A 71,149-nucleotide genomic window follows, 5' to 3' on the forward strand; every position below is an offset into this window, starting at 1 on the left:
CAGTCCTCTGGGATGTTTGAAGGTTAACCTACACATTCCTGACATACATCTGTTTTACATCTGCAGCCCTGAGGATCAGTGACGCCGGACTCTACCTGCTCTGATCACGAGTTAAAGGTGGAAACTCAAACAGGGAGAGGAGTCAGAACTGATGTGGACTCATCTACCAGTCAGGGTCTGGGAGGCAGACACCCTCTCTACTTTTAAGAGTAGGCTTCAAACTTTCCTTTTTGATGAAGCTTATAGTTAGAGCTGGATCAGGCTTGGACCAGGTCTTAGTTATGCTGCTATAGGCTTAGACTGACACACTGGGATCCTGTCTTTCCCTCTCCTCTCCTCTCTCTGCCTGTCTCTCACTTTAACTCTTCCTGTCCCGTTAAAGTTACTAACCATAGACCTTTCTGGAGTCCCTGAGCTCCCTTGTCTCGTAGGTTCCTCTGGATCTCTGCTGTAGATTCCTTTTTTGGGGTCTGTTATTCATCCTTTCTTTGATTCCTTCTTTCATCCATCCCTTCCTTCTTTCATCATCCCTTCTCTCTTTCTTTCTTTCTTTCTTTGATTCCTTCCTTCTTTCATTCCTAACTTCTTTCTTTCTTTCATCCCTTCTTTCTTTTATTCATTTTCCTTTCATTCCCTTCTGCTTTCTTTCATCTTCCCTTTCTTTCTTTCTTTCTTTCTTTCCTAACTTATTTATTTCATCCATCCCTTCCTTCATTCCTTCTTTCATTACTAACTTCCTTCTTTCATCCATCCCTTCCTTCTTTCCTTCCTAACTTCCTTCTTTCATCCATCCCTTCCTTCTTTCATTCCCAACTTCCTTCTTTCATCCATCCCTTCCTTCTTTCATTCCCAACTTCCTTCTTTCATCCATCCCTTCCTTCTTTCATTCCCAACTTCCTTCTTTCATCCATCCCTTCCTTCTTTCATTCCCAACTTCCTTCTTTCATCCATCCCTTCCTTCTTTCATCCCTTTTTTCCTTATTGTATCCCTTCTTTCTTTCATTCCTTCCTTCTTTCTTTTATTCATTTTCCTTTCTGCTCTCTTTCATCTTCCCTTTCTTTCTTCCTTTCCTCTTTGTTTTATTAATTCCTTCCTTCTTCATTCCTTCCTTCTTTCTTTAATCCATCCCTTCTTTCTTTCATTCCTTCTTTCTTTCATTCATTTTCCTTTCTGCTTTCTTTCATCTTCCCTTTCTTTCTTTCTTTCTTTCTGACTTCTGTCTTTCTCTTTGTTCCTTCATCCTTTCCCCATCCCATCCTTTCCTTCCCCATTTCTTCTCCTCTTTTTCTTTCTTCTGGTCTCCCTCTCTTCTCTCTTTTTCTTAGACCTTTCTGGAGTCCCTGAGCTCCCTTGTCTCGTAGGTTCCTCTGGATCTCTGCTGCTGTGGACGTGCCAGACTCCAGCTGCTACAACTACTACTATCCGTCTCCCCACTATCATCTCTCTCTCTCTTCATCTCCCTCTATCCCTCTCTCCAACACGGTCTCAGCAGATGTGTGTCTAACATGAGTCTGGTCCTGCTGGAGGTTTCTGCCTGTTAAAGGAAGTTTGTCCTTGCCACTGTAACTTGCTAAATGCTGCAAAGTGCTCTGCTCATGGTGGATTAAGATGAGATCAGACTGAGTCCTGTCTGGAAGATAGGACTGGATCTGATCCTGGTCTTGATGTTGGGTCTTTGGTCTAGACCTGCTCTGTTTGGAAAGAGTCTTCTACATATGACTATTCTTCTAAATAATAATCTGTCTCTGATCACACCAAACAAACAAACAAACAAACAAACAAACAAACACACCAACGTCTCTGAAAGGACTTCTTTGTTGTTTTTGTGTTTTTATTATTTTGTTTCAAATCCAGGTCAACAGCATACAACTCCCAGGCTCCTCAGTAAGCTCAGAGGAAAGTGAGGACCTGCTGTCTCTCCAAGAGCATGCTTGCTCAGCAAACGGCCCCCGGATCAATAGAAAAGGAAAAGGTCACTGCCGTCTGTTAGCATGACATCAGATAAATCGCTCTGGAAAAATTCACACGGGGGAAGGGGAGAGGGGGGGCGAGAGTGATATCAACCGGCGAAAAAACAAACAAACAAGAGAAATCTTTTTTTTTCAAGCATTTTCAAACTAAAACTAGAAATCTGCTTTCACTTCATCAGTGGAATTACTGTCTAGCTCTTACGTAGTCTCATAAATAGTAAATCTGCAGCTGAAGGCTCGCCCTCTGAACCGAAGACCCCCCTGTCGTCAGTGCTCCTGAAGTTTGATCCCAGCCCGTGAAACCTCTTCATGTCATAGTGCATCAAGAAAAACTAAAGGAAGGGACGAGCGGACGTGAAGGGGAGGGAGATGTGAATGAGATGTGGAGAAGAAATGTCTTTGCTGTAGTCAATCAAACATTTCCTCTCTTCATATTTGAGACGTTGTTCATTCTTTATTTCCATCTGGTCTGCAGGTGATGGGAGAAAAACACCCCTCGACTCTGGCACCACACGAGCTCGGCCGCCTTTAATGTGTTTGTATTTCTCAGAATGAGTTCCCAAAATAACAAAATAACGAGCGCCTCAAAGTTAGACGTTAAAATGCCGATGATGTGAATCTACAGCTGAACTTTTATGACTTTGATGATCTGAAGTTTTGGTCCCGGTTTGAGTCTAATGAACGAATATCTGAACGTGATGCTGGATGAAGATGTTTGGAGTCAAATCAATGAAATGTTTCTCCTTTTCGGCCTCTGAACACTGAGATCCAACATGCTGGAACCAGTCTAAGCTCACTCTTTGAGTTCTGTAAGGATAGACTGAAGACAAGAAGCAGACGCAGCCATCGTGATATCCCCCGACCTCTATTTTTTGAAGCCTCCAGTTTAGAATTTTCTTGCGTTTTGATGCCAGAATTGAACGCACCTAGGGGGCGCTGGTGGCCAAATGGTCTAAGCGCCCCACATACAGAGGCTAACGTCCTTGTCGCAGAGGTTGCCGGTTCGATTCCCCGGCTGTCACCATTTCCTCCATGTCTCCCCCTACTCTCTACTCCCCACATTTCCTGTCTCTCTACAGCTGTCCTATCAATAAAGGCAAAAACGCCCAAAAATATAACTTAAAAAAAAAGAATTAAGAATTTTCTGTATATTTGATGTTTAACCGGACAATAACTTTCAAGATGCACGTTCTGCTGCATTGAATGAGAGATTTAGAGCATTCAATCTGCAGGAAAATGTTACAGAGGGAATAAAAAAATCGAGGCTAATTTCATCGTAGACTTTTCCTGTCGCCCCCTGGTGGCCTCCAGAAAGAATGCAGGTTGAGGAGCATTTATTAATCGCTCCACTGAGGCTACATCACCGACTCAAGGCTGATTTATACTTCTACGCAGCAGCAATACTACGCCGAAACACTAGAGGGCAGTGTGGTCTCTCTGATAGCCGGTCGCCTTCTTCCGGCCCCGCTACAGTCTCTGCTTCCTTTCCCACAGAGATTCAGAGCGTGTTGTGTTAATCTACAGCAGAAACTTTCACGACTTTGATAAAGATCTGAAGTTTTGGTCCAAGTTTGAGTCTAATGAACGAATATCTGAACGTGATGCTGGATGAAGATGTTTGGAGTCAAATCAATGAAATGTTTCTCCTTTTCAGCCTCTGAACACTGAGATCCAACATGCTGGAACCAGTCTAAGCTCACTCTTTGAGTTCTGTAAGGATAGACTGAAGACAAGAAGCAGACACAACCATCGTGATGTCACCAGACCTCTATTCTTTGAAGCCTCCAGTTCAGAATTTTCTTGTGTTTTGATGCCAGAATTGAACGCACCTAGGGGGCGCTGGTGGCTTAACGGTCTAAGCGCCCCACATACAGAGGCTAACGTCCTCGTCGCAGAGGTTGCCGGTTCGATTCCCCGGCTGTCACCATTTCCTGCATGTCTTCCCCTACTCTCTACTCCCCACATTTCCTGTCTCTCTACAGCTGTCCTATCAATAAAGGCAAAAACGCCCAAAAATATATCTTTAAAAAAAATAATTAAGAATTTTCTGTATATTTGATGTTTAACGGGACAATAACTTCCAAAATGCACATTCTGCTGCATTGAACGAGACATTTAGAGCATTCAATCTGCAGGAAAATGTTACTGAGGGAAAAAAAATCGAGGCTAATTTCATCGTAGACTTTTCCTGTCGCCCCCTGGTGGCCTCCAGAAAGAATGCAGGTTGAGGAGCATTTATTAATCGCTCCACTGAGGCTACATCACCGACTTAAGGCTGATTTATACTTCTACGCAGCAGCAATACTACGCCGAAACACTAGAGGGCAGTGTGGTCTCTCTGATAGCCGGTCGCCTGCTTCCGGCCCCGCTACGGTCTCTGTTTCCTTTTCCACAGAGATTCAGGGCGTGTTGTGTTAATCTACAGCTGAAACATGTTGCTGTTTATCGTACAGATTACATGAGGAATAGAGAGGAGGAGATGAAATACACCGCAGATGACAGGGAGCGGGGATGCGTAGGTACGGGAGCTACGTGGACCTCCAGCGTGGATTTGACGCTGAAGTATAAATCAGGCTCTAGATAAAGTCTACATTTCTGCGCCTGTTCAGCGCCGTCGAGGGGTTTGAAGTGCTTCTTAGAGAAGGAAATATCACGCAAAATCTCCTTAGAGGAAGGATGAACTCTGATCCTCATGCAGCCTGCAGACCAAGAGAGCAAAGATCGGATGTGATGGATGCAAAGTGAGGGATTGTTGTTGGAGCGTCAGTGATGGTTCGACTGCTTTGCAGCAAACCAAAGAAGAAGAGGGGAGTGACAAGCACCAGTAGTTTCTGGGAGCACCTCGTGGTGGAATCGGAGCTTATAGCTGATGAAATGAGCTACATGTTACGCCTGCTCGAGTTCAGAACAGCAAATCTTAAAGCTACACATTTTCCTCAAACCAGGGGAACCACAAGTCCTGCACTTCTGTGACTTCTGCATCTCTGGAGGTCGTGTTGTTACCTTTTCCAAACAGGGGACTTTGTTTTTAAAAGTTAACACTGAAAGGATAAAGTCAAGTGGAGTCACTCTGGAGCTCTTGAGAGTTTCAGGTCCGAGCTTTGACCCGATGATTGTACTTTAAGGGGGCGTGTCAAAGAGACCTAGAAACACCTGACAGAGTGGGATCCACCGTGGAGGTTCAGACTTTAAGGTATCGCTACAGTCAGAAAAAGAGAAGCTGAATTAAATATCAAATGTTTCTATACACACGAGTTTCCAGAAGACGGAGTGAGAGAGAGAGAGAGCGAGAGAGCGAGGGGCACTGATGTGAGAGAACATCCAAACACTGGAGTCTGTGGCTGTCGTCCTGAGTCACAGCAAGATTTATTCAAGGAGGGGTGATTATTCAGGAGGGGGAGGAGCCTCAGCCGAAAGTGCTTAACCTTAACAAACCCCGCCCCTTTTTGAAAGCCACTGTGAGGAAGGGTGCAAGAAGAAAGAAACAGTCTGGTTTTATCTGATTTACTCATTGAATTCGATGTAAACGAGTGCATCCCTTTCACGTGTCACAGCCGCCCGTGAGATGGAGGGGCGAAGAAAACAAAAACAAGAAGAAGAGGGTCCACGTCTCGCGGCTGGTCCTGGTGCGGTGATGTCATCGGCGAGGTGAGAGGAGGGCTTGGTGGGATTAGAACAGGGCGGAGACCGATGGGGGGAGGGGAAGGGTGGGGGTTTAACTTCGGGGCAGGCTGCACATCTCACAGTGCTCTGTGCCAGGCTGGTTCATGAAGGTGCAGTGGAGGCAGGACCACATGGCCGAGGAGGAGGCGGGGGCCGACGGACCGCCCATGGCCCCGTAACCCAGAGAGCTGGAGGGCTGCCCGCCCACGGTACCTGGAGGGACAGGAGGGAGGTTACAGGACGGGCATAAGTAATCACTTGTGTGCAGACTGAAGCCGCATCAGGCTGATGGACTGTGGCGAGGGGCGGAGACTTACTGCAGAGCTGCTCGATGGTCGCCCACTGCTCCGACTTCTTCCAGGTCTGAGCCAGGTCCTCGTTAGAAGTTCTCACTGCGTCTAAAAGCAACCCGATGCTGTCCTGCAGAATCAAACAGAAACCTCCATGATGCATTCAGGGACACCAAGCAGCTAGCTTTCTGTTTTTAAAGGAAGTCTGATCCTGATGTGATCCAGCAGCTCTTCATCATCCCGACACAGAAAAGCATTTGTATTCCATGAGACAGACTTTGATCGGGATGATGCAGTAACCACCTCCAGACCTGAACCACGTGTGTTCACAGTCTGACCTATATTCTGTAACATGAATCAAAGCCTTATGGAAACTGACACATGAAGCTGTGACTCACTCTTAGAGGCATGACTTCGTTGGTGACGAGGAAGAGGAGCAGGTGGAAGTCTGACACGATGTCCAGGAATGCCGTGGAGGTGCACTGGGACAGGTACGTGGATAAACTGTGGAAATCCTGCAGACACACAAAGAACGGAGACAGGATCAACTTCACCTGACCTCTGGAGGAGGAACTGGAGCCAACAGGAGACAGAGGAAGAGACGAAGTAGAAGTAGAGGGGAGGAAATCTGACAGATGGTTAGAGGTCATAAATCGGCTCCTTTCTTTCTCTGGGTTTGTGCCTTTTATTGCAGCAGACATCAATAATCACATGTTTACTTACACAGGCTTAAATCGACTTAAAAATATGTGGACTGCAAAGTAAAGAACACGCCTGCCTCTGCTCTTCAGACTTCAGACATATATGAACTCAAATAAGAAGAAAAAGAAGGTTTAAGACAAGCTTTCCTAACTTTGTGGTCACTTGGAGTTACTGGGGATTGATCAATAATTTAAAATAAAGTCTGATCATAATAATTCAAACAACACAAGCAATGTTTCCTCAAAGTAATCTTCTGTTATAATATAACTCAGGATGGTATCTTGATCAAAGCGTCAAACACTGCCTGACGAAGCGTAAATTTCCCACGGTCCCTAAATGCGACACGTGATACATCCATCCATTCTCTTGACCGCTTATCCCGTTAGGGGTCACGGGGGGCTGGAGCCTATCCCAGCTGGCTTCGGGTGGAAGGCAGGGTACACCCTGGACAGGTCGCCAACCTATCACAGGGCTAACACAGAGAGACAGACAACCACCTACAGGCAATTTAGAGTGATCAATCAACCTGAGCATGTTTTTGGATTGTGGGAGGAAGCAGGAGTACCCGGAGAGAACCCACGCACAGGGAGAACATGCAAACTCCACACAGTAAGGCACCCGCCCGGCCGGGGATTCGAACCAGGAACCTTCTAGCTGTGAGGCAACAGCGCTACCCACTGCACAACCGTGCAGCACGTGATACCTCTTCAAATATAAAGAAAGTTCACACAGCGTGCTTTAAAAGGGTCTGTTTCTGAGGAAGAAGCGTTTCAAAATGCTGTTTGAGACTGGATCTTACGTCAGACACTCGACGTCTTCAGCAAGGTGTTCAAGCTCAGCCGTCCAATCAAATATGGTGAGTTAAGAGAGATCATAATAATTCATAAGAGACGTGACAAACTCTGGAAGTTGGCTCTTTCTTATTAAGATTAAGTTTCGGATTTATTCAAGTTGTGTTTGACAGCATGAATTTTCAGCCGTGTAAATCTAAGCTCACCTGGCTGCAGATATCCCTCCAACAGACTTTAAAGTTGATATCCATTCCCTCAATTACAGAATTTAAAGGTGACATATCATGGAAAATTGACTTTTTAATGGTTCTCTACCTGAAATATGTGTCCCTGTCTACAAACCCCCCGAGAATGAAAAGAATCCATTCTGCCCCTGTTCTGATTTCTCCACCTTTCTGTAAATGTGTGCTGAAACCAGCCGTTTCAGACTTCAGTGTTTTTGTTACGTAACAACAATATCCGGTCTGTAACAGGAAGTCAGAGCTCGGAGCTTGTTCAGCCCATAGACTGTATAAAATACAACTCAACCCCTCCTCCGTTTTTCATTCCCTGCACACATGTGTGCTAACAAGGAGCTTAGGAGGGAGGCATGCTAGTTGTAGGCTGTCTTAATAAACACAAAGGTCGCTTTGACTCCCCACGTCTGCAGATTTGAAGATCTAGTGGATGATTTTTATTTATCATGGATAAGTGCTAGCGCTAGTTAGCATAGCCACATAGCTACATGTTCGTAGCTGTGTACCAAGACACACGTCGACATACTGATAAATAAAACAACAAGAAACACTAAATCTGTGACCAATGGTTCAGAAAGGTCCTGCTGCAGGCGCCTCTCCGTCAGGATCAGATTCTGGATCAGATTCAGAGGGTTGAAGTAACGCGATCTCTGAGCAGCCGTGTATATTCAGCCAACATGTAAACATTAGATCAACGTGCTGGACAGCCGAGGCACATCCACTTCCTGAGGGGGCGTGGTCAGAGAGAAAACAGAGTGTTCTGATGAGGAATGAAGAAGAGGGTTTTTCAGGCAGACCAAAATCTGATTTCAAAGTGTTTTTTTGAGCATAAACTTTAAAGACATGTTTTGGGGACCTCTTAGACCAATATATGTTGATGAAAAAAGCGTGATATGTCACCTTTAAGACTTTGATCTCCGACCACTGTGTCTCCAACTGTATCTGTTTTAATGAATCTATTGTTTTGTGAATGATTGTGTTTGTTCGTTGTTTCAAAATGTACCTGTGATCTCGAAATGAGGGGAACCTCAATGTCTTTTGGAGAATAAATAAAGGTATTGAATTGAATTGAATTGAATTGAATATCCTGCACATAAACAGCCTGAATGTGGTCTCAGATGAATGATTACTCAATTATTATGTGACTGAAAATAAAATATTGCAAGAAGTTGTTCTCAACGTCTGGGGTCGCCTGAGTTTTGTGACATCAGATTGAGTTCAGGAGCCGAATAAAGGCTGGGAAGCACCGGTTTGAAAAGGTTTACTTTAAAGGGGACATATCACGCTTTTTTCATCAACATATATTGGTCTAAGAGGTCCCCAAAACATGTCTTTAAAGTTTATGCTCAAAAAAACACTTTGAAATCAGATTTTGGTCTGCCTGAAAAGTCATCTTCTTCATTCCTCCTCAGAACAGTCTGTTTTCTCTCTGACCACGCCCCCTCAGGAAGTGGATGTGCCTCGGCTCTCCAGCACGTTGATCTAATGTTTACATGTTGGCTGAATATACACGGCTGCTCAGAGATCGCGTTACTTCAACCCTCTGAATCTGATCCAGAATCTGATCCTGACGGAGAGGCGCCTGCAGCAGGACCTTTCTGAACGATTGGTCACAGATTTAGTGTTTCTTGTTGTTTTATTTGTCAGTATGTCGACGTGTGTCTTGGTACACAGCTACAGCTACGAACATGTAGCTATGTGGCTATGCTAACTAGCGCTAGCACTTATCCATGATAAATAAAAATCATCCACTAGATCTTCAAATCTGCAGACGTGGGGAGTCAAACCGACCTCTGCCAGAAAGGCAGCAGGACCTTTTATGAAGGATTGGTCACAGATTTAGTGTTTCTTGTTGTTTTATTTGTCAGTATGTCGACGTGTGTCATGGTACACAGCTACAGCTACAGCTATGAACATGTAGCTATGTGGCTATGCCAATTAGCGCTAGCACTTATCCATGATAAATAAAAATCATCCACTAGATCTTCAAATCTGCAGACGTGGGGAGTCAAAGCGACCTTTGTGTTTATTAAGACAGCCTACAACTAGCATGCCTCCCTCCTAAGCTCCTTGTTAGCACACATGTGTGCAGGTAATGAAAAACGGAGGAGGGGTTGAGTTGTATTTTATACAGTCTATGGGCTGAACAAGCTCCGAGCTCTGACTTCCTGTTACAGACCGGATATTGTTGTTACGTAACAAAAACACTGAAGTCTGAAACGGCTGGTTTCAGCACACATTTACAGAAAGGTGGAGAAATCAGAACAGGGGCAGAATGGATTCTTTTCATTCTCGGGGGGTTTGTAGACAGGGACACAGATTTCAGGTAGAGAACCATTAAAAAGTCAATTTTGCATGATATGTCACCTTTAAAACGAGATGACATCTTTCTTCCATATTTCTTTTAGTTTTTAGTCTCTAAATTTATACATTAATGTTGCTGGACACTAATATCTGTCTCTTTTTCTTCCCTTCACTAAGACAGCTTGAATCAAAAGGTGAGAAGGTTTAAAAAAACAAAAAAACAGAAGTGAATCCATAAACTTCTTACTTGTGTCTCTCCAAAGATATCCCGGTTCTCGATGGGGAAGCGCTGCGTGGAGCAGAAGGTGTACTGTGGGTCTTTTGGGAAAGTGGTGGTTATCTATAGAAAGAAAAAAGAGAAGTTATACAGACGGATAAAAGCAGAAAATGTCTTGAAAATTAAAGATGAAAATAAAGGTCTCACTCACGTCTATAATAAGGTACTCCACGGGGAGAGGCCGAGATAAAAACGTGACGTCATTTCCAAATTTATCTTTGTCCTTTAGGATGAAAGGAGGGACAAATAAATACCTGAACACCTGGATCCTTAAAATACAGAACATGAAAGACTGAAGACATCTTACATTAGTCACGGTTTGAAACCTTACCTTGTAGAAGACGTCGGGTACGTACTGCTCAGGGCTGGACTCTTTAGCGTAGCCCAGCTCAGGCGCGTCTTTGCAGGGCAGTAAGCACTCGTCTCTCACCAGAGCCATGCACTGATTGGACACCTGGTATCCCTCAAAGTGTACCTGGTTATCTGGACCTCCTGCACACAGAGAACAGGGACACACAGAGGCATTGAGTCTGTATCTACTTCTCAAAGCAGCTGTGGAGAAGGACAAGGTCAGACCTATCTCCCTGTAGCACTTTAGGGGGCGGGGCCTGCGATGCTGAACGTTTCTGATTGGTAGAGCACCCGCAGTGTTTTTTATTTCACCCTACTGTTTAATAACTCCTGAACATCGGTCTTCTCTGAGCCTGATAGTGAGAACGCGTCTGTCAGCTCCCGGTGTTACAGTCTGAAGAGTGACCCTGTAATCTGGAGACCTTCAGCTGAACGTGTTCTCTTTGTACGTCCTCAAACGTCTTTAGACCATCATTAAATATCTGATGAGGATATTTTGAAATCTTAATAAAAACTAAACTAGTTTGCATTCCCAGGAACTCCCTCTGTGTTTCAACAGCTGTGTAAACTCCACAAACACTGACACATTCAGCTGAAGGTCTCCAGATTACAGGGTCACTCTTCAGACTGTAACACCGGGAGCAACTCAACCCCTCCTCTGTTTTTCATTCCCTGCACACATGTGTGCTAACAAGGAGCTTAGGAGGGAGGCATGCTAGTGGCCCGTTGTTGTTTGAGTTTTCAGGCCAGTGACGTATGAGGCGTTTTGTGACCGTAGGAACTTTACCCCTGAAATTTGTGCGTTTTGACCGGCGGACCCAGGGTCTAAATTTGGTTCAGGGGTCGATAATCTCCCCCCTAAGAAGCCCCTGCAAGGAGGGTGGTACTTTTCAAAGGTCCGGGACTTTCGGGGGCGGGGCCTGCAATGCTGAACGTGTCTGATTGGTAGATTAACCTCAGTGTTTTGATTTCTCTTTGTATGTCCTCAAACATCTTTGGATTATCATTAAATATCTGATGAGGATATTTTGAAATCTTAATAAAAACTGAACTAGTTTGTATTCCCAGGAACTCCCTCTGTGTTTCAACAGCTGTGTAAACTCCACAAACACTGACACGTTCAGCTGAAGGTCTCTAGATTACAGGGTCACTCTTCAGACTGTAACACCGGGAGCAACTCAACCCCTCCTCTGTTTTTCATTCGCTGCACGTCACTGGCCTGAGGACGTACAAAGAGAAATCAAAACACTGCGGTTAATCTACCAATCAGACACGTTCAGCATTGCAGGCCCCGCCCCCCAGAAAGTCCCGGGACCTTTGAAAAGTACCACCCTCCTTGCAGGGGCTTCTTAGGGGGGAGATTATCGACCCCTGAACCAAATTTAGACCCTGGGTCCACCGGTCAAAACGTCACAAAACACCTCATACGTCACTGGCCTGAAAACTCAGACAACAACGGGCCACAGGAACCATTTAAGCTCCTTGAAGAGAAGTTCCTGGAGCTAAAAGTTCCTGGTGCCAGATGTACAAAGAAACAGTCCAACAATAAATACCCAGAGAGAAGTTGAGCACATAACTACAGGCTTGTTAAGTAATCATTATGTCAGCGTGCGGCTTCACACGTGGTCCTCGTTTGTAAACCAACGCTCCGTCTTTACACGAGGGAGAGTGAGACAGACGGACTCTGGACTGTTGGCTTTACATGTGTTGCGGTGACATCACCCTTGGCCATCGCTGCCTCATTAATGCAAATGACAGAGATGAGGTCACGGCAACATTTGGTGGTCTGACATGGGAGTAAGAGGGGAGGGTGAACGTTTGGCCTTTGTCCAGCAGACTGTGTTTTTATTTAGTGTAACACAAGACAGACTGGAGGATACATCACCTTCTTAATGACTGTACAGAGTTCTTTTTAAGTCACACCATGCACAACATTATTCATATCAAGGCTTACATAACAAGCGCCTCATCTGTGAGACAGAAAGGAGTCGGATTATTTTCTCTGATGTTCTCTTAGGTCTTATAATTAACACATTTCCTCCTGGCTGAGGATGATGTGCATGTGGTTTGGACTCTCAGATGTACTTTCTCAAACCAGATTCTGGAGAATAATGAGGAGAGGCTCGATCCTTTCCTGTCTAACGTCTCCCGTGTTCGACCCTGACAGCTTCAGTTTCTGTTTAGGAATCGTTTGGATGAAGCTTTCTGTTTTTGTAGCGTTCTTTTATTTTGTTCAGGTTGTGTTCCTATCGTTTCTGTGAGGGGTAGTTTAATGTAAGTTTAGGTTAGAGGGCAGCTACAGGATCTAATTAAAGAAGCAAGCGGCGATGAACGGGCCCTCGCACACCCGCAGCCGCCTCCTACGCGAGCCGCCGCCACATGTAAACCCCCGCCTGATATTTGCCACCACATGATGCAAAAGCAAAATCTGAGAATATATACTGGCTTAGGTGGTGCAAATGTTTTAAGTTTTTGGCAGATTGCTAAGAAAACCTCCGAACTTGACAGTGTGCCACGCCCACAATTTTAATCTGAACAGAATTCATTTAACAATAATTTAATCCTCAATATGTCTGCTATAGAATGTGCCTTGTTTGGACTGAATTGGAGAAAAACTCTAGAAGGAGCTCTCAAAAGTATACACCCTTATTTGGGCGTCATTCTTCACATTCAAAGCTGTATGTGCGTTTGATGCCCCGCCTCAACGCCTGCCACGCCCACAATTTTTGTCTGAACGGAATTCTTCGAACAGTTTTTAATCGTCAATATGTCTACTATAGGTTACCGTTGGTTTGGACTGAATTGGAGAAGTGGCTTCGGAGAAGATAACGAAAGTATGCACCCTTATTTGGATGCCATTTTCATGTTCAAAGCTAGGTGGCGCTCTTCCTGTTGAGTTTGGGATATGGGTGCGAGAGACTTTTTGTGCGTCCTGATGCCATGAATATGCGTAACATTTTTAAGCATGTAGCTCAAAATAACCCCATATAAAGAGGGGTTTTTGAAAACTGTAGGGGGCGCTAGTGAGCACATTTTTTCAACTTTTTTTGCGAAACCCATAAAATGTTGCAATTTTCCCCAGGACTGATGAGTGTGTTGGATGAGGTGAAATTACGTGCATTTAAAGTCACAAAAATCCATTTTCCAACGTTTTTTTTTTTATGCCCCGCCCCAAAGTCTGACACGCCTACAATTTTCGTCTGAACGGAATTTGTTCTGATAATTTTTTCTCGTCAAGGTGTCTACTTTAGGTTGACCTTGGTTTGGACTGAATCAGAGAAAAGCTCTAGAAGTTAATAGCAAAAGTATGCACCCTTATTTGGACGTTTTTGGAGCCATTTTTGATTTTCAAAGCTAGGTGGCGCTCTTCCTGTTGAGTTTCGGATATGGGTGTGAGAGGCTTTTTTGTGCGTCCTGATGCCATGAATATGCTTAAAATTTTCCAAGCATGTAGCTAAAAATAACCACAATACGGAGGGGTTTTTGAAAATTTTAGGGGGCGCTAGTGAGCACTTTTGGGGATTTTTTTTGGCGAGACCCATAAATTAGTAAATTTTTCACCGGGCCTGATGAGCGTGCAAAAATATCCGCGCTTTCATGCACGTTCAGGGGTCCAAAAAATGTGTTTGAAGTCGCGCGACAAAGAATAAAAATCGATCCTTAGAAAAACAACAGGGCCTTCGCCACCAGCGGTGCTCGGGCCCTAATGACCCATTAACACAACAAACCGTCATGATGAGCGGTAAATGTTCAGTAAATGTTGACTTATTTCAAGAAGCATCTTTTATAAGGAGAATGAAGACTAACATAAAAGACAATCATACCTGTCGCCACCACCGTCACAAACTTGGAGCCGAAGGAGCCGTCTCGAGAGAGTCTGCAGGGGTTAGAGTGATGGTTCTGGAAGTATCCTGCCGTGATGCACTCCTCTGCGCTCAGATAGTGAGAGTCCTGAAGGAAGAGAAGAAGTTTATAAAACATTCAAAGCAGCAAAATGTTGTGCTTTAAAGAAGAAGAAGAAGAAGAAGGCATCCTCACGTGGTTTCTTACGAAGCGGACAGTTCCTATCCGTGTGTCCTCAGAGAGAAGGTCGGTGAAGATCCAGCCCACCTGAAGGACAGAGCAGAGAGAGAGAGATGGTGAAGAGAGGAGATAAAACCTTCAACAGGTCAGGATGAAGGGAGTAAATAAGAAGCTCAAAATGTTGCTGTTCTTGTGCTGCTCAAATGTAAACATCTGCTGTCATCCTCAGATGCTATGAGAGTAAACTGAAGGTCTTTGAACTTTAGATGATTAATCGACAGCCAAAAATCTCATCTTGGTTTTTTGCACATTTTGTACACATTTCACTTCTTTTTGATACTTTAAAGGTGACATATCACGCTCTTTTCATCAACATATATTGGTCTAAGAGGTCCCCAAAACATGTCTTTAAAGTTTATGCTCATAAAAACACTTTGAAATCAGATTTTGGTCTGCCTGAAAATCCCTCTTCTTCAGTCCTCCTCAGAACAGTCTGTTTTCTCTCTGACCACGCCCCCTCAGAAAGTGGATGTGCCTCGGCTGTCCAGCACGTTGATCTAATGTTTACATGTTGGCTGAATATACACGGCTGCTCACAGACCCGCGTTACTTCAACCCTCTGAATCTGATCCAGAATCTGATCCTGACGGAGAGGCGCCTGCAGCAGGACCTTTCTGAACCATTGGTCACAGATTTAGTATTTCTTGTTGTTTTATTTGTCAGCATGTCGACGTGTGTCTTGGTACACAGCTACTAACATGTAGCTATGTGGCTATGCTAACTAGCGCTAGCACTTTTCCATGAAAACTAAAAATCATCCACTAGATCTTCAAATCTGCAGACGTGTGGAGTCAAAGCGACCTTTGTGTTTATTAAGACAGCCTACAACTAGCATGCCTCCCTCCTAAGCGCCTTGTTAGCACACGTGTGCAGGGAATGAAAAACGGAGGAGGGGTTGAGTTGTATTTTATACAGGCTATGGGCTGAACAAGCTCCGACCTCTGACTTCCTGTTACAGACCGGATGGCGTTGTGACGTATGAAAGAAAGATGGAGAAATCAGAACAGGGGCAGAATGGATTCTTTTCATTTTCAGGGGGTTTGTAGACAGGGACACATATTTTAGGGAGAGAACCATTAAAAAGTCCATTTTGCATGATATGTCACCTTTAAGACAAAAAAAGTCACAATAATTGGAAGATTCATCAAGTAAAAACCAGGCCCAATCCAGCCGAGGTGAACCTGTCAGAGGAAACTGGAAGGCCTGATGTCAAAATAAGGAAGTGACAAAAGACTGCTGACCTTGCGCAACCCCAGTTTGGCAGCAATTTCGTCCACAGCTGCAGCTTTAGGATCCTCCACCAGTTCCAGGCTGTTCTGAGTGGCGTTCTGAAACGCAGCAGGGAACAGGTGACAGGTTTAATCAGGACTTCATGTAACCGGAGAAGAGAGAACTGAGAGTGGGGGTGAAAGCGTCCGCCTCACCTGTGGAGGCTCGTAGATGGCAGCCACCTCCGCTCTGATGCCCAGAGGGATGTCTTTGTGCTCAGTGTACCGGCCGTACAAGTACCCCATCCTCTGACTGCCCGTCTTCCTCCAGAAGTCCAGGAAGCGGTCGGCGATGGTGTGGTTCTCAAACATGATGTTGTCCACATGTCTGTATTTCTGGAGGGACAGAGACAGAGACAGCTATGAGTAAGTTTCTGCAGATATGACGAGGCAACGGCTCAGATACATTTTCTAGAGAGGAAGAGGAGACATTTAAATATCTTTACACACACGCAAGGAACCTTCTGCTTTGTTGATGCAACATCTATCACACTCAGAGTCTTCCTGTGCTTTGTCATGTGCATTAACTGTCATATTAAAGTAAAGAAACACACACTTAGGGAATGCTTCTTAGAGAACTATTTCTGCAAACCGAAAATTCTTTGGAGATCTTTTGTTTCAGTCGTATTAACTTCACATATTTATATCCTATGTGCAAAGTTGTCACACCTCCCCAATCTTTCTATTTACCTCCAGACGTGTATCATCTGAGCCGTGGGTTTCAGAGTAGTGTAAAGAAAAAGTAAAACTGAAATCTGATGTAAAATGTTGCTGAACATGAGGACGACGAGTTCCCCCAACAGTACTGACATTCTGGTTCACACCCATGTCCCCTCCCGCCTAGATTACTGCAACTCCCCTCTTTTTGGTGTACCAGACAAATCCATCCATAAACTTCAACTGGTTCAGAACTCTGCTGCCCGCATCCTCACCAGAACCCCCCTCCAGCAGCCACATCACACCTGTCCTGCAGCAGCTCCACTGGCTTCCCATCAAACACTGCATCATCTTTAAGATTCTGTTTCTCACCTTCAAGGCCATCAACAACCGAGCTCTTCAGGACCTCATTGAGCTCCTCCATACAAAAATACCCACCCTACCCTAGTCTCAGGTCCTACTCTTCCACCCAACTCATCCTCCCATCTGCTCGCTTGACCACCATGGGGTCGAGAGCCTTCAGCCGCTTGGCCCCCCCGCCTCTGGAACTCTCTCCCCCAGGACTCATAAAAGTCCACCTCTCCCACCACCTTCAAATCCGGCCTCAAAACTCACCTTTTCCACCAATCCTACTCTCTTTAATCTGTCTCTATGGGACTGGAATGACTTCACTTTGTTGTTCTGTTGTATTTATGTGTTTTTTACTGTTGGTATGTTGTAAGGTGACCTTGAGTGTCCAGAAAGGCGCCCATAAATAAAATGTATCATCACTATTATCATCCCTCTTGTTGCCTACCTGTCTGTTCAGTGTGATGGCACTGGGCTGGCATTTGGTGCAGATCCCCTCCGGCCAGGGAGGGTGGCCCTCGCAGCCCGACTTGATTTTACAGCTGATGTTCTCCAGAGCTGCAAACTTCCCTCTGCAGGAGATCAAAGCGGTGTTACACTTTCACAGAAACACAACCTGCAGCTTGTATTTCAACGTAAGGAATTAAAAGCCTCTCACTTATCGGCTCCACCGGTCAGCTTGCGAAGGTACGCGTGGAATGACATGTGCTTGACTGGCGGGTCGAGGTGATTCAGGTAGTCTTCGTCAAAAGGCTGAAATATTAAGAGTTTGAATGAGTGAAATCAGAACACACGTGTGTGAGGAGCCAGAATCAAGACTGGTTCTCTTACCTCTAATGGTACACAGTGCACACATTTTCCAAGGGCACCATGGCGACATCTGCAACAAGAAAAGAGTCATCATCAGCTGTCTGACATCTGTGTTTGTGTTTTCATGCCAGCAGTGGATCATCCTCTTACAGTTGAGGATCTTTGTTCCTGTAGATCTTGCCGTCTTGCTTGGTAAGATACTGGTCGATCTCGTCCTCCTGGACCTGGGGCGACGAGAAGGACCGGGGCATCACGTGGGACGATGAGGAGGACGAGGACGACGAGATGGATGATAGTGATGAAGATGAGTGTGGGGTTGCCGTGTCCATCACCTCCCCTGAGGAGGAAGAGGAGGCTCCTGAGGGGAACAAGTAAAGCATGTCGCCGTGCCTGCGGAGGAGAAGAGACAAAAGAACACAGAGAAAGGTAAGTCTAGGGAACTTTAAGACATTATGTTGATTTAAAAACACGCTGAGTCAAAGATTTTGCAACATTTTTCACCAGAAATTAGAAAAATGGACTCTAAATATTTAATGCATTTAAAGAAACTACTCAAGGCTGATGAGTGTTTGTATGTTTTTTAGGAAAAGCTACAACACATATCTAAATCTGAGGCTGGAAAAAAAAAGTATGACAGGTGTTTTTATTCCTAAAAGCAGAACCAAACTTGAATGAGGGACGAGTTGCAGGATTTTGAGGCTGCTGGTTTTACTCACTTGATCTTAAGCAGGCTCATAGTTTTGTTCTGGGAGAGGATCTCTCCGGTCTTGTTGCGGTTCAGGTAAATAGAAAACCCATTGGTGTTGAACCCGAACTCTTTGCCCACCTGAGAGAGAAACAGAGTGATGACACAGGATGAAAATGTAGCCGATCCATCCATCTATTTTCTTCTGCTTATCATGGAGGTAGCAGTCCAAGCAAATTGACCCAGACATCCCTCTCCCCAGCAACACTCTCCAGCTCCTCTTGGGGAATCCCGAGGCGATCCCAGACCAGGCGGGAGATATAATCCCTCCACCAAGTTCTGGGTCTTCCCCGGGGCCGGGACGTGCCTGGAACACCTCTAAAGGGAGGCGTCCTGGAGGCATCCTTATCAGATGCCAGAACCACCTCAGCTGACTCCTTTCAACACAGAGGAGCAGCGGCTCTACTCTGAGCTCCCTCTGGATGTCTGAGCTCCTGACCCTCTCTCTAAGGCGGAGCTCAGACACCCTTCAGAGGAAACTCATTTCAGCCGCTTGTATCTGAGATCTTATTCTTTCGGTCATGACCCACAGCTCATGACAACAGGTGAGGGTAGAAACGAAGACCGGCTGGTAAATTGAATGCTTTGCCTTCCAGCTCAGCTCCCTCTTCGCCATGACGGTCTGGTACATGCTGCACCAATCCGCCTGTCGATCCCAAGCTCCATTTCCCCCCCACTCACGAACAAGACCCCGAGATACTTAAACTCCCTCACTTGGGGCGAAGTCTCTCTCCCCACCGAGAGAGAGCAATCCACCGCTTTCCGGCAGAGAACCATGGCCTCCAACTTGGAGGTACTGACTCTCATCCTGGCTGCTTCGCACTCAGCTGCAAACCGCCCCAAGTCCTGCTGGAGGTCCCAGCTCGAAGAAGCCAACAGAACCACATCGTCTGCAAAAAGCAGAGAGGAATATCTGAGCCCCCAGAACTAGAGACCCTCCTTCCCCCTGCTGCGCTTTGAGATCCTGTCCATAAAGATTACAAACAGGATCGGTGACAAGGGGAAACCCTGGAGGAGGCCAACACGCACTGGGAACGTGACCGACTTTGTGCCAAGTATGCGGACACACCTCTCACTTCGGTCGTACAGGGATCGGATAGCTCACAGTACCCCACACAAGAGCCCCCGTGGAACACGATTGTAGGCCTTCTCTAAGTCCACAAAACACATGTAGACTGGATGGACAAACTCTGATGCCCCCTCCAAGAGTCCTGCCAGGGTAAAGAGCCGGTCCACTGTCCCACGGTAAGGACCAAAACCACATTGTTCCTCCTGTATCCGAGCCTCCTTCCCAGTACCCTGGAGTAGACTTTTCCTGGAAGGCTGAGAAGTGTGATACCCCGATGATTGGAGCACACTCTCCGGTCCCCCTTTTTGATTTAAAATGCAGCCCCAAACGGTCTAATATCCAAAACAGCTGCTGTGCTTTGAAGTTAAAGGCATCATATGCAATGTCACATAAGATGTTCTTTCCTTTGGGCTTCAGAAACAGTCAGATCAATAAGCACCAGAGAAAAAGGTTCACGTGTAAAAGTGTCAACTGCCCAATCAATGCCGATCAACCAAAAAGCAGATTAGCACAGATCCTCTTGGCACGGGAGGGGAAACTCAGCGTGTAGGAACTCCTCTTAAGGTCATCAGAGCGAGCCAAACTTAGCTTTTAAGAGCGCAGCGAGCCGGCAGAGCACACCACGGCACTTCAGTCTCCACCGAGCAGGCAGACAATCAGCCGGATGACTCGCTGCTGTCTGTGTTTCATCACTTAAGGTCTGCTTCACTCAATGACTGTTTTGTGCTGTAAACATCAAAACAACCCTGTGCAGGATTGATCCCATTACGGCCCAGCACTGTGAGACATCAGCACCGGATGTTTTCAGATCAGTGTGGGTGAATCTAAAAAGAGGAGCGCTGATGTTCTTGGAGTATAAATAATATAAGGAAGTGTGAGATGAAACTGTCGCAGAAACTCTCTCTGAGCTCCTTTTCTTCCGTCTCTGCAGCAGAGATCAAACCTGCAGGGCTCAGACGGTCCCTGCCCTGTCTGCTGCAACACACACCCAAGGTTTTCCATTCCAGCCATGGCTGACTGCATGTCGGCAGACACTGAAGACTGCTCCTCTCATTGATCTGCAGGCTCCACCACCCTGCCTCGACACGGATACATACATTTTTAATGAGGAGCTGCTGCAATGCTCTGCTCTGATCAGTCACGCTTCTATTTTAGGTTTTTCAAATGGAAGGAAGACCAGAAGGAGAGCTCACATTACGCCTGTTTTAAAATCTTTACATTGCCTGTGTCTTTTCGTATTGAGACTACATGTCAGAGATGCTTTTAGTGTATAAACCAGGAAGGCCTCTCAGATCCTCTCTTTAATCTGTTCCTCAGAGGAGAACAAAAACATTCAGTGACGCTGCTTTCAGCCATGACGCTCCTAAACTATGGGACAGCCTGCCGGAGGATCTGAGGGGAGCTGATGGAGATAATGAGACTTTTAAACATAAACTAAAAATGTCTTTATTCAGTCTGGCTTTTTATATAGGGTTTTACAATTTTATTACTTACTTTTTATTATTATATTGGTTTAAATGCTGCTTTATTATTTTATTAATGTTTAATGTTTATTTTATTATTTATTTATTTTAATGTATCTAATCAGCTTATTGACATTTTTAGCTTTCATTTTATTTTAGACACCCTCTCTACTTTTAATAGTAGGCTTCAAACTTTCCTTTTTGATAAAGCTTATAGTTAGAGCTGGATCAGGCTTGGACAAGCTTTTGTCATGCTGCTATAGGCTTAGACTCCCAGAGAAACTGGCGCACTGACACACTGGGATCCTAGCTCACCCCCTTCCCCCCCAACCCCCTCCTCACTTACTTTAACTCTTCCTGTCCCATTAAAGTTACTAACCATAGACCTTTCTGGAGTCCCTGAGCTCCATTGTCTTGTATGTTCCTCCTGCTGCGGACGTTCTGGACTCCAGCGGCAACAGCTCCTACTACTCGTCTCATCACTATCACCTCTCTCTCTCTTGTTCTCCTCTATCCCTCTTTCCAGACCCAACACGGTCTCAGCAGATGTGTGTCTAACATGAGTCTGGTCCTGCTGGAGGTTTCTGCCTGTTAAAGGAAGTTTGTCCTCTCCACTGTAACTAGCTAAATACTGCGAGGTGCAATGCTCATGATGGATTAAGGTGGGGTCAGACTGAGTCTGATCCTGTCTTGGTGTTGGGTCTCTGTTCATAGTTTGACATAGAGTGGTCTAGACCTGCTCTGTTTGTAAAAGAGTCTTGAGATAACGTTTGTTGTGATTTGGCGCTATACTAATAAAGATTGATTGATAGATTTTCAGCTCTTATCCTGACCCTTTTTTAACATATTTATTTTATTATTTATATTCTTAATATTAATTTGACTCTTTAACTTATTTTAATTACACATATGTTATTGTTGTCGGTGTGCATTAGTCTCTATTTTAAAATCCATTTTTGTTTTCTTAATGTCTTTATGCCATTATTTTATTTCTTCTTCTTTCTTGTTTTCAGTCACTGTAAAACTCTTTGAATTTCATTTGATTTGTATGAAAGGTGCTGTATAAATAAAGCTTGATTGATTGATTGATTGGTTGATTGGTTGATTGATGATGATTCAAAGGATTATTTCAACATCAGGTCAGCTGGAACCAACCTGGAATCAAGACTAAATATACATCTGTTCATCTCATACTTATTCCCCCACCCTTGTTGGCTGCTGTGCCCGGGTTTTAAACCAGTACAGGTGTGATGAGGCATAGATGCAACAATCCTTTATCTTCCATTAAGTGAAACCTTTCACCTGTATCATCATTTTTAAGACTGAAAATTAAACGGCAATTCCCCAAGCAGATGCTTCAAAGAGACTCAAAGAGGCCACAAAGAATACGTCTTGTCTTTTAAATGTTTGGAAATTATATTTAAGGCATCACTTTCTTGCTTTTAAACAAACTGAATGATAATCAGAGCATGAAACTTCTTATTTTAATCATAAGGCGTGATGAAAAGCTGACAAAGCAAAGCCTCCACTTCATTCCTTCCACACACACCCTGACAGCAGAGCAGGACTGAAGCACTCTGGTGCTTTCCTCGCCGCTTTTGAATAAATGAACAATGAGCGGGCGCAGGCAGCGAAACACAAGAGAGCCCTGTGACAACAATGCTGTTGAGTGGAGCGTCTGTGTGAATGTAAAAAAAAAAAATGAATGTGAGGTGGTCTTGTGTGTTCTGCAGAAATAAACCTAAAGACTCGCTTTTTAACGTCTGAATTATGTGTGACGATCTGATTCTATCAATAGCGTAAAACATGCACAAAGTAAGAGAGTGTTAGGCCTGCATGATTTAAAGGAGAATATGTGATGAGGAGGAAAATTGTGCATTATTGTGACAACTATATGAAGTGTGTGTGAGTTCTTTGATTCACACAGTTCCTCTCTTTGCAGCACATCCCCCCTGAATCCAAAAAAGCTGCATGTTGTAAAAGCATGGCCGTTAAACTCAGGCCGCCATTAAACAAGCCAAACGTGCACATGCAGAGTGAGAGCGCGTTGCATGTTTACATAACATACTGCTCTTTGTTTATTGTGATGAATTCACACTTCTGTGATGTGTTAGTTAAACCATGAAGCTGTGATTAATGCACAGACCCACGATGGTTTGAAAGCTGTTACACAACGTACCTTCTTCAGAAACGCAGACGCCGTCTCCCTCTTGGTGGAAGCAACTTTCCTCATCCCATCGGGGGATTGTACCCTGACGATCTAAAGGAGAGACAGACACTGCAGTCAGTACATTGTGATACTTTAACATACATATGAAACAATCAGCCATGACATCATGTAGTCCTGAAGTTGATGTGTTGAAGCAGGAAAAATAAGCCAGTGTGAGGATGTGATGACGGGGCCAGAGCGTCTTCTAAACTGCAGCTCTTGTGGGGTGTTCCCAGTCTGCAGGGGGTCTGTTAAACCAAAAGAGGTCCAAGAAAGAAGAATGGAGGAAGAGGCGTGAATGTGTGATCTAACAGAAGAGCTACTGGAGCATAGGGCTGTGTAGCTGCAGACCAGGGAAGTCAGAGCGTCCACCTTCAAAAGCTCCTACATTGGACACATGAGGATCAGAACTGGACCACGGAGTGAGGGAAGAATGTGGCTTACACAGGACTTCCACCAGATCCGTGTCTGGTCTGTCTCTGATCCGCTGCGGTCCAGAGCAGGACTGGCGGACAGCTGGAGTCATGTGACCGAGGTTTCCCCACAGTAATCCCTGAATCAAGGATTCTCCTCCTCCTCCTCCTCTCCTCATCCATGTTGTCTTTCTGGTCCTCTGAAAACCTCTGACCTGTTGACTCCAGGCCTGGCTCCGCTCATCATGAGCTACCAGCAGCTCCACTGTCTGCTTAGCTTTAAATCCACCCAGGATGCATGCTAATGCTGCATACAGAGTGCTAGCTAAGTTTGTTGGTAATGTGAGGCTTGTTGGAGAAGAATGAAGAAGATGCTGAAATGCTCTTTAAACTTGGAAGAAAGACGGTCAGTGAATCTGACATTTAGGAGGAAGGAGCAGAAAGTAAAGGCTATCTCAAGCTTCTTACAGCCGATCAGGGTTGATATGCTTCTTGCACAAAACTGTAGTCCATAATAACACAGGACTTTCACCAGATCCGTATCTGGTTTGTCCAATCAGCTGTCCGGTCCGGCTCTGTGCTCTCTCGTCTACAACACCCACAGGTTGCGTTTTCAGAACGCAGCGCAGAGCTGGACCGCTGGACAGCTGGAGTCATGTCAATCAAGGATTCTCCTCCTCCTCCTCCTCTCCTCATCCATGTTGTCTTTCTGGTCCTCTGAAAACCTCTGACCTGTTGACTCCAGGCCTGGCTCCGCTCATCATGACTTTGGTTTGTTGTTGTTGTAGTTAAGTGAAATACGATCTGGTGATAACACAGAGTGTTTTATTCTGAAAATTAACCGGATGTTTTCATTTTGTTTTGGTGAAACCTGACTTCCTGTCCCGCTCCATCTGCTCTGTTGAGATTGATGCGTCGTGCTCCGGCATCCGGACAAAAATAAGTCTTGTGTATCTGATCCGGAGGACTCCGACCTGCCGGATCAGAGACGCAGCCGGAACGCAACGGAGTGGATCCAGTGGAAGTTAACACACTGACTAGAATAGAAACCTATCAGATCCGGTGCTGTGAGGGATCGGAGATGGATCTGGTGGAATTTGGCCGTTAGAGGAACATGACTGTCTGTGGGATGATCTTGAAAACCAAGTCTGATCTATGGAGGCTTGGATCAGCCAGATAAGCAACTTAGTGCATTCTCCCACCAGTGAGGAACATAATGTATAACCATCTCAGAAGGAGATGAGGGACAGAGGGGGTCAAGGGCTGAAAAGTTTGGGACAACAAATGGGTGATTGACGTCTACCAGGATGTCTCTCTCCATCTTGGTTCTCAAGCGGTCTCTCACTTTGAGTGTGACCTTCTTGAGCACCTTCATGGCGTAGAGCTGGTTGACATCAGGTTCAGACTTTAAGGATCCGCTGCCAACATGTTGGTTTCTTTGGGGGGCGCAAAACACTGAGAGGGGAGTCTTGAAATGCCTTCCAAAATCAAAAACTGCATAAAATAGCATTTTTTTTCCATTATTAAACAACTATAAATGAAAGTAACGGTACAACTTTAAATAAAACCATGCAAATAAAATCTAATTTCGACTTTTTTTCATTGCCACATGACCTCTGAGGTGACTGAGCCTGATGAACAACCTGCCCGTGAGTGTATTCTCACAGTAGTGAGGAACATTTCACCATCTCAAAGGACAGAGGGGGTCCAGGGCTGAAGAGTTTAGGAACCCCTGGTCCAGTCTGGTGCCCCAGACTGGAGACCCCCCTGTTGTCCTGAGGTGGTTAAATGTTGCTCACAGCTGCATGAAAGACAAAAACACCTGCATATTTCTTTGTATTCTCAAAAACCCAGAAGCAGAATAACTTCCTCAGAGGTCACGTGGCAACAAAGTAAAGAAGGAAATTGATTGTTTTTTTATTTGCAGAAGTTCTGATCTGAAGTTTAGCTGCTATTTATGTAATATGTTTACAACAATGGATAAAATATGCAATTTTTAATCATTCTTAATTTATTTTTCTTCTTTAGGAAGTCATCTCGCGACCTCCACTTTGGGAACAACTGGTTTAGAGAAGTCAACATCTCATCAGGGTGATAGATCAGCTGATTGGGGCTCAGTTGTCTCTCAGGGGAGTCTTGAAATGAGGGTTCGATTCCACGTTAAGCGGTCGGTGTCCTTGGGCATGAACCTTGAACTGTCCCTGGTGCTGTGCCATCGGTGTGTGAATGGGATTAGTCAACATAGCAGCCTCTGTAATCAGTGTATGGATGAGGTGTGACAGTGACATGTCATGTATGTAAACACAGTCTATATACAGTTTCATAATGTGATGGCTGATTGGTGTGAGTGAAAAAGTGAAGGTCTTGTACAAATCCATGCATCTAATAAATGTGCCACACCTGCAGGTATTCAACAAACCTACTGAAACCTTTAACTTTCAACATCTAACATTTTAGTTTTCCTACATTTCTGAGTGTTTCATGAACCTCACATAGGAACTTAGAGAGCTCACAGTTAAACTTCTACCCTGCACAGTAACCTGATAATGATTCCCTGAGACTTCCCCACACCTGTCAGTCACAATGAGGACTCTCTCCCCTCTCTCCCCTCTGTACAGTCAGTGTCAGGGTATCATGACAGCGATGACAGTGCAGAAAAGTCATGTTGACGTTAGCTTTCCATCATAATGTGTATAAACTGTGAGGCTAACATGCTGCTGAATATAACCCACACCACAGTGACTTAATCCTTCACAGCGTGGGGGCTTAACGAGACATCAAAACACACTTTTAATGATCCAACAACAAACAGCTTCCTTTAGATTCATCGAGAACATCTCAGCTGCTGTCAAGCTAACGAGTTAAGGGAGCTCCACCACCCTTAAAGGGTGATCTCCTGCCCGGGTATAAAGCCTCTCTGTTACCCAGAGATGACTCTTTATATTCGGATGTTGTCAGCTTGTCAAAGAGCTAAGATTAGCCGGTTAGCTTCACAGGCCTCAGTCTCTCTCTAATGATAGCGAGCTAACGTTAGCCGTGAAGCTAATTCTGCTGCCTCATCACTCCAGGCTAACAGGCTAACAGGCTAGCTGCTGTTAGCTGAGTCGACCCCTCGGTGCAGAGGGGAGCAGAAGGCGGTAAACTCACGATGGTTTCCTCCATGCTGCTCGGTTCAGAGCTCCGGTGGATTCCTCCGCGCTGGTAGAAAGACACGATGAGTAGAAAAGTCACAGAGCGATAGAAGAAGTCTGTCAACGAAACTCCATCCCACAACTCAAACACCGGGTGTAGCAGACATTAGTGACCGACCGTTACCAGCGGTCCGACACGGAATCCAACACGGCGGAAACAAGGACACACAAACTCAACGTTCCGCTCTGAGGTCGAGAATTAGTATTTTAATTTAATTATTTTGTAAACACCCTGTGACATCCTTGACGTATGGAAGACCGTTTCCGCCAATTGAAAATTAAAAAAAAAAATTTTTAAGGAAAAGTAGAAGAAAAATATATTTTTTTTTTAGGAAAAGTAAAAAGAAAAAAAAAATTTGGGGGGGGAAGAGTAAAGGAAAAAAAAAATTTTTTTTTTGGAAAAGTAAAAAAAAAAAATAAATAAAAAAAAAAAATATATATATATATACTTTAATATATATATTTTTTTAGAAAAGTAAAAAAAAAATAAAAAAATTTGGTCTTAGAGGTACGGAGCATGACATGCTACTTTTTTTTCTAGGCTGCATAAACATTACACAGAAGTGACAGCGTGGACAAAGGAGACACCAGACAGAGTGATGAAGCAGCAGAGGAACTTATAGCGAGTTGAAAACATGTGAATATGTTGGAACCATTTCCCTGTAATACATGCAATGAAAGTATCTAAACCTGTTACCTGTTTACTGAGTTACCCTGACAGAAAGAAGAGTATATGAAAGATATGATTACTGTGGATCTGTGGGAGGAGGTTACACTACCGTAATCTAAAACAGCAGCTAATCACACTAACGCTGAAAGAAACATTTTTTTTTTTTTGGAAAAGTAAAAGAAAAAAAATTTTTTTTTAGGAAAAGTAAAAAAAATTTTTTTTTTTTTTTAGGAAAAGTAAAAAAAAAAAAAAAAAAATTTAAGGAAAAGTTAAAAAAAAAGATATATATATATTTTTTTGGGAAAAGTAAAATAAATTTTTTTTTTTAAGTTTTTTGCTTGTATGCTTCTAGCCGTATCATTTTTCTTGAGAAAACATCAACGCAACCACTGATGCATATTCCATAAGGCCATCATAGCCATCTATATGCCATACCTAGTTTGGCCCACGACTGATACACACTCTGTCTCAAACTGTTGAGCACACACAGTTCTATCCCCGCTCCCATTCATCAGTCGCATCAATTGACGCACAGTATTCTGTCTGTATTATTCTGGCCATCCAACATATCTCATAATAATGACTTGGTATCTCATAATTATGACATAGTATCTCATTATTATGACCTAATTTATTATTTTGTTTTATTATTTTTTTTAAACTGGCAGAAACGGGCTTCCATATTGTCGTTAGTCTAAAATTAAAATTATATTTAATTTAATTCAATTCAAATTCTTCTTTTTCCTGTTTTAATTTATTCTATCATTTTGTTATCTGAAACTAAAATTAAAAATGGTATTAAAAAAAAAAATGCATCCCAAACATACAATACAAAATTACTAAATTGCACTACGGAAGCCCTAAAGGGACCTAAATACTTTTGTTTTCTTTGTTTTCTCAGAATAAGTTATTTTTGTTGTTATCTGGAGAATACTTTAGGATAAGAGATAAGATAAGAGAGTCCTTTACTCGTCCCACAACAGGGAAATTCAAGTGTCACAGTAACAAAGTAGGCAGTGCAAAAAATAAAAAGCAAACAAGAGCCTATGAATATCAATTATTAAAAAGTTATTAGCAATTAAAATTAAAATTAAGATTAAAGAGGTAAAAAATAACATATCTTACAACATATATATATAAATTATTGGTTATAGAGTCTGACCACTGCAGAAGAAAAGACCTGCGGTATCTCTCCATGAGACACGGCGGGTGAAGAAGCTTCTTAGTGTTGTTCTGGTCTCCTGGAGGGGGTGTGACGTGTTGACCATCAGAGAAGAAAGCTTTGCTATCATCCTCCTGTCAGCCACCACCTCCACAGGGTCCAGCAGGCAGCCCAGGACAGAGCTGGCCTTCTTCACCAGTCTGTTCAGCTTCTTCCTGTCAGCAGCAGAGATGCTGCTTCCCCAGCAGACCACTCCAAAGAAGACGGCTGATTCCATCATTCAGATAATAGGGAATGCCTGTTATTAGTTTTTTTATTTTCTTTATTTTTTTTCACATTTTTTATTTTTTATCTAACCATCCTGTGAAATCCTTGATGTTAGTCTAGACTTAAAATTATGTTTTAAAATATAGTACTTCTGCTTGATCCTTTTAAATGTATTTGTCTTTTTGTTATCTGAAACTACAATACAAAAATCAACAAAAAGTATGGAAGCCCTAAAAGGACATGATTAAATACATTTTATTAAGAACTTGGGATTCATACTCTGTAATGTAGTTTTGATGAAAGTTGTGCTCAAGGTTTGGTTCTTATTACTCAAGGCGAACACCTTTAACCTAAGCTCTGTTTCCTCGAGGTAATGAGAATAATAAGTCAGGGTACGATATCTGATTTATTGAATGAATGATTTATTATATCTGAACAATGATTTAGAGACTCATTATCATACAGAATCAAGGATGCAGGTTGAACAGTTTTTTAAACCAGACAGAAAAACTAGATGAATAGAAGATTTATTCAAAAAAGAAACACTTCAATGTCTAAATATGAACAGAATGAAAAACAACTGATGATGATGATGATGATGATGATGATGATGATGATGATGAAGACAATGCAGATGAGAGGATGATGAAGTCACAAACAAAAACAATATCTGACTGATGAATGAAGGATGAAAGAGGAAGGAGGATGGGATGAAATATTAATGACAACACAAGCGAGCTGAAGTATTTAGCTTTGACAAACAACAAACAAACAAACAAACAGGTGAGTGAAAATATGAAAACAGAACATGCAAACAAGAGAGAAGTGAAAATAAGAAGGTATGATGAGTTTCTGCCTCTTCAGCTGACACAAGTTTTCACTACGGGCAAATGGTTGATGATATTCTGTGCTGCAGAGTGAGATACTGGTATGTTTCAAAAAGGACGTCTCTGTTGAGTCTCTCTGATTCATGCTTTTCATGCAAATATCTCCCCATAAAAACAGAGTTATACGTATTATAAATGTTACATTTTAAAGGAAGAATACGTGATAAATTGACAATGCATGTATCTTTAGTTAAAACAGATAAAATAGAGATGTCTGACAGTGTTTTTTGGATGTTTTCTCACTCAAATGTTGCACTCAGTAACAGCAGGCTGTCGTCCTCTCTCTACAGAATGCAGGTTTTATATTTTGCATGATCAGCTTTGATGAAAAAGCCTCTGCATGGGATTGTAACTTGAACTTAGTGTGAAGTAAGGTGCCTTGCTTGTTTCAGAATAAAAAAGAAGAAATGTTTAAAAAGGAAGAAAGAAAAGAAAAGAAGAGGAGAATTGTCTGAGAGAATGAAATCAGTGCATCGTGAGTATGAGCAGAAGTTTTGCATGAAAAGTAGAATTGTAGAAGTGTTTTTTTTTCATGTTTTGTGTTGATTCCAGTTCATTATGTTGTTTTATTTAAAGTGTGTTCATTTAAAGCGTTGACATGGAGCCTGAGGCAGATGACGTGACGTGTCGGGATGTGGTCTGTAATCCTCAGAGGACTGCAGGGTGGAGCAGGGCGGCTCAGATGATACCATACTGAGCCAGCTCATGCAGCTCCAGGTGATTGAAGGCCTCCCAGGGACAGATGACCGTGATGTCTGCAGAAAGAAAAACACTTCCATATGAGCATGTCAGGAGGACCCTGCAGATCTTAAAACCTCACCTTATACATTTAAATCTGAGCTCACCTGTGCCTAAGCCCTCCATCCCGGGGATATCATCACCAAACCCCTGGATTCCCTTCTTCGGGGGTTTGCTCTTGAACTGGCGGGTCTGCCTCTGCTTGAACTTGGGCGGGCCTTTGCGTGGGGTGGCGGGGCCGCCGGTGACCCGAGTGGCCGACTTGATCTCAATTTTGTGCGGCTCCAGATTCATCCTGAGCTGTTACGATAGCTGTTGGTGGAGACACCTCTCTGTTGTAGTCCTCCCAATGATGTCTTTTGTGATGCTCGTCAAAGCCAAGACGAATAACTGGATAGATGTGACAATAAATTGCATTTCTGGTCACTTGAGAATGTCATAATTATTGTCATGTTAAAAGAATGCATAAGACTGATACAAAATAAGAACTTTATAGATAAAAACATCAAAACTAAAGTCGCAGCAGAGAATCTAAGAGGCTCTGTTCAAACAAAGGTTTCATGCAGCAGCCTCTGTCACCTCTGACTGACTTTACAGACCTTAATCCTCTTACTGCTCCGAACAACACCCTGCTGGATTTACACTCATATTCCCCTCTGATGGACTACCTGGCAGCCTGCTCAGCAAGGACGACCCAATTTACCCATAATCCCCGGCTCGAGTTAATAAGTTCTCTCCCCTCTCTTATTTAAGCCAACTGTCCACGTGTAATCTCATTAGAGCAAGGACAACACGGCAGATCTGCTGAGCAGGCACAGAGGGTCTGAGCGATCAATCCGATCAGTGACAAAGAGAAGTACAGACTCGGATCCTGGAGGTTTGAGCATCACTTGATTCAGACAAAAACCTGGTTCATGAAAAGATACGAGAGAGTAATCTACTCAGTCTACATGTAGCCTCATTTAGAAGGTTTATTCTCACTCCTGCAGGATATCTGGTGTTTTCATGTCCGTTAAGTGACCGATGGATCTGCTCCAAATATCATAAACTCTAGAAGTTGCATTTAGTTTCTCAAAAACATGATTTAATCCTCTTTTTAACGGCACCAAAAACAAAAGTTTGCAGGCCAAAGCGAGCCATTTTTAAGCTCAAAGACCAAGAGATATGTTATTCACAGCTGATCAAAATGATCTGTCTTTGTATTTCTGAAGATAAATTATTTTTTGGAGTCACTGAATCTGGAAGAAATGTGTTTTCTCAGTTCTTCACCAAAAGTTAGATTTGTGCATCCTGATTTATACACATTAAAATAAACTTCCCAGAGCTGACTGTCATTTACCACCATTGCATTTCCTCCATCTGACTCCGTGCATGGATGTAAGTTCAGGTAAGATTGCTTCAGTCAGAAAACATAATGAAGTAGGATCCACAACATCCCCTGGCATCCATGCATCTCCGGAATGGCAGCATCAATCATCCCCTCTTTCAAATTGTTGCCCTCCACTGTAATACATCCAGAGTGTCACAGCTCTCTCTCTCTCTGTGTGTAGAGGTGTAGGTGATGTAGTGGAGCTTCTACTCACCTGCTGCAGGGTGAAGGACAGCCAGACGTCTGGATGAGTGAGTGAGGGCCCCTCTTATATTCTGAGCTCCTGCAGAAGATTACAAACGCAGCGCCCGCCTGCTCTGATGTCAACAGTTTACATGCAGAGGGTCAGAGAGGTGAGGGTGTACAGGAGAGGGACAGAACTCGCTTCCTTTCTTTGATTATATTTCTAGTTAGCTCTCACTGCTACAGTGTTTAACCAGCCGGAGCACTCAGGATCAACCTGGCTGGAGTAACAATACCTGATCTTAATTGAAGAGATATAGAAGCTCCTTATTTTCGGAGAGACCCTGGAGAGGACTGTGGCTGCCTCTGCAGCTTTATCCAGCGGCAAACACTTTATGTTGTTGTTTGAGAAAGAAGCCAAAATGTGTCATCATCCAGAGAACAAAACTTTATGAAGATGTCAAATGTGTTTGATCCTCAGTTTGAGTTTTCATCAGAAGAGGATGAAAAACTCTCCTAACTGGAGTCGTCTGGTCCTGGATGATCAAAACAGCTTTTCTTTTTCAAAGAATTACTGTGTCTGACATTGCACTCCGCCTCTGGGACTTTCTTCATCCTCCTCATAATCTTCCCTGCTGTGACTGCTCAATGACCACCTCAATGAGTTCTACCTCCTCCATGTCATCAGTGATCATCACATCGTCCCTGGGAGGGAGCAGTCTTTCCAGCTGGAACATGAGATGTTTCTCTGTTCAGATCATCCAAACCCAGAAACAAAGTTGTAACTCATGCATTTTAAGTCACAAGTCTTAAATTTATTTTCCGTGCATATTCCTGCCAATAGGGTGCTCATAGGAAGGAGATCTGGTCAGAATCTGAAATGATTCTCAGGTATTTCTCAAGTGTTGTGACTCCTTTTGAGCTCAGGTGGAGAAATCAGGGAGCTCTCTCAATTGTCTCAATCTAACCTCATCCATTTGTTTTTGTCAGACTCAGTTTTTGTGTCTCAAGTTGAGCTCAGATGGAGCAAACAAAGAGCCTGAGCTCATCTTTTCATCAACATTTATAGTGCCCTGCAAAATTAAGATTTCAATGTAATTGTCCACAAACTTACAATCCTCATTAAAACATTTGAACCACTTCAAGATCAGCTATTTAGATGTGGAATGATCTCTTCTTTGACTTCACACTATGGTCCTTCCTTTACAAGTCTGTTTGGAACAAAACAACTTCACAAAGATTTAGTGGATTTGAGAGAAACTGCAAAAGATAGAGATTTCATCTCTGGTATGACCGACCATTTATTTAGAATATGGGCCGCAAAAAGGGCTGACCAGATTTAGCCAGATTATTACAATTAAAGGGGTTGATTGGCAGAAGCGCTGGTCGCTAATAAGACTCATGTCAAGGTCTCAACTATTTCTCCTAGTGAATTTTAGGAGAAACTAATGAGAAACAAATGAGAACTATTTGAAACTTGAATGAGGCTGAAGTGAGAATCTCAATTTTGTCTCCAGAGGCTTAGAAGAGAAAGCCTTAGGCAGTAAAATTTTCCTCTGGGTGATCTTATGCAGCGATAAATGTCCTCAACACTCTGGTTCCACTCTTCTTCAGTTTGTTTTGGTCTGCTTTGTTTGAGAGAGAGCAGCCTGTAAGCTTTCAGAAGACACAAGAGTGATGCTGCAGACAAAAGGATACCTGATACAGTAGGGAGTCTGCTGATGCACCAACAGGAAGTGTCCTGAAAGGCTCGCTCGCTCCGTTATGTAACCGTCTCTGCACCTGCTTCACTTCATGCACGTTTCTGAGTAATCATCTGCAGAGAGAACGGCCTGCATCAATCCAACACCCAGAATCAACCGGCTAATCTTCTGAGCTTTTTTTTTTACCTTGAAGAGATACTTGTAGGATTAAGTTTTACAAATCTATAAAGTCTCAAAGATTCAGATAAGAGTGATCAGAATCAGATATCCTGATTTAAGCTCTCTCAGGAGGTGATGCAAACGTTAACCCTGAGTCTCAGTTTGACCTCTGAGCTCAGTTAAAGCTCAACATCCAGGAGTATGATGCCTCACAGAGTGACGCCATGTCATCAGTTTCTCCATCATGTCAGATCTTCTGTTCCTGATCAGTGAAACGTCTCACTCCTAATCCTCTACATGACCAGGATCAGAGAATAACTGCAGGCTGGAGCTGTTCACTGACACGGTGTTATCAGTACGTCACCGTTACAGGACCGCCGGGAGATCAGATCAGGGTCACTGTCTCAGAAACTGGTCCTGTGAGACGGAGAGGCTGACAGGCAGCTGGATGAGCTCACCTCAGATGACTGGAGGACGTCACTCTGATCCATCAGACCATTACTTCTTCTAAATAATAAAGACAGTGACATTAAAATTATATTATTGTAGATTTAAAAGATTTGTAGATTTAGATTCTTATCTTTCAATCAGAGATTATTCTTTTTTCTGTAGCACAGCATCTGCATTCAAGGAAGACCATGTTCTGTTGTTGTGGTTACAGTTGTTGGTTATAAATGCATTGTTTATTTATTCATTTTATGTATTTATTTTTATCATAATTTTTTTTTTACCTTTCTGTTTTTATTTATTTATTTATTTAATATAAAATTATGTATTTTAATTTTAATTATCATTTTTACCTTTCTTATTTATTAATTTCTTCTTTTGTAATATCAATTTATTTATTTTATTCCATTATTCTTTTTATTTGCTTATTTTCTATTTTAAATTATTACATTTTTTATAATTTATTTTCTTTAATCAATTGATTTATTCACTTATATTCTTATTTATCTTTACTTTCAATTAATTTGCCATATATGTCTGGGAATTGCATGCCTTTTAAAATATACATATTTTTAATTTTGTAATAAAAAATATACATGTATAATGTGTTTACGCATTTGCACTATTTCATGGACAATGTTAAGTGCCTTAATCTAAATTTTATCTTCTATTATTTTTTTGTACTCCCTGATGTATTGATTTTATTTTATTTTTTTATTTTTCCTTAAAAAAATATATAATTGCATGAATTGTGTAAGTTGATATTTTGTATATGATGTGTAAAAATTCAAATAAACAGACATTTTTTAACATAAATATAAATAAATAAATATATAAATATATATATAAAGAAAGAAAGAAAGAAAGAAAGAAAGAAAGAAAGAAAGAAAGAAAGAAAGAAAGAAAGAAAGAGTTCAACTTTTTGAACACGGTGAAATATTAAGTCTTATTTCAGTCATCTGTATGAAAACTGTTTCTTTCTTATAATATCAAAATAAAAACATTCTGATCCCTTAAACCTCCTGTTATGTTGCAGGTCAAATTGACCCATTTTAAAGTTCAAAAATCTAAAAAGAAATGAATAAAATGAAAGAAATTCTAAATCACTATAATGTAAAACTATTGTATTTATATTAATGTCTTTCCAATGAGTGAGTTATCCTCATTGAACCATGATCTGTGAGGATTAAAGAACACCAATGCACTGAATATTGATTTCAAAGGTTAGTAATGAAGTCAATAATGAGATTAAAATGATATTTATTGGGATTGTTTTGGGTTCTGAACCTTTTGGATAATTAAATATTCCCCAGGTCAAGTTGACCCAGGAACATTATTGCTGTTCCTGAGAAACAAACATAACAAGGGGGTAAAAACAATTTGAAAAAGGAGCCTGCTGCATGTTGGATAAACTCTATGAAATAAACTTGTTCAGAGCATCATAAGGAGCAGGGAGGCGTGTGTGTCTGGCGCCCTCTAGTGGCCGATCTTTGTGCTCAATGTTTGAAAAGAAGACCAGCGTTCACGTTTATCTGAAATCACTTTTATTCAACAAACAAACTTCACAATAAAATTTAAATACATATTAAACTCTTAAATATGATGACTCATAAAAATATACTTTAGAGCAGTGTTTTTCAACCTTTTTTGAGCCAAGGCACATTTCATACATTAAAAAAAAGTCCAGAGTCACACCACCGACCAAAAGTTTACAAAATGACACATTTAGTCTCTTAATATATGAACCTGTTTATCTGAGAGAGGGACTTTGGCTGCTTCTTTAACTGTGTCAGGGCACAGCATCTTATTTACATGATCTTTGCATGTAGCGTTAATGTCTCTGTCACAGTGTGTGGCTTTTGGATTTGGCTATGAGTTCAGCTTCTAAGTAGCTAGCTTTGAGAACTCTCACAGACAAGTTGATTTTTCCAAGGCCCATATCACGCTCTTCATCCGGGTTAGAATTTAGTCCAGGGCTCAGTTTGGAGTTTTCCTTTTTGAATATTTACCCATCGCTGTTGTCACATACACCTCTCACATGCATCATTAATTCTATAGTCTTAAATTAACACGGTCATTAGTGTGCTTTACTGCCACCCAGTGGATGGGTAGTGCAGGTCAGTACATGGACGAGTATTGAATTACTCTGCCAGTCACTACACTGCTGCTACACAGACGCACTACATGGTAAATTATTTGCAGCATATGAATAATTGTTTTTTGGACTATTGAAGTGAAATTGGAAAATGTCCCACGGCACACCTGACGATCTGTCACGGCACACTAGTGTTCCACGGCACAGTGGTTGAAAATCACTGCTTTAGAGCGTGAATTCAAGCTTCAGACAGAAAATAAAACTAAAGTGCAAATCTGATTAAAGCTACAGGAACGTGACGATGAATCAGAAGATCGTAACAGAAGGTGACTAAAAGAAATGTTTTTCTTTAACATAATTCAAGTCATGACTCAAATGATAAACACAATGAGCGACACCAGTGCAGATAGATTCGACATGCATCCCTCCTTTTCTATCAGACATTGAGCCTTCATTTCCAACAAACACACTGCACCTTCAGTCGCCTGCTTCAAACTGAGAGCTCCTCTGAGTAAAATAAACTGAAGGCCAACACTTCCACAATTAAATATCTGAAAACTATTGATACAACAGACGGCACAGAGGACGTCCTGAGTCAACAGCTACCTTTCCTTTTCATTGGAGAGTGTGTTTGTGTTCTGAAATGCTGTGCAGACATGAACTGTGCGACTCAGAGGAGGAGGAGGATGAAGATGTGAGATAAGAGCTCAGTCAGTCAGTGTGTTGAGGAAATGTTCAGTCACTTCTTGTTTAACAGTCTGATCTCCATCTTCAGATAAGTCTTAAGGTTCTCATCGAGGACGTTCTCCTCGATGGCAGCGAGCGCCCGGTCCCCTCCGTCCGTGTAATACTCCAGCAGCTGCTCCGCATGTTCGATCCACACACAGTTATGACAGCCGCTCATGCAGCAGTGTGAGGGAGAAGGGGGCGGACCCTGCTCAGGAGTCCACGTGGAGGGGAGGCGGTCAGTAGTGTCAGTGGTGTCAGTGGTGTCGGTGAGCGTGGGGAGAGGGGGCGGCTCTGGTCCGGTAGAGACGAGTCTAAAGGGACAGCTGTGAGGAACTCTCCTCCAGGACTGCAGAGAGGAGGGATGGAGTGGGTGTCTCAGGTTCAGCAGGGAGAGGATGCACAGCTGAGGAAGAGAGGAGAGGATGATGGAATCATTAATCATGATTAATCATTTCTGGGAGTTTATTTCATTGATGGGCTGAACTTAAGATAAGATAAGATAAGATATACTTTATTGATCCTCCATTGGGGGAAATTCTTCTGTTACTTATTTCAGATACAGGGAGGGAACTGCTTACATTAGTGTCATGATAAAACATGATACATAAATGAAATGTGACAGGAAGTGAAACTTTAATCGAGCCTTTTCTGGCGAACTATTTGACTTGGAAAATAAAAACAGATTAAAATAACAAACTTCTGTCATTAAAGGGAGGTAACAAAATCTGTTTCCCACCAACTTTTATATCACGCCTCCTTTTTAACAATGCATTAGAGCTGTGAGGTCTCTGTGTTTGTCTGTCCTGTTCTGTGGTTTGCTTTTATTTGAATTATTTTGTGTTTAAATTCATGTGGTTTTTATTATAATTATGTATTTGTATTTTTTACAGTGTTTTAAATTATTTTTAAAGTGTCTTTATTTTTATTTTTGTTATTCATTTATATTTTTGCAGTGTCTCAATTGTATTGTAGGTGTCTTGTGAGTTTTATTATTATTATTATTTATTTCTATTTTTTTTAAAAAGTGTTTTAAATTATTTTTAAAGTATCTTGTGTTTTTTTTTGTATATTTTGCAGTGTCTTAATTTTATTTTAAGAGTCTTGTGCGTTTTATTAATATAATTATATTATTATAATTATTTATTTGTATTATTTTTAAAGTGTTTTAAATTATTTTTAAAGTGTCTCTAGTTTTTATTTTTGTTTTTTTTGCAGTGCCTTAATTTTATTTTAAGTGTCTTGCGCATTATATTATTATATTTATTATTTATTTGTATTATTTCAGTGTTCTGAATTATTTTTAAAATGTCTTTTGTTTTTTATTTTTTATCATTTATTTATATTTTTGCAGATTCTTAATTATATTTTAAATGTCTTGTGTAATATATTATTAGTATTTTTCTTTTACATTCTGCATGTTTTAATTTATTTTAAACTTTATGGTTATATTTAAATGTGCTGTATACAGACAGTGGATTCACATGTCCTAACTTGAGGAGCCTTTTCTGCAAAACCAGCACTTTACAAGGTTTATTTACCTTTTAGTGCTTCACTGCTTTTCCTTTAAATGCGTGATTTTAACATAACCTATGTTTGTTTTGTTCTTTTGAAACTTTGGGGACACTAGTTATGATCATTGAACATTAAGTTAAAAAACAAACGACTGAAATGTTTTCCTTATCACTGGAAAACACCTCAATGTCCTAATACAGGCATCGAAAGAGCATGGATGTGAATGCAGCAATGTTGCATGATGAGCAGGAGGCCCAGGTACTAACAGCTAAATGTCATTTATTAGTTATTTTAAAGCAAAATATGTGACTAGAACTTAGTCTTTGATGTAAGCATGGACCAAATTATCAAATCATATGACTAATAACTCTCCTACATGAGTTTACTGAGAAGTTAGTCGAGTGTTTTATACCCTAACTTTGCTAAACTTCCTAAAACTCGACCCGAAATGAATCAAATCCCTTCTTCTTAAACAGAGGAAACATGGTTTAAGTTCAGGAAACCCCTCTGATGTTTTCACTAAAGAAATGTGTTTTCAAAGTCATCCTGTCAGCTCTGTTTGTGTTTCTCCTCCGTTAGCTTAGCCACCAACCTTAGGTAGAGACAGCGACGACCTCACCGCGTGGACACCAAAACACGACATGGTGGAAGTCACGTGCAGTTTGACTTCATCTATCTTTATAACTCATCCTCTTTTCTCTACTTCTCTTTAAATCACTCCTTCTTAGAGGTCGTGTCCATGTTTAGAGGCTGCTTTGCTCCCCAAGCTAGCTGCTTCACTTCCTGTTGCCTTCAACTTTGACCCTTGGTGTGATTTGTAAACAGACACGCTGATTGGACGACAGAGAATGAAGTGTCTAATCAGATTGGGGCTCTCCCAGGATTGGACCAATGGAAAGCGGAGAAAAGCTTGTGGGCGGGTCTAATCAATCTGGATGCAATACTATGATCTGACCAGCAGGTGTCAGTATTTCATCATTATATTAAATCAGAGAACAATAACAAGAGATGTAAGAGCAAAAATAAATACAAATAAATGACAAATAATTGAATGAATTGGTTACAAATAAAATAAAATAAAATAAAATACAATAAAATAAAATAAAATAAAATGAAATTAAAAAAAGTAAAATAAAAAAAAGTAAAATAAATAAAATAAATAAAATAAAATAAAGTAAAAGTAAATTAATAAATAAAAAACAAACACATTTTTTATCCTGATTTTTTAGGAATAAAATCACATATAACTGATTTGCGTGTCTATGTAATGAATGTTTGAGCTGCAATAAAAAAAAACTTTCGATGTACCTCTGATTTGATTCTGCAAAGGTACATGAGAGGCTGCTTTCTTAAAAAGTTGACCTTATTTTTGAATACTTATCTTTAATTCATCTTTCATCCAATGGACAGCGGAGAAAAGCTTGTGGGTTGGTCCAATCGACCTGGATGCATTCCTACCATCTGTCCAGCAGGTCACAGTATTTCACCAACATGGGAAGATTCAACGTAAGGAATGAGGTTTATACGAGTGACACACCCCTGAAATAATAAGATGCACACAGTGTAAAAAGTACTCATTATGATGTAATAAATAATTGAGTAATTATAACCTGCCCAGCCTTATTACATCTCAGGGACTGACTGTTATTGCTTTGTTATAAAAACTATCCAGAGTTAGTAAAAGAGCAGGTCAGGGCTGTATCATTTACAGAGACACAACATGAAACCACCAAGAGTGAACACAGTGACAGTTACAAAGAGCAGAAACCTCAGAACCAGACTCAAGTTGAGATTTATTTCTCTGAGACAGAAAGTCCTTTTTGCAGTTTTAATCCACTTGTTCCCTGAACAGCTGTTTCTGACACTTCCAGTCTGATTTAAGACATGCATCTAATTATTTCAGGCTTAAAACAATCTCAGAAAATTTTCTAATTTGTTTGTTTTTCTGGACAAAAATGACACAACTTCTCCCCTGACACCATGAAGCATCCAAGCCCAAAGATTAGAAATACATATTCTAATTGAACTCTTTAGCCTCCTGCAGGAGCCTCTCATGCTACAGGAACAGGTGCTTTTGACAGCGTCAGCCTGCAGACAGAAGAGGCTCCACTGTCAAGTTCGTACAACAGATTCTGACAAGTCACCAACAGACGCCTGCTGCTTTCTGTAAAGACTTCAATGCCCTTTAGTATCATGCATAATAACTTCCACAGGACGTATAACAGGACATTTAGGACCCAGACTTCTTGTATCTGAATAATAACAGACTTGAAAATGACTTCTGACTATAAAGAACGATGACTAAGTCCCACCTGCAGGAGAGGAAAGCAATATAAGATTAATATCCGCCGCTGAGAAAGCTGGAGTCATATTTTTGTTACATAATTTAAGCAGACGGTATAACTGAAGTCTGAGAGATGTGCTCTCCTCCAGCGTCTGTCCCTGAACAGACTTGATGAAGAAGAGAGAGAGAGAGTTAGAGAGAGACATAATAAAGGAAACTTCTCTTATTAAGGAAAGTGAACCCTTCTTTCATGTGTTTCCTCTGTGATTTCTCTCTGTCTTAACTATTTGACCTGTCCACTGATGCATGAGGAGATCTCTGTGTGTGTGTGTGTGTGTGTGTGTGTGTGTGTGTGTGTGTGTGTGTGTGTGTGTGTGTGTGTGTGTGTCTGTGTGTGTGTGTTTAGTATATAAAGAAGAAGGATTGCGAGTCTCAGGTCCCCACAGACTCCAATGTTTGCAAGCCCGATCCATGGTAACGCGTTGTGGAAACAGAGCAGCTGCTCGGCCTGGCATGAGATACCAGGTGTGTGGTGGGGCATGTTATCTCACCAGAGGCCCCCCGATCACAACGTGACTTTATTCCAAGGAGAGGTTCTCCCTCGGTCTCCGTCGTGCTTCACAGAAACTCCAGGCTTTATTCAGCCACATAAAGCCGACCGCACTGAAAAGGGCTGCTGCTTTCATCCCGACAGAGCAAACACTCTCTGCAGAGTAACAAACAGACTGATGGTGGGAGCTGTGTGCACAGGGAGGAGAAGGAACACAGACTTCAGTGTTTAAAGAGCTTCAATGATTCAGTCTCAGTCTCATGATAATGGTTTCATCTGCATCGTCATGAATGCCGGTCTGAAGAGGACGTCGTCGTCATTAGGTGTGCTCCATGTTTCATATTTCTCTCTAAGTGCTCAAACAACAGAAAAGACTTCACTCTACTCATGAGATTACTTCATAAAGTCCACATAGTGAAGCTGCAGCATGGATCAGTCCTGTCCCTGAGTGATCCAGCTTCCTGCAGCAGTCCAAAGACATGCTTGTAGAGTAAGTGGTGACACCAAACGTCTGAGAGTGTGCATGGATGGTTGTGCTCCTCGTTGCATTCATTTGCATCCGTGATGAAAGATCTCTCAATCCCTCAAAAAGGAGGCAAGGATGGAGGAGAGAGGACGCTTCTGGAGGAGCTCAGAGTGAAGATAGAAGCTTTTAGAGTACTAATCATCTAGGATACACACTCTAGATGTATATGTGTCTATGTGAGACTTTTAAATAACTTAGATATCCACCTTTATATAAATAGTTTTTTAAAGAAGGGTTCCCTGGATGTTTCTACCTGTTGGTTTGACAGAACATCTTCAGTTCTGATGTAGGATTTCTCATCTAGCAAATAGGGATGGGCATTTCAAGCCTAAATACAATTCGATAGTTGGTGTCATTGGATCACCAACTTCCTGACGGACAGGAGACAGCAGGTGAGACCGGGGAGCACCAAATCCAGCACCCGGACCATCAGCACTGGCGCCCCACAGGGATGTGTTCTCTCCCCACTGCTCTTCTCCCTCTACACCAATGACTGCACCTCAGGGGACCCCTCGGTGAAACTCCTGAAGTTCGCAGACGACACCACCGTCATCGGTCTCATCCAGGACGGAGACGAGTCTGCTTACAGACAGGAGGTGGAACAGCTGGCTCTCTGGTGTAGTCAGAACCATCTGGAGCTGAACCCGCTCAAGACGGTAGAGATGACAGTGGACTTCAGGAGAAGCCCCCCCCCACTCCCCCCCCTCACCATCCTGAACAGAACTGTGTCTACTAGCAAATACACCTCACTTCCCTTCGTCTCTCTCTTTGAATTCCTCCCCCGAGGAAACGACATAAGCAAAGGAAGCAAGGAGACACATTAGTTGATGATGAAAAACATGCAGATTGTTGCAAAACCAAAATAATAGACTGAGAGATCTAAACCGCCCTGAGTAACTGTTCAGAAACAAAGAGCTGAGGGTCGGCTCTCTGCAGATGTGACACCAGGAGGAACCTCTTCTGCATACTTAACGAGCAGAGCAGCTCATATCCAAATACGTGGTGTTGCAGAGACCGCATGCCGTGCTTTATGATGGGCCGAGCGTCCGCTCTCTGCACCTTGCTTTAATTCCCAGAGGAAAATTTTACTGCTCAAGGCTTTCTCTTCTAAGTCACGGGAGACAAAATTGAGATTTTCACTTCAGCCTCATTCAAGTTTCAAATTGTTCTCATTCGTTTCTCTTTAGTGTCTCCTAAAATTCACTAGGAGAAATAGTTGAGACCATGACATGAGTCTTATTTGAGACTTAAATGAGAGATCTCATTAATTTTCTTCTCTTTTTTTAAAATATATATTTGGCCTTTATATGACAGGACAGCTGAAGAGAGACAGGAAATGTGGGCAGTAGTGAGCGGGGGAAGACATGCAGGAAATGGTCGACCGGCCGGGAATCGAGCAGGCGACCCTGCGATGAGGACTGTAGCCTCTGTATGTGGGGCGCTTAGACCGCTAGGCCACCAGCGCCCCAAAAGAATCCACCCCTTTAATTGTAATAGTCTGGATAAATCTGGTCAGCCCTTTTGCGGCCCATATTTTAAATAAATGGTCGGTCATACCTGGGATGAAATCTCTATCTTTTGCAATTTCTCTCAAATCCACTAAATCTTTGTGAAGTTGTTTTTTTTCTCAAACAGACTTGTAAAGGAAGGACCAGACTGTGAAGTCAAAGAAGAGATCATGTGACATCTAAATAGCTGATCTTGAAGTGGTTCAAATGTTTTAACGAGAATTGTAAGTTTGTGGATAATTACATTGAAATGTTAATTTTGCAGGGCACTATAAATGTTGATGAAAAGATGAGCTCAGGCTCTTTCTTTGCTCCATCTGAGCTCAACTTGAGACACAAAAACTGAGTCTGACAAAAACAAATGGATGAGGTTAGATTGAGACAAGAACTCCCTGATTTCTCCACCTGAGCTCAAAAGGAGTCACAACACTTGAGAAATACCTGAGAATCATTTCAGATTCTGACCAGATCTCCTTTTGAACTGAAAGGGAGACTAAGCTGAGACTTTTTGCAACTTTTTTTCTGGAGGCAAGAATGAGAAACAGGAGACATAAGCTAGAGTCTCATTTTGCTTTCAAACAGATCTCATTGTTGTCTAGAAGACAGAAATGAAACACTTTTGAGATCTCCTCTCTAAATTTATTTTCCTCTGGGTTGTGACCTCTTGAGTTCGGATGTTGTTTGCAGCCGTGTTGGGTGTAGCTTTAACATCAGATTGGTGTGTTTTACGTCTCCTGCAGTTAATCTCACTGTGAAAAAACTTCTGCATGTCTCTCTGACCTTTAAACAATACAGCAGAGTAACCTGAGGACAGGATGAAGCAGCGTGGTTGAAGTTAAAGTTATCCAGTTGACACGGTGCTTCAGCATTCCTGCATGCACCTGCTGCAGCTCTGTCATGGTGCATGCACCATCTGCAGAGTTGCAGCAGGTCCCCATCCATCACAAGTCTGACACACATCAGACTCACATGCACACCTCCGGGAAATTTAGAGCCGCCATTAAACCCAACCAGCACGTCTTTGATCTCCGGAGAGAACCCAGGCGTGCACGAGGAGAACATGCAAACTCCAAGCTTCTCTTATGTTCAGCAGCTACAGTCGTTGATGCTTGAAGTTAGTTCACTAAGAAGGTGCATTCAGGTACTTGTCTCTGGAAAAATCGTCCTGCTACGTCTGGAATAACAGGGATGAGAGGTCAGTGACCCACACATCATATACTAAAAAACAAAACCACTGCTGGATGCATCTTTTTTTTTACATGTAGTCAATTGATCCATTATTGGTTAAAGAATCAACATAAAGTAACCCTGCTAATGTTAGACTTTTATGTGTATTAGAGTGTTTTAATGGTGGGGTGTTACCTTTTTGATTTGTGGTGCTTTACAGGGATTAAAGCAAACACATTCCCATGTGTCTTCCTATCACCAAACGTTTCCTTTGTACGTTGAATAAAAGAAAGTAGATAAAGCCGTGACTAAACTCAGCCCGTCACGGCTGAGATCATCCAACAATGTGCGCTATCTGCTTTGTAGGTCAGCTCAGAGAATCCGTTAAGTATGTCAGGTATGTGAGCGCCGTGAAGGCCGAGGGGTCCGTTTTCTCCAAGAATGCCACCAACAGTCCCCCAACCCCCCCTTTCCACCTCAGCCCCTCTGCTGGATTAGCTTTCCCTCAACACCTTTTCCTTTGGAGATCCTGGAGCCCGGCTTTACCTCCGCCAGGCGTTTCCTGAGGGGCCCTGCTTCGCCTGCAGGACGGATGAGGGGTAGATTAAGTCGGGCACATGACGAATACTTAAAGAAAAGACGCCCATGAGGCGACAGGACGCTATTTTTGATATAGTTTGATACTTTTGAAGCATTTCCCACGACCCTGAGGTCCCCGAAGGCCACACGAAGGGCTCCCATGGGCACTGGAGGAATTCCTGGAGGCCTTGAAGACATTTAAGGGTTTTTTATTGGATGGAAATCTGCAGGAAAATGGTGCATGATGAAGTTTGTTAGGATGTTAGTCCTGCAAAAAGCTTAGAGTGGATTCTTTAATATTTGCAGTTACAGTTTTGTTAAATATGGGAGGTATTTTCTATATTTTTTGGCGTCCTATTGGCTCATTGAAAAGTTGAAATAAAGGTTGATGTGTGCATATTAATGTGTAAAAGATTTGAATGATTTCTGATATGGAAAGCCTTCACAGCCACCAAAAGCTGCTAATCCTGGTCTGCAAACTCAAAAGGCCTTGCAGTATTTTTAACAACTTGTTGCACATTCTGCAGCTCCGTGTCATCGGACTATACATGGAAAAGGTTTTTCAGGAATGCAACCCAAACAAAGATAGAAAAGAGAATTTTAGAAATGCATCAAAGTCAAATATGTACTTGATGACCTTAAACCAGAGGCAGACTCCAGCAGGAGGTTTTCCTCCCAGCAGAGCGCTGTGCAGATCTGTGTTACCCAGCATCACGTAAGGTTCCTCTGATACAGCAGTGCAGCTTATTAGGAAGTTGTTTTTAGCTGCAGCTGTGTCAACAACAGTCTGGGCAAACAGCTTACCTCCAGTTCTTTAAACAGGAAAAAGCAGCAACAGCTTTCTCTCTGTTCCACTGCACCAGCTGCGTTCAAACGGGCCCCAAAAATATAACCTGATAAGTTAGCATCTCCTCTGTTTATGGATCTCCATCTCATCGTCAGGCAGTCTGTGCTGGAAAGGTAGCAGGGAGGTGTTTAGGTGCTCAGGTGTCCTTCCTCAAGGTCCTCCTGCCTCCCTCACAGCAGCAGCTTTGTCCCGAGCGCACAAAGACCTCACTGTTCATATCGGTGGAGTGGACGGCAGGCGTGTCGCTGCCCCTAAATGACAAGACAATGAACCATCTCAGATGGTAACCTGTCGGGATCAGCAGGAATTTGTTTATGTGTGTTCCTGGAGTGTGATAAGAAACTAGACGGGGTTTACCGGGAAAACAAACAGAACGTCAGACTGGAAAGAAATACTGTTTCCTACAGATTAGTATCTCTGTGTGTGTTTGAGGCTGAGAACAGGCGGTCTAGATTTTATGTGAATTGTGCAGGATAGAGGTGCTGGTTTAATTCCACCCCATGTATAGGGCGGCGGTGCCTTCATGTCCGAAAGCAACCAGGCTGAAGGATTCTGCTGTAGTAGATTAAACATGACATATGTCCTTCTCTGGGGTCCTTTCAGTGGAAAACACATTCAGGTTGTTCTTGTAGACGCCCCTCCAGTGAATTAAATGTAGAAAGAAATACACTTTCATGACTTTTTCACTGTAAAACGTAAAAAAGTGACCTCCAGATGTCCAGATGTTAATAATTGTGTGTTTTCCTTTCACATAATTCAGCTTCCACCACAACTGGTCACAAAAAATATCCACCATGATGCAGGGAAATAATTGTCTCTGCCTCTGCCTCAATCAATCAATCAATCAATCAATCAATCAATCAATCAATCAATCAATCAATCAATCAATCAATCAATCAATCAATCAATCAATCAATCAATCAATCAATCAATCAATCAATCAATCCACCTTTATTTGTATAGCGCCAAATCACAACAAACGTTATCTCAAGCCGCTTTTACAAACAGAGCAGGTCTAGACCACTCTATGTCAAATTATGAACAGAGACCCAACACCAAGACAGGATAAGACTCAGTCTGACCCCACCTTGATCCATCATGAGCATTACACCTCGCAGTATTTAGCTAGTTACAGTGGTGAGGAAAAACTTCCTTTAACAGGCAGAAACCTCCAGCAGGACCAGACTCATGTTAGACACACATCTGCTGAGACCGTGTTGGGTCTGGAAAGAGGAATAGAGGGGAGTAAGAGAGAGAGGTGATAGTGATGAGACGAGTAGTAGAAGCTGTTGCAGCTGGAGTCCAGATCGTCCGCAGCAGGAGGACGTCTATGGCAGCTCAGAGGAACCTACGAGACAAGGGAGCTCAGGGACTCCAGAAAGGTCTATGGTTAGTAACTTTAATGGGACAGGCAGAGTTAAAGTAAGTGATGAAGGGGTTTGGAGGGAAGGGGGTGAGCTAGGATCCCAGTGTGTCAGTGTCCCAGTTCCCCCGGCAGTCTAGGCCTATAGCAGCATGACAAAAGCTGGTCCAAGCCTGATCCAGCTCTGCCTCAATATATTTAAACCATAGACTATATAATAAATGGACGTAGTATCCGTGACGTCATCCATCTGTTTCTGAAGCACTGTTTTGAAGCCAATCGGCGGCGGCTGCCATATTGGAAAAAATGAACTCAACCTAACTTCATCCAAGCTAGTGTGAGGTAAAGAGGCCGGCCTTTAGCCTCTTTGCTAACAGCTACAGGGTGCCTGCCTGTCAATCAAGTCAGCCACGCCCTTATTTGGGCAAAACTCGTACATTTAACATCTTCAAAAATCACAGCTTCAGGGAATAATCTCACCACCCTTAGACTTTAAATGTGGCTCTGAAGGTTTGTTTGTTTGCAGATGATGGCAGCTTATATCCAGAACTGCGATCGTGGTGACCCTGAAGTAGAGGTGTTAATGGTCCTTGTAGTTTTTTGGCGTGGGCAGTAAAAATAGACTGTATAAATAATGGACGTAGTATCTGTGATGTCATCCATCTGGTTCTGAAGCCAATCGTCGGCGGCTGCCATATTGAAAATGCTGAACTCAACCTAACTGCTATCTAGCTAGTGTGAGGTAAAGAGGCGGGCCTTTAGCCTCTTTGCTAACAGCTACAGGGTGCCCGCCTGTCAATCAAGTCAGCCACGCCCTTATTTGGGCAAAACTCGTACGTTTAATATCTTAAAAATGAACGAGTTATAAATAATTCAGCACCGAGTGTGTGCTGATAGAGAAGTTAGCTATTCAGGCCTAAACTCATTTTTTGAACCAGGCTGTAAACATGTTTATTTCTGCTGTAAAGATTGTCTCTTTGAATGGGTGTGTATGTGGTTTATGGTGTTTCTGCAGCCAGCCTCTAGTGGACACTCAGTGAACTGCAGTTTTTAACACTTCTGCATGGGCTTCATATTTTAAGACCAGAGGTTACCGCTTGATTTAAATTTACCCTAAACTCTGACTACCAAGGGTTTGCTATCCTGATGCTGATAGAATTTCTCTCTCTCTCTCTCTCTCTCTCTCTCTCTCCCTCTCTGACCTCTCTCTCTCTCTCTCTGACCTCTCTCTCTCTCTCTCTCTCTCTCTCTCTGACCTCTCTCTCTCTCTCTCTGACCTCTCTCTCTCTCTCTCTCTCTCTCTCTGACCTCTCTCTCTCTCTGACCTCTCTCTCTCTCTCTCTCTCTCTCTCTCTCTCTCTCTCTCTCTCTCTCTCTCTCTCTCTCTCTCTCTCTCTCTGACCTCTCTCTCTCTGTATGTGGGAACTCATTTGAATGTGATTTGACATGAGATCCTGGAAGTGTCGTGCTGTCTCAAAACAGTAAATTTCCTGATTATCTTCTTATGGCATCAGGATGCTGAATGTCTGTGTTAGAGCTGATCATACTCATATTTTCAAATAGTGAGCTGATCCTTGTATATTGTAGCATTTAAAGCTCCAGTAAGGAGTTTATACTCATGCCTTTTTATGACCTATAAATGCAAAACAGACCATTTGCATTAAGACAAAGCATCTCTATGTGGTCTTTTTACATCCTGATATCACTCAGGTTAGGGTTAGCTCGCTATCATGTTACCAAAATGACTTTATTTTGACATTTTCACAGCAAAATCGCTCAAAGAAGTCATGCCTTTTGTTGCTATAATGGAGCAGGGTGAGATATGAGTTAGAGAAATAAGCTTCAAATGTCCCAGAAAAAATCTGCACAGAGTTTGGAGGTACTGCTTTGTCCACAGGGGGCGCCAAAATCAACACAGAAGTTCCTCACAGGAGCTTTAAGTTCCTGATTTTAGCTTCACAGATCCAAAGAAATTCAATCATCATGACTGTATTATTTCAAACATGGTGGTCTTGAAACAATCAGATAAAGGGGCGTTAAAATGCATGTTAGCACTGTAATCTTGCACTGAAAATAGCCCCTGAAATAGTTAAGCTAACATTATTCACATTATTAGCTGTCACCCCGATAAAGCAGCTACATGAGGGCTCTCTCTCTAAAGGGAAGCGAACTGTGTTCACTGTGTAGCATGAATGTGAGAATCAAGTCTCCCCTGACCTCTGTAATCTTCTGACCAAACTGTTCTCTGCTCAGTGTTTACCCTGTGAGCGGCTCGGTCTAACTCCTGGTAAATCATTCTTTAGTTTGCCCCCGAGGTCGCATGAAGGGACTGAAAATGAAGGGGTTCGAATGCATCACGTGTTTCAACGATCCATGTAAAGCTGCGCTGACCAATCAAAGGTCCAGGATGTAAATATTTCAGTCACAGCACACCTTGGCTGCTCAAACCTTTGCACGGTTTGGTGGCTCTGTGGATTGCAGCAGGATGTCGAGATGTTAATGAGCTACAGGATCAGTTTGCATGAAATAGTTTGAAGAGAAATAAGCATCACACGACCGACAAAGACAAACAGAGAAGTTGTAAATGTGTACCTCGGCTCCTGATGTGAACTCATCGGCGGTCAATGTTTGTTTAGGTTTGTTTAGGGCTTCCTACCTGGAGGGAGGAGGGTGTTACTTTCGGTTGCTCTGCTGAGTTTTCAGAGTGCCCAACATCAAGACCAGGATAAGATCCAGTCCCATCTTCCAGACAGGACTCAGTCTGATCTCATCTTAATCCACCATGAGCAGAGCACTTTGCAGCATTTAGCAAGTTACAGTGGCAAGGACAAACTTCCTTTAACAGGCAGAAACCTCCAGCAGGACCAGACTCATGTTAGACACACATCTGCTGAGACCGTGTTGGAGAGAGGATAGAGGGAGATGAGAGAGAGAGAGATGATAGTGGGGAGACGGATAGTAGTAGTTGTAGCAGCTGGAGTCTGGCACGTCCACAGCAGCAGAGATCCAGAGGAACCTACGAGACAAGGGAGCTCAGGGACTCCAGAAAGGTCTAAGAAAAGAGAGAAGAGAGGGAGACCAGAAGAAAGAAAAAGAGGAGAAGAAATGGTGAAGGAATGACAGAAGGAAAGAACGGGATGAGAAAAGGAGGCAGAAAGGATGAAGAAGCAAAGAGAGAAAGAAAGAAAGAAAGGAAGAAAGAAAGAAAGAAGGAAGGAATGAAAGAAGGAAGGAACGAAAGAAAGAAACAAAGAAAGAAGGAAGGAATGAAAGAAGGAAAGAAAGAAGGGTTGAAAGAAAGAAGGAAGGAAGGAAAGATGAAAGAAGGAAGGAATGAAAGAAAGAAAGAAAGAAGGAAGGAACGAAAGAAAGAAACAAAGAAAGAAGGAATGAATGAAAGAAGGAAAGAAAGAAGGGTTGAAAGAAAGAAGGAAGGAAGGAAAGAATGAAAGAAGGAAGGAACGAAAGAAAGAAGGAAGGAAGGAAAGAAAGAAAGAAGGAAGGAACGAAAGAAAGAAACTAAGAAAGAAGGAATGAAGGGATTAAAGAAAGGAAAGAATGAAAGAAGGAAAGAAAGAAGGGTTGAAAGAAAGAAGGAAGGAAGGAAAGAATGAAAGAAGGAAAGAAAGAAGGGTTGAAAGAAGGAAGGAAGGAAAGAAAGAAAAGATGAAAGAAGGAAGGAAAGAATGAAAGAAGGAAGGAACGAAAGAAAGAAAGAAGGAAGGAAGGAAAGAATGAAAGAGGAAGGAAGGAAAGAATGAAAGAAAGAAGGAAAGAAAGAAGAAAGAAAGAAAGAAAGAAAGAAAAGAAAGAAGAAAGAAAGAAGGAATAAAGAAAGAAAGGATGAATAACAGACCCCAAAAAAAGAATCTACAGCAGAGATCCAGAGGAACCTACGAGACAAGGGAGCTCAGGGACTCCAGAAAGGTCTATGGTTAGTAACTTTAACGGGACAGGAAGAGTTAAAGTGAGAGACAGGCAGAGAGAGGAGAGAGAGGGAAAGACAGGATCCCAGTGTGTCAGTCTAAGCCTATAGCCGCATAACTAAGACCTGGTCCAAGCCTGATCCAGCTCTAACTATAAGCTTTATCAAAAAGGAAAGTTTGAAGCCTACTCTTAAAAGTAGAGAGGGTGTCTGCCTCCCGGACCCTGACTGGTAGATGATTCCAAAGGCGAGGGGCCTGATAACTGAAGGCTCTACCTCCCATACTATTACTCAAGACTTTAGGCTCGATGAGCAGGCCTGCATGCTGGGAGCGGTGTAATAGGAGGTTGTTTTGCGTTCGTTATCTACCTCAAAGTGTGTTGTATATCACACAGTGATGCATCATATCATATCATAAACAACCTCCCTCTCTGTACTGAGCGAGGATCATTTACATGTAAGGCTCTGCAGCCTCTCCTCTTGTCATGTGGGTCACTGCAGTTCGTCTCTGAGCTCCGTCTCACTCTGTGTTTGTGTTTTCTAATTAACTGAACAAAGCGCTCGTCGTCTCAGATACCTGCTCTATCAGCAGCACGCCGCCTGCAAGCACCAATTAGCTCTCAGTGAGACATCTCTCACTCTCCTGACACCGCTGTTCCAGGAAGCCGAGGTCCCGCTGACGTTCCCCTGATCGCAGTGAATCATCCTCCTGTGAGCCGACTACACCCGACACTCTGCTTAGAGGCTGATGTAGACACAGGTCACAGTTTGGGCTCAGACATAGACAGTCCTGCATTTAGATGTTTGAGTTCTTCTCAGACAAACCACATTATCTTTACAGAATGTGTCAGACAGCAGGTTGGTGCACTTCCTGTTCCACCTTTCACTGCAGAGAAACTGTTTCCAATGTGGCACGACATTATTTCAAGCCTGCAGGTGATTATTTTGTTGATTGAGAGCATGATTAGAGCCTCCAATATTACAATATCCAAAGTCATGCAAATCTGAGAGTGAGTACAACACAAGCATTGATCTACACAGGAGGAAGCATCGTGAGTAGGAGCCACAAAGAGCTTCAAGTGCAATCAGATTCAGGTGCTGACACATGCACAAGATTTCAGAGATGCAGGTTTTCTCTTTCGTCCTCCACATCATCTTTAGCATGAAACTATAAAGTGCAGAGCTGTTGCAATGAGACTCTGCAGACCAGATGTAGTTGGGTCATCCATTCCACCGCTGAAGGACAACAGAGGAGAAGAGTCATCTCCTGTCTGCGTCCATCTCTTTCAGATTCAGTTGCCGAGACCCTCCCGGCTGGATTACTGCAATGGAGTCCTGTTCGGGGTACCCAGCAATGCCCTGGACACTTGGGGTGGGAATTGATAAGATTTTGTCAATGTCAATGCCATTGTCAATTCTGCTTATCAATCCTCATTCTCGGCCGCCTCAGTCCGGACGTGGTCCCTCGAGACTGGATGAAAAGACTTTGAATTTGGAGAGGAGTAACGCTTTTCCTCCGGGGGGTCATCGCGGAGGTATTTTACCCGCTCTCGGTGCCTCATTTTCGGCCGTGTGAGTCCGGACGTGACCCCTGGAGCCTGAGGGAAAGCGTCCTGTCTCCGAAAGGGGAGAGGTAGGCAGGGGATTCTCCTCCCCTGACGCGAACATGTTCACATGGAACCCCCTCTCCACTTCGGGCCGACTTGAACCCCAAGCTTCGAGGCCGAGTCGGCAAATGCTTCAGCATATTTGAGGTCTTTGCACCGAGGAGTTCTGCGTCGCAGAGTGTGTGATGTAATGCAGCGTACTGCGACGTGACGTGATGTTGTGCTGGGAAATGAATCGTTAAGAAGAATCGATAACATTTGAGGCGTACAATTCCGATGGAATTGATCAATTGGAACCGGTTCTAAGTCGGATCTGGCTTTCGATTCCCACCCCTACTGGACCGGCTCCAATACGTGCAGAACTCAGCTGCCAGGGTTCTCACAAATACTAAGCCCTGGCAGCGCATCACCCCCACTCTCATTCACCTCCACTGGCTCCCTGTTAAGTACCACATCACCTATAAGCTCCTCCTCCTCACTTACAAATACCTGCCTGACCTCCTCCACCAACACACTCAATCCCAGAACCTACGGTCTTCAGACCTGGGTCTCCTCTCCATCCCCCGGACTAAGCTGCAGACTTTTGGAGACAGAGCCTTCAGTGTGGCGGCCCCTACTCTGTGGAACTCTCTCCCTCCAGACATCCTCTCGCCCCAACCCTGGACACTTTTAAAGAAGCAGTCCAAACTCACCTTTTCCTCAAGGCCTCTCCACGTTAGATATCCCCACCTACCCCCCAGACCCCCTACCTGACCCTGTGAAGCCACCTTGGGTTTCTTGAAAGGCGCAGTTATGATTATTATTATTATTATTAAGGGTCAGGCTAGTGGTTTAGGGCTCTGTTGTGACTGTAGCACCAGGCGCCTGTGACTGGCAGAGCTCAGAAGGCGAGAGGGGGAGGAGATTTGGATGAAGGACTCCAGGTTTTGTTGCTGTTTTGAAAGCAAGAAGAAGAGTTTTCAGTTTGATGTAAGCTACAACTGGAGGGTTGATTTAAGACCAGACATGCTGCTGTGTCCTGGATCACCTGCAGAGGTTTGAATGTGCATGCAAGGCGCTGCAGCAGATATAAAGAGTCTGCATGAGGAGCTAGGCTGCATGCTCTGCTCCTCCTGATGTTACAGAGAGCTACATGAACCTTAAAGATTAGCTAGTCTTTTATAAATCTGCTTAAAACATTAGTAAGGGATCATAGTTAGAAAGCTTTGATGCAGCTTGCTTTCTAAATGTTGCACCCCCTCCGTGAGTCACAGATTCTGTCTCTGACTGAGAGAGAAAGAAGGATTTTACATCAAGAGGAGCAGTTAGAATAGTAAGTACACAAATGCTGCAATAAAAAGCTGTGTCCTCCTTTGACATGCAAACATTACACCATAAATCATCCTCGTCTGTCTGCAGAACAAACAGACATTATCGCAGCTGTAGACCGGACATAAAAGGTGAAGCAGACAAAGCATATTGTTGCATTTAAATTTTGTCTTTTCACGTTTCTTATCTGACCCGCTGCAGAAGTTTTGCAGGATTGTAACAGCTCTGTACAACATGTTTAAGTGGGAATCTCTGATAAAAGCACGAGATGTGATAGCAGGCACGCTGAGCCTAAAATAGAGCAGCTGGTTTCAGGCGTGTATCACCTTCTCAGGAGACTCTGAGGTTATCAGGCCACAGCAGTTGGGCCTGTTATAAATCACAGCCCAGCCTCCTGACCACAGCAGCAGACGGGGTTAATAGAGACGCATGAAATATGAGCCTGGGGGAGGGGAAGTGTGTGTGTTTGAAAAGACAGAGGAATCTTGAAAATTAACATAAAAGTCAAACTAAATGCACAAATTAAATCAAATGAAACACTTTACAAGTTTAATTGATTTATTTAGCTTCAGAGAAAAAAAAAGTGTGGCAAAGCATCCTCTCTGGGATCTGAATTTTATATTGTTTAAAATCTTTAATGTTTTTTCAGTAATAATAAATATAATATTAATATTAATAATATTAATAATAATAATAACAATAATAATAATAATAAAAGAACAATAATTTAATAATAATAATAATAATAATAATAATTTCAGTAAGTATTTTTTTATTCTGAATTTTATATTATTTAAAATGTTTAATGTTTTTTTTCAGTAAGTAATTATAAATATAATATTAAATGTATTATTATTATTATTATTATCATTGTTAATAATAATAATAATAATAATAATAATTTCAGTAAGTATTTTTTTATTCTGAATTTTATATTATTTAAATTGTTTAATTTTTTTTAGTAAATAATAATATAATAATAAATATAATTTTAATAATAACAAACAATTATTATTATTATTATTATTATTATTATTATTATTATTGTTAACAGTAATATTAATATTAATATTAATAATAATAATAATAATTTTAGTAAGTATTCTTTTCATTCTGAATTTTATATTATTTGAAATGTTTAATGTTTTTTCAGTAAATTATAATATAATAATACATATATTATTATTATTATTATTATTATTGTTTTTATTATTATTATTATTAACAATAATTGTAATAATAGTAATACTAATAATAATAATAACAATAACAATAAAATAAAATAAAATAATAATTATAATAATAATAAAATAAATAAATAAATAATAATAATAATAATTTCAGTAAGAAGTCTTTTTATTCACTGTAGTTTATAATGTAGTAAAAACATGTTTTAAGACACGTGAGTAGTTTCTCTATCTCTCTGCTCTCCCTCAGCTCCTGTATAAGTAGACTACAGCCGGTGAGAGTGTGCCCTTGAAAGTCTGTGAGTTATGGGCCTGGACTGCAGGAGCCGGTCCCTGACACTTTAATAGATGAGCTGACACACATACGCTGGAATCCACAGAGTCAACACACACCTGTGAGACAGGTTGATGGTGAGAACTAGGACAGACTTCATGAAAACAGAACTTTATAGAGACATTAAGTTCAGTGCTGGAGTTAGAGAGGATGCTCAGTGTCTCTTAAATAAAGGACTCTGCAGTGCTTTATGAGAAGAGACTGATACCTCAGGTTGTTTGAGATGACAGTGTGTGGTTTTTAAAGGTACAGTGTGTAGAATTTAAAGGTAGAGTGTGTAGTTTTTAAAGGTACAGTGTGTAGCATTTAAAGGCACAGTGTGTATTTTTTAAAGGTGCAGTGTGTAGTATTTAAAGGTACAGTGTGCAATTTTTTAAAGGTGTAGTGTGTAATATTTAAAGCTACAGTGTGCAGTTTCAAAAGATACAGTGTGTAGTATTTAAAGGTACAATGTGTAGTATTTAAAGCTACATTGTGTAGTATTTAAAGGTACAGTGTGTAATATTTAAAGCTACAGTGTGTAGTATTTAAAGGTACAGTGTGTAGTATTTAAAGGTACAATGTGTAGTATTTAAAGCTACAGTGTGTAGTATTTAAAGGTACAGTGTGTAGTATTTAAAGCTACAGTGTGTAGTATTTAAAGGTACAATGTGTAGTATTTAAAGCTACAGTGTGTAGTATTTAAAGGTACAGTGTGTAGTATTTAAAGGTACAATGTGTAGTATTTAAAGGTACAGTGTGTAGTTTCAAAAGATACAGTGTGTAGTATTTATAGATGCAGTGTGTAGTTTTTAAAGGTACAGTGTGTAGAATCTAAAGGTACAGTGCGTAGTATTTAAAGCTACAGTGTGTAGTATTTAAAGGTACAGTGTGTAGTATTTAAAGCTACAGTGTGTAGTATTTAAAGGTACAGTGTGTAGTATTTAAAGGTACAATGTGTAGTATTTAAAGCTACAGTGTGTAGTATTTAAAGCTACAGTGTGTAGTATTTAAAGGTACAGTGTGTAGTATTTAAAGCTACAGTGTGTAGTATTTAAAGGTACAGTGTGTAGTATTTAAAGGTACAATGTGTAGTATTTAAAGCTACAGTGTGTAGTATTTAAAGCTACAGTGTGTAGTATTTAAAGCTACAGTGTGTAGTATTTAAAGCTACAGTGTGTAGTATTTAAAGGTACAATGTGTAGTATTTAAAGCTACAGTGTGTAGTATTTAAAGGTACAGTGTGTAGTATTTAAAGGTACAATGTGTAGTTTCAAAAGATACAATGTGTAGTATTTATAGATGCAGTGTGTAGTTTTTAAAGGTACAGTGTGTAGAATCTAAAGGTACAGTGCGTAGTATTTAAAGGTACAGTGTGTAGTATTTAAAGGTACAGTGTGTAGTATTTAAAGCTACAGTGTGTAGTATTTAAAGGTACAGTGTGTAGTATTTAAAGGTACAATGTGTAGTATTTAAAGGTACAATGTGTAGTATTTAAAGCTACAGTGTGTAGTATTTAAAGGTACAGTGTGTAGTATTTAAAGCTACAGTGTGTAGTATTTAAAGGTACAGTGTGTAGTATTTAAAGCTACAATGTGTAGTATTTAAAGGTACAATGTGTAGTATTTAAAGCTACAGTGTGTAGTATTTAAAGGTACAGTGTGTAGTATTTAAAGGTACAATGTGTAGTATTTAAAGGTACAGTGTGTAGTATTTAAAGCTACAGTGTGTAGTATTTAAAGGTACAGTGTGTAGTATTTAAAGGTACAATGTGTAGTATTTAAAGCTACAGTGTGTAGTATTTAAAGGTACAGTGTGTAGTTTCAAAAGATACAGTGTGTAGTATTTATAGATGCAGTGTGTAGTTTTTAAAGGTACAGTGTGTAGAATCTAAAGGTACAGTGCGTAGTATTTAAAGGCACAGTGTGTATTTTTTAAAGGTGTAGTGTGTAGTATTTAAAGGTACAGCGTGTAGTATTTAGAGATGTATTATGTAAAATTTAAAGTTACAGTGTATAATTTTTAAAGGTACAGTGTGTCATTTTCCAAGCTACAGTGTACACTGTACCTTTAAGTGGAGCCATTACGTACATTAAAAAGTTAGAATATTTTTTTGCAATAGTTTGAAATAAAGGATGATGTCGTTTATCAGTGATGTTTCTAAAGTGTGTCATCAGTGGGACAGGAGAGTTTCAGCACCAAAATAAAAACAGGATCTTCCTAAAATGATTTATTTTTAAAGACACATAATACAGTGATAACTTCGTAGCAGGCAAGATGATAATTAAATATTAAATATACAAATCTTTGGTTTGGTCCTGCACAGAGACACTGCTGTCACTTTCTTCCCTGTGCTCGTGTTCGTTTCCTCTCCGGAGGTTACAGCTTCCTCTCCTCTAATATCCCTCATGGATTCGTTGGTACAGCCAGAGGATGGTTGCTTGTGACCCACTTATCAAAACGTCAGCAGTTAGATGAACTTTAACTAAAATTACAATCACATGCAGTCAAAATGAAGCTTCATCATCCATTAGTCTAACAGATTTGTGAATGCAGAATTCAAAACGTTCACTAAGTGTGTGCACTTTGGTTTAAGTAGCACTGCAGGAGAATCAGCAGAGAACATCATCAGGGACACACGCTTTGTTTGGCTAACATCTAGCAACTACAACTCCCATGATGCTTTGGTGATTCTTCTGCAGATTGCAGTGCAGCTCAATGCTAACAGAATAATCTTTATGTGTCCCCTGTTTTCATATTTGTGTTCATAAAAGAAACCTTTAAGACGTGACATTGAGCATGTGCAGAAATAAGCTGATCTCTACTCTCATGATTGATTGATTGAAATAAGACATGATTAATAGCACACAGCTGTGCTATAAATAGAATATATACACATTTTTACAGCGTATCATGCAGTGTACAAACATTAGCGACATATTTACAATCATTCAACACCAGTGGCTTCGTTCTGTACGCAGCATTCGTGGTTCTTAACATTTACACCAGGCACAGATTACACAGACTCCTTGTGATAAACTGGATCATGCACAGCAGAGTGTCCTCATTGTGGATGAAGTTCATCAGGCCTGCAGATCAGAGGATTCTCCAGGTGGTGTTCGGCTGCAGCGGGGTTCGATTGGTTTATGTTTGCAGGGAAAAGATGCAAAAGAGTCTCCCATGGTTTAATCCATCTATTCTCCTCAGACCTGATTTTGCCCGTTCAGCACTGTCCCCTCTCCATCCGTGTGTCTGGATCCAGCAGAGAGCTCAAAGTTTGCTCTCTGAATGTTGACGGTGGCAGAAAGTCTTTGTCCCGCAGCAAAGCCGAGGCTTCATCCCCCGCGCTCTGACGTCCAAATGAAGCTCTGCGCTGTCTGATCGCCCGCAGCACAGCTCATCAGTCAAAGGGGAGGTTTAGCAGTCGTTCAGTGATGATCACACCTCACACGTCCGGGGGTGGGGGGGGGAGTGGGTTCCTCTTAGAACCAGCTTAGGGAACCGTTGAAAACAGCAAGCAAACAGTCAGCGAAGTGCAAACGAAGTGAAGTGAAGTTATTGTGATGAGGTGTAAGGGGGGCGCAGCGGGATCACCACTGGGATGTTCTATGCAGACCGTTCCCCTGCAGGAGAAGAGACAGGAGTTCATTCAAACAGCATCGAAACCAGACTTTAAAAAGGAACTCCAGACATGTTTGTTTACAGCATCAGCTCCCTGCAGGCCTGAGAGGCAGCTCTGAAAAGTTTCAAGCTTTCTGACTTCTTGAAGTCTCCCGTCATTTCTCCACAGAGAGCATGCATGAACTTTAAGAATTGAAGAAGAAGGCAGTGAAAGCTGCAGGAAATACAAGAAACAGAGTAATGAAGGATCTTTGAACGCTGATTAAAGAGCTGCACAAACTCCCGGACCCTTCTCCACGTCATGCACATTCTTGTTTGACGCACACCAGCGTGGACAGGTGCTCAACTCCTGTTGTTGCTCAATGATAAGATGTTTTTTACATCATGTTTGCAAATGTAGGGCTGCACGGTCCTCTCTGGCTGAATCTCAAAGTCCTCCCTAAACCCTGACCCCGTCTTGACTTAGTTGACCTGTGAAATGATTGAGGGCAGGAGGCTGTAAGGACTCAAACCATAGAACTGGGAATGAGACAGCACTTTCAGACTTCTCATGTAACCTGCATGACGTCATGTAGCTCACCTTAGCGGCGTTTTTATTGCACAATTTTTACTTTCCTCAATTTCAAGAAGCTTATATTCAGACTTATACCGTACAGACTGCTTAACCACAACATTTAAATACACTACCAGTCACAAGTTTGGACACACCTTCTTATTCAATGTTTTTAGTTATTTAAAGGCCCTGTGAGGAGTTTTGAAGTGGCTGAGAAACAGACTGAAAATGACACTGATGCCTCTTTATGACCTTCAATAGCAAACAAGACCATCAGCAGCAACACTGACACCTTCTCTGTTGTCATTTTTAATGCCTGAAACCACCCTGAGGGGGTGTCAGACCACATGATGGACATCTCGCTTCAGAGACAGCCTTTATTTGACTGTTTTCATGGAAAATAATCACATTGCCTGATAAAGTTGACTGTTAAAAGACAACAGGATGAGGTTTTTGTTGAAAACACTACTTTTGCATGTATAGGACAAGAGATAAGAGGTATCACTCTGTCCACAAGGGGCGCCAGAATCGATACAAAACAAAAGTTCCTCACAGCAGCTTTAAGTATTTTCAACATTGTAGATTAACACTGAAGACATCAAAACTATGAAATAATCTGGTTTTGCCATAATCTGGATTACAACAGTAGTCAAATAGAGCGATCCATTGTGTTCTAACCCTACCTCTGAACAACACAACTGATGGTCTCAAACACATTAAGAAGGCAAGTCACTCTACAAATGAACTCTTGACAAGACTCATGTTCATTAGAAACCATTCCAGGAGACCACTTCATGAAGCAGACTGAGAGAAACCATTCCAGGAGACCACTTCATGATGCAGACTGAGAGAATACCAAGAGTGTGCAAAGCTGTCATGAAGGAAAAAGGGGGCTACTTTACAGAATCTAAAATATAAAAAATATTCTGCTTTGTTTAACACTTTTTAAAAAATTCAATAATTCCATATATGTTCTTTCATAGTTTAGATGTCTTCAGTATTAATCTACAGTGTTTACAATAATTAAAATAAACACAAACCCTTGAAGGAGAAGGTGTTTCCAAACTTTGGACTGGTAGTGGATATAAAGCAGCTTACTGCTTCTTGTTTACCATTTCATTAAAGGTGACATATCATGCAAAATTGACTTTTTAATGGTTCTTTACCTGAAATATGTGTCCCTGTCTACAAACCCCCCAAGAATGAAAAGAATCCATTCTGCCCCTGTTCTGATTTCTCCACCTTTCTGTAAATGTGTGTAAAACCAGCCGTTTCAGACTTCAGTGTTTTTGTTACGTAACAACAATATCCGGTCTGTAACAGGAAGTCAGAGCTCGGAGCTTGTTCAGCCCATAGACTGTATAAAATACAACTCAACCCCTCCTCCGTTTTTCATTCCCTGCACACATGTGTGCTAACAAGGAGCTTAGGAGGGAGGCATGCTAGTTGTAGGCTGTCTTAATAAACACAAAGGTTGGTTTTACTCCCCACGTCTGCAGATTTGAAGATCTAGTGGATGATTTTTATTTATCATGGATAAGTGCTAGCGCTAATTGGCATAGCCACATAGCTATATGTTCATAGCTGTAGCTGTAGCTGTAGCTGTAGCTGTAGCTGTAGCTGTGTACCAAGACACACGTCGACATACTGATAAATAAAACAACAAGAAACACTAAATCTGTGACCAATCCTTCAGAAAGGTCCTGCTGCAGGCGCCTCTCCGTCAGGATCAGATTCTGGATCAGATTCAGAGGGTTGAAGTAACCCGGGTCTCTGAGCAGCCGTGTATATTCAGCCAACATGTAAACATTAGATCAACGTGCTGGACAGCCGAGGCCACACCCACTTCCTGAGGGGGCGTGGTCAGAGAGAAAACAGACTGTTCTGAGGAGGACTGAAGAAGAGGGTTTTTCAGGCAGACCAAAATCTGATTTCAAAGTGTTTTTTTGAGCATAAACTTTAAAGACATGTTTTGGGGACCTCTTAGATCAATATATGTTGATGAAAAAGAGCGTGATATGTCACCTTTAAATGTTATGGCATTCGTTCCATGCGAGCGGGCTTCCCCTGGGAATCCCGTGTTTCACGTCACAAAGCTATGAACACTGGGTAATTCCCTCATGCTAAGTCTGCAGAAATTCCCCCTTATGGAAAGGTGGCTCAAAAAGTCTGCAAGAGATCCCTCACACACTTGAAGTGGAAGCCTCATGGACTCAAAGGCAGTGAGTGTGTGAGTTTGGACATCGAGATTGGGCCTCTGTGTTGAGTTTGCATGTTCTCCTGGTGCATGTTTGGTTACCTTCAGGAGCTCCAGCTTCCTCCATCAGTCCAAAGACACTCGTACAAACTTATAGTAATTATATTTATATTTATTTCATGAATTGTTCCAGCCCACCATGAACCTGTCTGAAGCAGTACAGACAATGGATGGATGGATGGATGGATGTTTGTTATTGTAACCTACAAAGACACTGTAAATGTCTAACCTGGGATGAACTGTCAGCTATGCAAGTAACAAACAAAAGCTGTCAGGTTACATTTCTGTGAGAATATAATCTAATAAATGAAGTATTTGCATGTTTTTAAAGGCCAAAGTTGCTGTTAATAATGTTCATATGTGCACCCACCTGTCAAAGATATCTGCTCATGTTTGTAAAATGTGACAGCTGTGAAAACGTATCATGGTTTTAAAATCTTTATGTCTAATCTTAAAAACTGACGTTTGAGTTTACAGCAGCCCCAGAAATAAGACGACACGCATGACCTCTTTAAAGATGGACGGCATGAAGTAAAGGTGACATTCTTGGAGAGCATGTGCATGACCTGTGGAGGAGTGGACTGTTTGAGATGTTCAGTGTTTTTTTTTTTACTTCCAGCTCCACAATCCTCTGTGAAGTTAGAACACAAGGAACCTTTCAGAGCCGTCTCAAAGCTTTTTGTTGACTGGAGGAAAAAGACACAGAGGACACATTCTGATCATCAGGCAGACTTTCAGCAGCTTCACTGTGAACACATGAAAGAGTGCAGCGAGTCCAGTGAGCATATTTAACAGACGCAGTCAGAGACGCGAGGCCTTCAGAGATTAAACTCAACCAGATAAGAAAAAAAAACACCCAGACAAAGAGGTGATTCATGGGAAACCTGTAGAAAAGTTGCTATGGATACAGCCGGCATGCACAGAGAAGCTTCTGGAGGAGAGCAGGTAGATAAAGAGAGCAGGAGGAAGAAGAGGAGGAAGTGTCAGGAGGAGGGGCGGTTCAGGGTACGACCTACGCTGTTTCCGTTAGTCTGAGCGTGTGCAGAGCTGCCGGTCTCAGTGTGTGTGGAGGGGGTGCTGCTCCCGCTGTTGGCCGCAGAGTTGGTGGACGCTCGGGGAATGACCATGTCAAAGGACACGTCCCGGGGGTGCTGCGTGGAGTCATGACACGGGCGGTGACAAACACATCCAATGACAGAGGGAGGGAGTGAAGCTGGGAACACCTGATCTTTGTGAAGGCGCTCGGAGACGCTCAGAGACGCTCTCTCCTTTTACCTTTAAGTTCATTACTCTCATTTCTTTACATTTAAATCCAATGTTTTTAATTATTTTGCATGAAGTTACAAAACTTTATACTTCACTTACTCCCACTAAGAAAAGACTTCATGCAACTTCATTTATCCTGCAAGAAACTTGAGTTCCAGATTGCTCCAAAATGATAAAACAGTGAAAGGAGAGAGCATCAAATATGAGTGAAACATAAAATATAGTGTGCAAAGAAAAGGTGCATTTTAAAGACACAATAGAGTCATGTTTGAGTTTAAAACATCAGTTATGGCAACTACACTCACAGTAGTATTATCAGTGATAATGAGAGGTTATAGAAAACATATATGGAAACACATAATGAGTCATAACTGCTGATTTTAAACATATATGTGCATGATAATGATGAAAGAGTAGCATTGCTTGAACTGTCTTTTTGTGTTTTTACTGCTTGAAATGTTGGATAAGTTTCTTGCCGGTTATTTAAATACAACTGTTGTTAGCATTTTTTGATTAGCAGCTTACAGAAGAAAAAGTTAATTTAGTGATGTTATTGTTATTTTTTTCAGTCCTTTATCTGTCTCTTTTTAAACACAGTTACAGAGAAATATATTAAAGATGCATTTAATGTCTTCATCTGAAATTATTTCATGCTAGTCAACAATATGAGTCGGCATCCCTGCTGGTATACGATCCAGTTAGGTGATTTTATTTATGTAGGGCTTCATCATTTTATTACTGTGATGTTTAATACTGATTTTAATGTTGTTTTATTATTAATCTAATTTAATTTAATTTAATTTAATTTAATTTAATTTAATTTAATTCAGTTCAATTTAATTTAATTTAATTTAATACAATTTACTTTAATTCAGTTTAATTTATTTTAATTTAATTTAATACAATTTAATATAATATAATTCAATTTAATTTAATACAATTTAATATAATATAATTTAATTTAATTTAATTTAATACAATTTAATATAATATAATTCAATTTAATTTAATACAATTTAATATAATATAATGTAATTTAATTTAATACAATATAATATAATTTAATTCAATTTAATACAATTTAATATAATATAATTCAATTTAATTTAATACAATTTAATATAATATAATTTAATTTAATTTAATTTATCTTTTTTCAGCTTTTAATGATTTTTTTTTAACTATTTATATCCTTGTTGTTTTTGTGTTTTAACTTATTTTTATTACATATATTTATTGTTGTTGGCGTGCATTACTCTCTCTTTCAAAATCAATTTTTCTTTTTTAATATTTTGCATGTTTTGACATTACTTTATTTCTGCTTTTTTCTTGTTTTAGCACTTTGAATTGCATTTGATTTGTATGAAAGCTGCTCTATAAATAAAGCTTGATTGCCTGATTGAGTTGGGAGCAGTGTGTCAGTATACGTGTGTTTGAAGTGATTTCTGCAGAGCTGTTTGAAGTTTAAACAAAGTGTACTTCACTTCTTCATCACGCCTTTTACTGCTCGACATAACGTCGTCAAAGTTTGTTCTTTGGCTTTAAAGCATCCTCATTTAACAAACTATGTGCACATGCATGGTGATGACGGTTGTCCACATGCAGACTGCTTCATCAAAGCTGACCAGCAGAGAGTCAAACTGAGAGGCTGCACAGGGAACTCTGGTTTAGGAACCCAAATGATGAAAACAATGATAGCATTGTGTGAACTGAAGCACCTGGAAGCTCACTTTGGTTCACTTGCCAGCCATGCACGCACAAATCCAGACCTGCTGGTAAATAACATTCCTAAGGTTCCTAAGGTTTGCATTTATTAGAAGATGAGAGTCTGGACTTCCCAGAAACATGGCTGGACGACTCTTTCTGCATCATCTGTTCCAGTTTGGTGGGTCCAACATTTGTTTTTAATCAAATTAACAGAAGTGAGAAACTTCCCCGTGGTTTCTAAAAACAGTGTGAGGTTTCGGTCAGTGGTCCTTCATGTCAGCAATCATTTGCCTACCACAGGATACGTGTGTGTGTGTGTGTGTGTGTGTGTGTGTGTCAGGAACCAGCTGTGTGTAGTGTTTCTGCCATATTTAAATGTGTGTACTCACATTCCCCACCGCTTTAGTGATGAGAGCCAGCTCAGTGGGCTGGTACACGGAGCTCCTCAGCTGACCCGTGTAGCCGCTGTACGGGGACACGGGCTTGGCGGCTGTGACGGACAGACAGAGACAACAGATACTGATTAGTGGACCAGTGAGTGACGGCTTCAGGCGGCTTTAAGTGCCGTCCTGTCTCAGCAGCCATCTCTGACATCTTTCTCTTACAATCACAAAAAGCTGAATCACAAGAGTAAGACCACGAGGCGTTATCGCTGCATCACCTCCCAGCAGAGATGGAGCTGAGAGACGACGGTCACACTCTGTGTCCCCTGGATGAAACTGTTGCCACGCCTCAGTAGCCGTGGAGACAGTGCAAACACAGGGTGTCAGAGTGGGAGTAGGAGTGCAGGTAGAAACTCATTAACAGGACTGATTCAGAGGAGACGTTCCCTCTGACTGAGAGTCCAGGAGAACAATGTGAACGGGAGTCTGATTCAGAAGGTGGAGACTTATGTGTTAAAGGTACGCCTGATAGATCAGTTAGTAATCTAGGAGTGACCCGGTGAGGTAAATATTGCAGATTTGCATCATAATCTTAAACTAGAGCACTTTGGGAAACACATCTTCGTGTTTTAAATCCATGAAGGTGAACTTTTATCATGTAAATCATTCTGATCCACCTCGTGTTTAAAGTGAAACTTGACTCACTCAGCTCACGCCACATTTTGAGATAATGTGTTGAGGTTGGCAGAACAGCGTGCTGACTAATTAGACAGAAATATCTACAAATTACAGACTCCTGTGTGTCCTTCCTCTGACACCGGCACAGGATGGGAGTGGCGAGGTTTGGCAGTTGCAGACTCGTCACTCTTTTAACGCCTGATGAGTAAGGCCTGATTGTGTGCTTTGTCTCTGTGTTACAAAACCTATTAAAAACATGTAATGTGTTATAATTAGGAAACATGTTCAGTGTGTTACGGAGTCATCTTACATCAGATGCTTTGAATAAGAACAATTGACACACTTTTTAACTGTATTTTAGATATTAAGTCATGGATGGCAGAGAACTTTTTACAGCTCAACCAGGACAAAACTCAGGTTTTAGTCACTGGTACTGGACCTCAGAGAGAGAAACTGAACACCAAACTCCAAGCACTGGCTCTAAAACCATGTGAGCAGGTAAAGAACCTGGGTGTGATCTTTGACTCACACCTCAGTTTTGAGCCACACAATGGAGAAATAACAAAAAAGGCTTTTTATCACCTAAAACACATTTCCAAAGTGCGTCAGCGCAACAGAGTGGATTCAGTGGAAGTTAACACACCGACTAGAATAGAAACCTATCAGATCTGGTGCTGTGACAGATTGGAGTTGGACCAGAAACTGATCTGGTGGAATTTTGCAGTCAGGTCCATGTGGGGCTGAGAGTCCAGCATGCAAAGATACTGCTTTCATAATCTATGTGTCTGTCCTCAGTGGACCCTAAATGTAACTCTTAAATGTCATTACACTCATAAGACTGTCAGCTGAGTGCATAAAAGCGTAGAACATAAACTCCAAACACATTACCCTCCTCATAAAGAAGTCTCTTTGTGTTTATGCTGCTGGATCTAAAGCCTCTCTTGATACAGGCGCTCCCACCACACCATGACACCACAACACCATGCTCCTTATCAGGTGTGACGTAAAGCTTCATGCAAAGATCCATATTTTCTCCACACTCCTACTTTTGGAATAATTAGAGGGGAGTGTTTGTACAGTACCACATCACTTTGTGTGACACATCAGTCACTCGGTAACCTCCCTGATTACACATCACACAACGTCACACTGGAGGACGCCTCAGTCAAATATCTAGAGCTTCCAAATGTCATTTCCCCCACAGCTCTGGAGAGGAATCATCGGTTACATATGGCTATCTAGCTGTTGTAACCTGTCATTGGGTTATAAAAAGGCCTTATGCATGAAAAGTCAAAGCCCACAAAGAGTCACATTACCCTGTAAATTCTCCTCATAAGGCTGTTTTGCATCTGCGTGATGACCCCACAGAATCTGATATGCAGCTGTTAAAGTCCCGGGCTTGAACACGAGCTGATGCTGCAGCACAAAAACAACCAGATTCAGAACACTGAGTGCTGCAGTGTGTTTCCTCACAGGGCCAGGCGGATCATTATAAGAGCCGGTGGTTAGGACGGTGGATAATCATAGAGGATGAAGTAGTGTGAGTTGGTAATGCTCCTCAGACTGTCAGCTGGTGTCAGTCTGGTGTTTGAGGTGAGGGGTTCTGCTTCACAGAGATGAGACATACTAAGCTCCTGAAAGCTGTTATGATGTTTTCTTATATCACAGCACCTGGATTTACTTGTGTAACATTTATTTATAAGACCAGCATCACAGTTTCAAGAACATAAACAGTGACACACATACAGTGCAGCAGAAAAATACGAAAATGTTCAGCTGAGACATTTGCATACAGAACGTCTGGATCCTAGCGATGTCACGGAGGACTTAAAAACATTCAGAGTGACTCATTTTTGAAATTTAAAATCAGGCTCTGAGTTATTTCAAGTAAAAGGTGCAGAAAACCTAAAAGCTGTCTGTAAGAACTCACTTTGGACTTTCAAGACAACCAAACAGATTGATTGTTTGGATGTATGATGTGTGAGAATAACCTTTTTTACTCTTTAACAACACCACAGACAGGAAGTTAAGCTCTAATGCCGCATTCGTGTGCTCCTCAGATGGTCCCAGTGTCCAAGCTGAGAAGCTGTTCTTCCCACTTATTGCTAATTAACACTGACGGCCAAATTCCACCAGATCCGTGTCCGGTCTGTCTCCGATCCTTCACAGCACAGATCTGATAGGTTTCTATTCTAGTCAGTGTGTTAACTTCCACTGGATCCACTCTGTTGCGTTCCAGCTGCGTCTCTGATCCAGCAGGTCAGAGTCCTCCGGATCAGATACACAAGACTTCTATTTGTACCGGATGCCGGAGCACGATGCATCAATCTCAACAGAGCAGATGGAGCGGGACAGGAAGTCAGGTTTCACCAAAACAAAATGAAAACATCCGGTTAATTTTCAGAATAAAACACTCTGTGTTATCACCAGATCGTATTTCACTTAACTACAACAACAAACCAAAGTCATGATGAGCGGAGCCAGGCCTGGAGTCAACAGGTCAGAGGTTTTCAGAGGACCAGAAAGACAACATGGATGAGGAGAGGAGGAGAGGAGAATCCTTGATTCAGGAAGTACAGTGGGGAAACCTCAGTCACATGACTCCAGCTGTCCGGCGGTCCTGCTCCGTGCTGCGTTCTGAAAACGCAACCTGATCAGAGACGGACCGAACATGGATCTGGTGGAAGTCCCGGGTGAGAGTCGGCTTTTGCCTTGTAGCAGAGTCAAGCCTCACAGTGTAGCTACAGTCGATTCTTCTAGTGTCAAAAAGTGTCTCAAAACATCCAGACTTTGCTTTAAGAGCAAATCCGGACCAGATTATTTACCAAATTCAGCATGAGCTAACACTCGCACAGGACGAGGCTCCACTATCCTTGGTTTAATTCCTCTAGTAACATTTATAAAGGTCCTTCATGGGTCCATTTCCACAGCCCAAAAGGAAAGCCTGCAAACCTCCTCCATGCACAAAAAGTAACTGAATAGGGGCGCTGGTGGCTTAGCGGTCTAAGCACCCCACATACAGAGGCTACAGGGGTCGCCGGTACGATTCCCGGCCAGTCAACCATTTTCTGCATGCCTTCCCCAGCTCACTCCTCCCCACATTTCCTGTCTCAGCTATCCTATCAAATAAAGGCAAAAAGGCCAAAAATATAACTTTAGAAAGTAGCTGAATAATTTCAATGTTTTGATACCACCTCGGTCTTCAAGTCAAGTGGTGTCGAAATTTCGTGGAGCTTACTTCTCATATGTTTTGTGGCGTTCAGTAAGCGTGTGGTCTTGCCTTCTTTAGCTGATGCTATTAGCCTGAATATCCTGAACCAGCATGCATATTACTGCCAAGCTGCAACCTCAAGTCTTAAAATATGAAGCTCATGTGGAAGTGCTAAAAACAGTTCCTTAAACATCCACTAGAGGCTGGCTGCAGAAACACCAGAAACCACATACACACCCATTCAAAGAGACGATCTTTACAGCAGAAATAAACATGCTACCTTATTAATAAAAGAAGGGCGTGGCTGACTTGATTGACAGGTGGGCACCTGGTAGCTGTTAGCAAGGAGGCTAAAGGCCCGCCTCTTTACCTCACACTAGCTTGGATGAAGTTAGGTTGAGTTCAGCATTTTCAATATGGCAGCCGCCGACAATTGGCTTCAGAACCAGATGGTGACATCATGGATACTACGTCCATTATTTATACAGTCTATTTTTACTGCCCATGCCAAAAAACTACAAGGACCATTAACACCTCTACTTCAGGGTCACCACTATTGCAGTTCTGGATATAAGCTACCATCATCTGCAAACAAACAAACCTTCAGAGCCACATTTAAAGTCTAAGGGTGGTGAGATTATTCCCTCAAGCTGTGACAGGAACTCTGGAGATTAAGATCAAATGAACAACGTGTCAGGAGATCTTTGGGATTCATACCTTGGTTGGGCTCATCCATGGAGAAAGCCTTATTTTCCATGAACATGTTCTGGGAGCTCTGTTCCTTCAGGATCGTCTCGTAGCCCACTCCTCGGTTCGGGTACAGATCTTCCCCGACGCTCTGCTCGCTTTCATCATCGTTGGTCAAACAGCAGATTTCAGGAATGGTGTAAACGATGAGGAACACCCAAGCGTTCGCTACCAGAGCGATGGCCAAGGTTGGGTCGTCCCATGTGGCGTTGCCGGCCCTCTCATTCCCGTAGACGTACATGACGATCCAAGCCACCCAGATACCGACAGAGAGGAAGCTAGTGAGGACGACACAGGCGGCGTCCTTCTTCCACTGGTTGTGTTTGCCCCCCATGATGGCGAGACTGGCCACCACCACAGCGAGGATCAGGGTCATCACGTAGATCAGCGCCATGACGAAGTCCTCGTTGGCGATGTTGCATGGCGTAGCCGTGGCTCTGCTGGCGTCTATCGTGGTGTTAGTCGGCCTCAGAGGATGCCGCACCACCGTGATGATCAGCCACTCGGTGTTGATGACCACCTCCACCAGCCACAGCCCCAACGCCCCGAGGCACAGAACCCACGTCGGGGGCCCGCTGTTGTGCCTGGCGAGGAAGTTCAGCCTCACGCACTGCATCAGGAGGCAGGCGAAGCAGCCGCCGAACAGCACCCCGAAGAGGAACCTCCGCGTGCCACAGGTGGAGAAGTCCTTCCCGACGATGAAGGCGAAGGTGATGCAGAAGAGACCCCCCGTGCAGACGAGGAAGAAAGCCTGAAGAGGGATGGAACTCTTCCGGTTCTTGTTTTCCACGAAGGGGATG

General features: G+C 42.1%; 4 protein-coding genes across 5 annotated transcripts in view; all 4 read right to left on the minus strand.

Moving 5' to 3' along the window:
• Positions 1-1,811: 1,811 nt before the first annotated feature.
• Positions 1,812-26,995, minus strand: nploc4 (NPL4 homolog, ubiquitin recognition factor). Its single transcript, XM_034707601.1, has 17 exons — positions 26,798-26,995; positions 23,208-23,288; positions 18,468-18,577; positions 17,902-18,141; positions 17,773-17,821; positions 17,600-17,694; positions 17,390-17,513; positions 16,093-16,272; positions 15,910-15,996; positions 14,624-14,695; positions 14,410-14,536; positions 10,566-10,726; positions 10,386-10,457; positions 10,205-10,297; positions 6,323-6,439; positions 5,952-6,054; positions 1,812-5,847 (listed from the first exon to the last, which is right to left on the minus strand). The coding sequence occupies exons 1-17, from the start codon at positions 26,810-26,812 to the stop codon at positions 5,687-5,689; spliced, it is 1,887 nt and encodes a 628-aa protein (XP_034563492.1). The 5' UTR covers positions 26,813-26,995; the 3' UTR covers positions 1,812-5,686.
• Positions 26,996-30,334: 3,339 nt separating this feature from the next.
• pde6gb (phosphodiesterase 6G, cGMP-specific, rod, gamma, paralog b) lies at positions 30,335-30,952 on the minus strand. The gene is made up of 2 exons (XM_034708463.1): positions 30,673-30,952; positions 30,335-30,582 (listed from the first exon to the last, which is right to left on the minus strand). The coding sequence occupies exons 1-2, from the start codon at positions 30,857-30,859 to the stop codon at positions 30,506-30,508; spliced, it is 264 nt and encodes an 87-aa protein (XP_034564354.1). The 5' UTR covers positions 30,860-30,952; the 3' UTR covers positions 30,335-30,505.
• Positions 30,953-35,947: 4,995 nt separating this feature from the next.
• oxld1 (oxidoreductase-like domain containing 1) lies at positions 35,948-39,589 on the minus strand. Its single transcript, XM_034708051.1, has 2 exons — positions 39,355-39,589; positions 35,948-37,653 (listed from the first exon to the last, which is right to left on the minus strand). Exons 1-2 carry the CDS (start codon positions 39,403-39,405, stop codon positions 37,261-37,263), a joined length of 444 nt encoding a protein of 147 aa, XP_034563942.1. The 5' UTR covers positions 39,406-39,589; the 3' UTR covers positions 35,948-37,260.
• An 18,552-nt stretch (positions 39,590-58,141) lies between these two features.
• Positions 58,142-71,149, minus strand: part of gprc5c (G protein-coupled receptor, class C, group 5, member C) — a 16,266-nt gene continuing 3,258 nt past the window's right edge. The window contains exons 2-5 of one of the 2 annotated variants that reach the window (XM_034707270.1): positions 70,320-71,149; positions 65,720-65,820; positions 63,374-63,508; positions 58,142-59,549 (exon numbers count right to left, since the gene is read on the minus strand). The exon at positions 70,320-71,149 is cut by the window's right edge and continues 193 nt beyond it. In XM_034707270.1, coding sequence (XP_034563161.1) covers positions 59,517-59,549; positions 63,374-63,508; positions 65,720-65,820; positions 70,320-71,149 — 1,099 coding nt within the window. In that variant the 3' untranslated portion in view covers positions 58,142-59,516. The remainder of the gene's footprint in view (positions 59,550-63,373; positions 63,509-65,719; positions 65,821-70,319) is intronic. The other variant, XM_034707271.1, reaches the window with a different exon arrangement.

The sequence above is a fragment of the Notolabrus celidotus genome, chromosome 18 (genome assembly GCF_009762535.1).
Source record: "Notolabrus celidotus isolate fNotCel1 chromosome 18, fNotCel1.pri, whole genome shotgun sequence".
In the NCBI taxonomy this organism is placed as follows: domain Eukaryota; kingdom Metazoa; phylum Chordata; class Actinopteri; order Labriformes; family Labridae; genus Notolabrus; species Notolabrus celidotus.

What these genes read in the sequence shown, in the direction of transcription:
- nploc4 (XM_034707601.1), bottom strand. An exon ending in CTGACCGGTGGAGCCGATAA is followed by an intron (nt 17,514 to 17,599) that starts GTGAGAGGCTTT and finishes GATCTCCTGCAG; the next exon opens with AGGGAAGTTTGCAGCTCTGG. An exon ending in ACGAAGTCATGCCTCTAAGA is followed by an intron (nt 6,055 to 6,322) that starts GTGAGTCACAGC and finishes TTGATTCTGCAG; the next exon opens with GACAGCATCGGGTTGCTTTT.
- pde6gb (XM_034708463.1), bottom strand. Translation starts at nt 30,859, where the DNA reads ATGAATCTGGAGCCGCACAAAATTGAGATCAAGTCGGCCACTCGGGTC. An exon ending in GATGGAGGGCTTAGGCACAG is followed by an intron (nt 30,583 to 30,672) that starts GTGAGCTCAGAT and finishes TTCTTTCTGCAG; the next exon opens with ACATCACGGTCATCTGTCCC.
- oxld1 (XM_034708051.1), bottom strand. Translation starts at nt 39,405, where the DNA reads ATGTCGTGTTTTGGTGTCCACGCGGTGAGGTCGTCGCTGTCTCTACCT. An exon ending in CGTCGCTGTCTCTACCTAAG is followed by an intron (nt 37,654 to 39,354) that starts GTTGGTGGCTAA and finishes TCTCTTCCTCAG; the next exon opens with CTGTGCATCCTCTCCCTGCT.